The sequence below is a fragment of the Rosa rugosa genome, chromosome 6 (genome assembly GCF_958449725.1).
Source record: "Rosa rugosa chromosome 6, drRosRugo1.1, whole genome shotgun sequence".
Taxonomy (NCBI): domain Eukaryota; kingdom Viridiplantae; phylum Streptophyta; class Magnoliopsida; order Rosales; family Rosaceae; genus Rosa; species Rosa rugosa.
The window spans coordinates 25,101,875-25,173,963 of NC_084825.1; the positions used below are offsets into that span (position 1 = coordinate 25,101,875).

The 72,089-nt window shown below is 40.2% G+C and overlaps 2 protein-coding genes and 1 pseudogene across 6 annotated transcripts; 2 read left to right on the forward strand and 1 right to left on the reverse strand.

Moving 5' to 3' along the window:
- Positions 1 to 7,662: 7,662 nt before the first annotated feature.
- Positions 7,663 to 10,251, forward strand: LOC133716471 (uncharacterized; annotated as a pseudogene).
- Positions 10,252 to 18,268: 8,017 nt separating this feature from the next.
- Positions 18,269 to 21,820, reverse strand: LOC133718604 (protein NRT1/ PTR FAMILY 7.2-like). Its single transcript, XM_062145471.1, has 5 exons — positions 21,630 to 21,820; positions 21,312 to 21,441; positions 20,639 to 20,856; positions 19,841 to 20,406; positions 18,269 to 19,490 (listed from the first exon to the last, which is right to left on the reverse strand). The coding sequence occupies exons 1-5, from the start codon at positions 21,660 to 21,662 to the stop codon at positions 18,614 to 18,616; spliced, it is 1,824 nt and encodes a 607-aa protein (XP_062001455.1). The 5' UTR covers positions 21,663 to 21,820; the 3' UTR covers positions 18,269 to 18,613.
- Positions 21,821 to 39,871: 18,051 nt separating this feature from the next.
- Positions 39,872 to 45,123, forward strand: LOC133713542 (putative E3 ubiquitin-protein ligase XBAT35). 5 transcript variants are annotated; one of them, XR_009848078.1, is made up of 8 exons: positions 39,872 to 40,399; positions 40,921 to 41,000; positions 41,772 to 41,901; positions 42,104 to 42,185; positions 43,498 to 43,600; positions 43,977 to 44,062; positions 44,321 to 44,653; positions 44,778 to 45,123. XR_009848078.1 is itself a non-coding variant. In XM_062139584.1 (5 exons), the coding sequence occupies exons 2-5, from the start codon at positions 42,180 to 42,182 to the stop codon at positions 44,829 to 44,831; spliced, it is 249 nt and encodes an 82-aa protein (XP_061995568.1). In that variant the 5' UTR covers positions 41,033 to 41,901; positions 42,104 to 42,179; the 3' UTR covers positions 44,832 to 45,123. The 5 variants fall into 5 exon arrangements, 1 of the variants encoding a protein (XP_061995568.1); XR_009848077.1 differs by lacking the exon at positions 44,321 to 44,653 and adding an exon at positions 40,522 to 40,819 and having other exon boundaries at positions 39,874 to 40,399; XR_009848076.1 differs by lacking the exon at positions 44,321 to 44,653 and having other exon boundaries at positions 39,888 to 40,399.
- Positions 45,124 to 72,089: the final 26,966 nt, after the last annotated feature.

Sequence of the window (72,089 nt, forward strand, 5' to 3'; positions counted from 1 at the left end):
GAAGCTTGGGGATTGCTCGAGGAACTCTAGGAGGAGCAGAGACTGAGCCGCCGAGGCGGAGGCCGGCGAAGTGTGCCAGTTTTAGCCAGGGATCGGGTCTCGTGAACGGAGGGGTTTATCTCGATCTCGAATAGCTCGTCGGATTGGGTTAATCGGGCTCGATGGGCTATGTTGGAGACTCTAAGTGAAGAATCGGGCCCGGTGCAGCCATAGGATAAGAAGCTCTTCCATACCTAGGGCAGAGCTGCTGTGTGTGGTTATAGTGGTTTTAGATCTAGATGTGAGAGAGAGAGAGAGAGAGAGAGAGAGAGAGAGAGAGAGAGAGAGAGAGAGAGAGAGAGAGAGAGAGAGAGAGAGAGAGAGAGAGAGAGAGAGAGAGAGAGAGAGAGAGTTGGAGGGGTTTGTTAATTAAAATGAGGGTAACATTGTCATTCATGTTTAAATTGGGTAAAAGGGATTAAAAAAATCTTAGTGGAGTAGTAAGTGGGCAATTTTTAGGCTGAAATTGGGTAAGTGGTCACGGCCCCTTATGTTACTGATTGTGTTTCAAAAAGGATATCTTTATAAAATTTCAATGGCTGGGTAGGATGACTAGGTTGGAAGTGAAAACCAGGAGGGTAATAGGCCTTAACTAAGGACATTGGATTTTTGAAGTGACTCATGTTTGGTTCAACATAAAAAAGATTGTGATTAGTTCGCTGGAAATAAGGGGAGGTTTTTTTTTTAATTAATTTGGGTTTGAGAGTCAGGTTTGAATGGGTCATATTGGTTTCCTGATAATTGAGACAACTATTACCAAGGGTACTACCAATGGTATTGAATATATTATTGATTGGGATTGGTGGGTGCCCACCGTATGGGATCAGACTAGAGGATGACTCTTGTTTGACTGGTGTTGGTGACTCTGTTTTTACTGTATTTCTGGGAGCACCAGTGTCACGCCCCTGATTTTTAACACAAATAAAAATCGATATATAACCCCATAATTATATATGCGTGAACGTTCAGTCATCAATATCAAATACTTCGAAACTTTTTCCCTTTTTAACTACATACATATTGATGCCCTGAACCTACTATGTCAATATTGACCCGCCCACAGAGTCATATACACAGAGTCATATATTACATAAGTTTACGAATTAAATTGCCAACACAAAATAAAATGTAACTGCTCCTCAGAGTTTACTACTTAGCGGAAGTCATAACAATGGCAAAGACAACAAAATTTTCTTCCTACCCATTCTGCTGCCAACAAGCTACCGCAGCTTCAGCCACGATTACCCTGACCTGCAGGATTAACCCCTACACCGTTTGAATAGTGTACCGGGTTACCACACAACAAACCCGGTAAGCTTTTGCAAGCCCGTGTGAGTAACTCAAAACAACTCACACCAAATTACGGGATAAAAGGCTGCACAACTCACACCAAACACGAGGAAAACCTTTCAACTCGAGAATAAGGAAAACATACCATGCTTCCCAAAACAATACTCTTTTCCCAAAAGAAAACAACGAAAGTCACACCGTGACAAAATCATATGAATTGTTAACCTAACAATTCAAATATGATAAATCGATCCAACCTGGATAAAACATCAATTCGGTCCAACTTGGACAAAACACATTAAATCGGTCCAACCTGGACAAAACAACAAATCAATCCAACCTGGATAAAACATCAATTCGGTCCAACCTGGACAAAACACATCAAATCGGTCCAACTTGGACAAAACAACAAATCAATCCAACCTGGATAAAACCACAAATTGGTCCAACCTGGACAAAACACCAACACACATCAATCATACATATCGTTAACCTAACAAATAGAATATGATTCTTTTAGTCCAACCTGGACAAAATACGTACCCAGGAGTCGTAAGTAACCTACTTAGATCCATGAGGTACCATGGCAGATAGACTAGAGCTCTAACTGAATATATCGTAACCTGTCACCTCAGTGATAGCTAAATTTATAAGCTATTGATTTTCCTTATTCACACTTAAGATTGTCAATTGTAGCAAGGGTAAACAAGAGTCTTTCCCGCAGAGGAAGGTTATAACTACTCAAAACAATGTCACAAAAGTGACCACTGTTCCTATCGAACAGCAGTCGAAAACCTAATTAAAAACCTAATCTAAACTACTCAGAAAATTACAAAAATTTACAGAGATATACTAGACACACAGGGCGTCTTGCACACGAAATTTGGTATTATTCGGATTTGATTTACTATTCTAAAAAAATACGAAAATATAGAGTACAGAATCTGAAAATAACAAAACCTGGTTTTAAGATGGTTTGAAAACAATATGATGAAGATAGTTAGGGAAGATGCATCCACCCCGGACAATCGCACACAAGATAATTTGTTCAATCCTAATTCAATTATCTAGATGAAGATCCTCAGGTTGGCTCGGTACGCTTAAACACAATGTTAACGTTTGGATCCGTGGGGATCTCTAGTTAGCTTAAATGAGAGAGAGAGAGAGAGATTGACACGAGATGTATAGTGGTTCGCCTCCGCATGAGCGGGAGACTACGTCCACTTGAAAGCTATACTAGTGTGTCGAGCCTTGTGGCCTAACAAGATTACAAAGTCTGTAATGGAATGAATGGTGTTTAAGTGGGAGGAGAGTTCCTTTTATAGGTGAAGGAGTGCTCTTCCTCTACTTATTCTTCGATGTGGGACAAGCTTCCACATATTCCTAGTCTATTTAACATGTAGAAAGCCATGTTGTGGAGGCATCTTGGCAAGGGTGGAAAGGTGGCTTCCCGGTGGCGGATTTGTGACTTCCGGATACCGCCGCGTAGCCTGAACATAGGGCTACACGATGCATGTCTCGGTTGGGCCTTGCCATGTCTTGTGGATGTCCCAAAGTGGGTGTTACTTATGCTTGGTGAGGTAGTAAATACTCCATATTATTGGAGGTATGTACAAGTCCCCGAGTAAGAGTAGCTTCTTGGTTGGGGAGTTCAAATCATGAAGTCATCAAGCATAAGTAACCGGGCGGTATGGAGCCCCTACAAGTCCCCGAACTCCGTAAGCAAGAAGGGACTCGTTAACTTTCACAACAAAAACAAAAAGCAGGCATACGTAGAATGCTCGTTGCATTGAGCAACAAAATGTGAATTGTATGGATATGTGTGGGCATATATAAACGTATGGGGAGCGTGATACATGTTGATGTATACACGCGAATGGCGCCGAGTACGATCGATTATGACGGACAAACTCGAGAGCGCGTATGGTCGTGTGAGCATATGGATTGCATATGATAAATGTAAGTTGTATGAGCGCTGCGAAGGTAAGCGTTTGTAACGTGTAAATGATAAGTACGTGAACGCTTGTGTTGGTTTGGTTGTCGCTCGTATTAATGGAACGCGAAAAGAATTCAATTTGTCGGGAGCGACAAATGGTAGAAAAATTCAATGTTCCATTAACGTGTGGTGGGATGAGCGGAAGCTCAATGGGATGCCGGGAAGGCATGAGCGGGAAGCTCCATGGGGTGCCGGGAAGGCATAAGCGGAAGCTCGTGAGCGGAAGCTCAATGGGGTTGCCGGGAAGGCATGAGCGGAAGCTCGTGAGCGGAAGCTCAATGGGGCGCCGGGAAGGCAAGAGCGGGAAGCTCAATGGGGTGCCGGGAAGGCATGAGCGGAAGCTCGTGAGCGGAAGCTCAATGGGGTTGCCGGGAAGGCATGAGCGGAAGCTCGTGAGCGGAAGCTCAATGGGGTTGCCGGGAAGGCATGAGCGGAAGCTCGTGAGCGGAAGCTCAATGGGGCGCCGGGAAGGCATGAGCGGGAAGCTCAATGGGGTGCCGGGAAGGCATGAGCGGAAGCTCGTGAGCGGAAGCTCAATGGGGTTGCCGGGAAGGCATGAGCGGAAGCTCGTGAGCGGAAGCTCAATGGGGCGCCGGGAAGGCATGAGCGGAAGCTCAATGGGGTGCCGGGAAGGCATGAGCGGAAGCTCGTGAGCGGAAGCTCAATGGGGTTGCCGGGAAGGCATGAGTGGATGCTCGTGAGCGGAAGCTCAATGGGGTTGCCGGGAAGGCATGAGCGGAAGCTCGTGAGCGGAAGCTCAATGGGGCGCCGGGAAGGCATGAGCGGGAAGCTCAATGGGGTGCCGGGAAGGCATGAGCGGAAGCTCAATGGGGTTGCCGGGAAGGCATGAGCGGAAGCTCAATGGGGCGCCGGGAAGGCATGAGCGGGAAGCTCAATGGGGTGCCGGGAAGGCATGAGCGGAAGCTCGTGAGCGGAAGCTCAATGGGGTTGCCGGGAAGGCATGAGCGGAAGCTCGTGAGCGGAAGCTCAATGGGGCGCCGGGAAGGCATGAGCGGGAAGCTCAATGGGGTGCCGGGAAGGCGTGAGCGGAAGCTCGTGAGCGGAAGCTCGTGAGCGGAAGCTCAATGGTTGGGCCCCTGCTAGGCCCGCTTGAGAGTCCCCGACTCTCCAGCCATGTTTGTTGAGGGGGAGCTGCACGGAGCAGAGAGTGTTGGGAAGCGATCCCAATCTTTAGTACCCAAGCGTCGGGGTTAACTGCCGGATCAATGGCTGCCGTAGGCTGTGTTAACTAGTCCCTTTGCTGCCGGATCAATGGCTATTATGAGGCGTTGCCTGACCGCTTGGCGGTTTTGGTCGTAGACCGTGGATGTGTACAGTATGTATTTGCATGAAAAAATGACAAACACATAGAGCAAGCATGTACAAGTAGTAAAGTGGCCAAGAACATGTCGTAGACATGCGTAAGGGTCATGGAGACATGTATAGACATGGCATCGGCGGTAGCTCAAATTGCAAGAGCGTAAGAGATAAGAGGAATGCACTTATCTTGTGCCGATTTGGAGCGAGTTGAAGTTGGAGTTGTCCAAGCATGACGGTCCGTCGCTTTGGTTGGCCAGCGGAGGTTATCCGGCGGAGGATGTCTGGCGGAGGTGGATAGCCAGCAGCGGATGTCCAGCGGAGGTTGTCCGGCGGAGGATGTCCAGCGGAGGTGGATAGCTAGCTGAGGTTGTCCACTGGAAGTGGATAGCTAGCGGAGGATGTTCAGCAGTGGACGTCCAGCGGAGGTGGAAGGCTGGCGGAGGAAGCTCGCCCAGCTGAGGAGAAATCTGTGCTAGCTGAGAAGTCCGGCGGAGAAAACTCGTCAGCGGAGGAAGAAGGTCGGCGGAACTCGGAGCTCAGCGGAGGTTTTGAGTTCGGCGGAGCGGAGCTGGGTGCTGATATGGAAGCTTGGTGGAGAACGAGCTCAGCGGTGAAGCTCGAAGTTCGGCAGAGAACTTCCAGCGGTGCCGCTCGGCGATGAAGTTCGAAGGTCGGTGGTGAACTTCCAGCGGTGCCTCTCGGTGGTGATGAGGCTGGCGGAGCGGAGCGTGGTTAGCGGATGTCTGCCAGTGGAGCTCTTGGACGGTGGAGTGGAGCTTTTGTCCAGCGGTGTGGATGACGGTCAGCGGAGGGACCGTGGCATAGGGAGGCTCGGAGGAGGCCTAGAGCTCAGCTGAAGTGGCAGTGACTTTGAGCTCGGCGGAGGCTCAAAGTTCGGCTGAGGATGTCTAGTGGTGGCAGCTGGTTGGCGGAGCAGATCTTTGCTCGTGGTCTTGTAACCTGGCAAAGTTTGGCGGAAGATGCCGGCGGTGAACAGTACAGCTGAGCGGAGCATGGTGCTCGGCGAAGCACTTGGCCGGTGAAGTCTTGGCCAGACGTGGACCTCTGGACAAGCTTGGTGGAGCGTTAGGCGCTGGATACGCGTGGCGGATCACTAGCCGCTAGGGCTGGGCTGTCGGTGCTGGAACTGATGCTTGACGTTTGTCGGCGACAGGCGAGAGTCAAGAACCGCTGGGTGATGAACGACAGGTGCTGGGTGACGAGCGAACCGCTAGGTCTGCTTGCCATATTAACGCCAATGTTTGGAGTCAGACACTGCAATTTGAACACTAGCGGTAGGGGTTGCTGGCGGTGCGGAGCGTGTGCTGTGGTGGCGCTGATGCTGGCGTGCTGGCAATGGGCGCTGCCTGCTCTAGGCTGGGCTGGCGGAGGAAAGGCTCAGCAGGTGTATAGTCCGACGGAGGCTGTCCGGTGGAGGAGTTCAGCGGAGGCTCTACACTTGGAGCTCAGTAGAGATTGGAAGTTCGGCGGAGACTCAAGAGTTCGGTGGGGCTTGAGCTCAGCGGAGGTTTTTGCTGGTCAGCTGAGGCTTGCTGGTGGTGCCTTGACCGGCGGTAGCTGCTGTTACTTAGCGGCGGTTGTGAGCTCAGCGGAGGCATTGCTTGCCGTGGGCCCTGGCATGCCGGCGCTGGGCCGGGCTGGCGGGGCTGGCGGTCCGGTGGTGACCTGGTCTGGCTGCTCAATGGTGCAGCGAAGTTTGCTAGCGGAGGTGCCTGGGTGCCATGGCAGCGAGTTGTCAACTGGAGCTGGCGGAGGATGATGCTTGGAGGTGGCCGGTGTCCAGAGCAAATCTCTGTGTGTCCAGAGAAGATTTGCCGCCAAATTTTTTTTTCAGAGTTGGTTGGCGTTGACCAAGCGTTGACCGGACGCTGACGGGCCAAAGCTCGTGGTAGGTGACGAAGCCTTTGTGTTGGCTTCCCACAGACGGCGCCAATGTTAACGTTTGGATCCGTGGGGATCTCTAGTTAGCTTAAATGAGAGAGAGAGAGAGATTGACACGAGATGTATAGTGGTTCGCCTCCGCATGAGCGGGAGACTACGTCCACTTGAAAGCTATACTAGTGTGTCGAGCCTTGTGGCCTAACAAGATTACAAAGTATGTAATGGAATGAATGGTGTTTAAGTGGGAGGAGAGTTCCTTTTATAGGTGAAGGAGTGCTCTTCCTCTACTTATTCTTCGATGTGGGACAAGCCAGAGCCGGCCCTGGGCATAGGCCCAATAGGCACAGGCCTAGGGCCCCCAGTTTCATGGGCCCCAAAAAAAAAAAAAGCTCCTTTTATATATATGTAAAAAAAAAAAAAAATTATCTGATACTTATTTGATTGTTTGATCGCCTCTTCAGTTCTTCTCACCTTAACAACGACGCCGCATGTCTTGGCTCTTGCGCCGAACTGCCGTCTCCAAATCTCTCTCCTTCTCACTTTTCAGACGAAACTTGTCCAGGTAATTCTCTCTTGCTCAAATTTCAGGCTTTGCTTCGACTCTTCCTCTTGTCGAGGCGGAAGAAGGAGACGAGTTCTTCTTCAATTGGGTAGAAACAAAAGGTCGAACCTGTTGTTCTTCATCCATTATTGCAGTCTTGTTTTATCTTTTGTTTCTGGGATTCTAGGTGATGATAATTTTATGTTAAGACTTAATCTTGTTCTTCAATTCTTCTTTAATTTTGTATCTGGGGCTGTGGGTCACTGGGACCTGGGAGAAGGAGACGACGAGTTTTTAATTTGTGTTTGGGTTATTGGGTAGGACGGTACTCGGTAGGACTATAGGAGAGGAAGAACACGAGTCTCTGGACTGGTTCTCCTTTATTCTTTAATCCTCAAATTGATTGTTTGTGCTACCGTGCTACTGAGACTACAAAACAATGAACTAGCACTTTCAATTGAAAATTGTTAATATTAGGATAATGGTCTTGTATAGTTGTATCAATTGAAAAGTGTTCTACTTTGTTGACTATCATTTGGGTTTAATATTAGGATAATATTATTGTATCATTTGTATGGCAGTAAGGTTGAATTGAAAATGGTTTTGTCAGTTTGATACATTGGTAATTGTATTATATGGCAATATGTTCCAATTACAAATTTCATGTGTTTATCTTTTGCAGGTTGTTATCATGGCTCCAATTAGGAAGTATCCTTCTGGGGCTAAAAAAAGAAAAGAGAAGCAAAAAAGAGATGCATTAGTCAAGCTTCAAGTTGGGTCTCTACGTAAGTACTTTAATGCACATAGTGAACAACTACATGAGAATGAGACTGAGGCTGAGAATGTGAATGAGAATGAGACTGAGAATATGAATGAGAATGAGAATGAGACTGAGAATATGAATGAGAATGAGACTGAGAATGATAGTGTAGAAGCAAGTCAAGGTATGAATGTCAATGAAAATGTAGAAGCAAGTCAAGGTCTGAATGCCAATGAGAATGCAGAATTTGACTTTCCATTCAATGTTGATGATCCAGGAAATTGGGATAAGACTAAACAAAATGTCAGAGACTTTTTAGTCGAAAGAGGTCCTAAAAGAGAGAATGATTTCACTTTTCCGGTTGATAACTTGGGGAGACATTTCAGTGCCACACATTATTTTCGTGTCTTACCTAATATATGGTGAAAAGAAGAATAGGAGGTGGTTAGTTTACTCAATTTCTTTGGACAAGGTATTCTGCTTTTGTTGTAAATTGTTCAAGCAAGATCACAACAAGACTTTATTGGGTCAATTTGCTAATGAAGGATTGAATGATTGGAAGAATATAAGTGCAAGGCTTGCAGGCCATGAAAGAAATAGTCATCATATCAATTGCTTTACTAGTTGGATTGAATTGGAAACAAGATTGAAAAGGAATGCAACAATTGATCAAGGTGTGGAAGAACAAATAAAGAAGGAGAGAGAACATTGGAGACAAGTACTACTGAGGATCCTAACTGTTGTGAAGAGACTTGCGAAAAATAATTTGGCATTTCGTGGGGATAATGAGAAATTGTATGAGGAGAGCAATGGGAATTTCTTACAAGTTATTGAGATGATTGCTGAATTTGATCCAGTGATGCACGAGCATGTTCGGCGTATTTTAAAAAAAGAAACTCATTACCATTACTTGAGTCACAAGATCCAAAATGAAATGATTCAACTGCTAGCAAATGAGGTGAAAGTTTCCATTGTTACAACAATCAAAGAAGCAAAGTACTTTTCAGTCATACTTGATTGCACTCCAGATGTAAGTCATCAGGAACAAATGTCTCTTGTTGTTCGGTGTGTTGATGTTACATCAAGCCCGATTGTGGTAAGAGAATTCTTTTTGGAATATTTAAAGGTGGATGATACATCGGGGCTTGGACTGTTTAATGAGCTTTCAAATGCACTGAACACTCATACACTTGATATTGGTGATATACGAGGACAAGGGTATGACAATGGATCGCACATGAGAGGAAAACACAAAGGTGTGCAGAAGAGACTTCTTGAGGTAAATCCTAGAGCATTATATACGCCTTGTGGTTGTCATAGTTTGAATCTTGCAATTTGTGATATGGCTAATTGTACTCCTAAAGCCGATTATTTTTTTGGAGTGGTACAACGAATATATTCGTTCTTTTCATCTTCCACAAAGAGATGGCAAGTTTTTAGGGATCATGTTGAAGGACTCTCTCTTAAACCATTGTCTGAAACACGATGGGAAAGTCGTGTTGAAAGTATAAAAGCATTTAGATTCCAAGCTCCCCAAATAAGAGATGCTTTAGCTTACTTGGCAAAACATGGTGATGATTCCAAAACAAGATCTGACGCTGAATGCATGGCAACATATGAAATGGAGAATTTTGAATTCTTGTTGGGTATGGTTATTTGGTACGATTTATTGTTTGCTATCAATATTGTCAGTAAAATTCTTCAAACCGAAGACATGCATATTGATGTTGCTATCGAACAATTGGAAAAGCTTATTTTATTTATGCAAAAGTATAGAGAAACTGGATTTGATGAAGCCTTGATCAAAGCTAAAAACATTGCAAGTGAGATGAAAATTGAAGCCGTATTCCGTGAAAGAAGAACCATTCGGAAAAAGAAGCAATTTGATGATAGTGAAAGCGACAATGAAGAGGTGACACAATCAGCTTTGGAATCATTTAAGGTTGGTTACTTTCTTTATATAATTGATCAAGCTCTTTCTTCACTTCAAAGTAGGTTTGAACAATTTAAGAAATATGAAGAAGATTTTGGATTTTTATTCAAGTTGGAGAAGTTGAAGTCTACAGATAATAAAAGTTTGATGAATTATTGTATGAATCTTGAAGATTTGTTGAAGGATGGTGTTGTTTCTGACATTAATGGGAGTGATTTATTTTCTGAGTTGTGCTACTTGAAAGGAGCTATACCAAATGAAACAAAAAGGGCAGTTGAAGTGTTGAACTATTTGAAGCAAATGGATGGTTGTTACCCAAATGCTTGGATTGCATACAGAATTCTGTTAACCATACCGGTTACTGTTGCCTCTGCTGAGAGAAGCTTTTCAAAATTAAAGTTGATCAAATCTTATCTTCGATCAACTATGTCACAAGAAAGACTAAATGGTTTAGCTATGTTATCTATTGAAAAAGACTTGGTTGAAAAGCTTGACTATTCAAGCTTAATTGAAACTTTTGCGGCCAAGAATGCAAGAAGGGTAATTTTTGAGTAACAAGAGTACTGATTATTGTAATTTCAATACTTTTATTTGAACTAATATAGTATTTTGTTAAATGATATTGAGATCGCTATATTGTTATATTACTTTTTAATTTTATGTTGTTTAAAATTACACAATTTTTTTTTTTTTTTTTTATAAATATATTTGAAGGTAGGGACTAGGGAGCCCCAATTTTTTTTTTTCGCCTAGAGCCCCCGAAATCCCAGGGCCGGCTCTAGGACAAGCTTCCACATATTCCTAGTCTATTTAACATGTAGAAAGCCATGTTGTGGAGGCATCTTGGCAAGGGTGGAAAGGTGGCTTCCCGGTGGCGGATTTGTGCTTCCGGATACCGCCGCGTAGCCTGAACATAGGGCTACACGATGCATGTCTCGGTTGGGCCTTGCCATGTCTTGTGGATGTCCCAAAGTGGGTGTTACTTATGCTTGGTGAGGTAGTAAATACTCCATATTATTGGAGGTATGTACACACAACCTATTACCCTTTCTTACTTCGTACACTAGGCAGGAAGTGCTCTACACCTAGACTATTCCCAAGCAATGCAACCTAAAGGTACGCTTATTAGATTAAACATGCAGAGATCATTAAGGTCTAAAAGAGTTTGAGACATCACTAGGCATCGCAATAAACTTAGCGCCTTGCTAAACCTAGGACTTAGTTTACTTGATAGTGAAAACTAACAATTGCTTCTCTAGAAGGTTTGAGGAATCCAACTATTGACACAGGCATCAAACAATCAAAGCGGTAGAACCCTAACATGCATACTAAGCGTGCACTCAAAGTATACAAGCAAGCATTCATCAATGGAAAAGTAGTAAACAAAAGTCTCTTCTTGGATTAAAAGAAAATAACATCAAAAGTCAAATCATCTTGTAGTTTATGTCTAGGGGCTTCAAGCAGCCCCCTAACTAATAAAAACTAGTTAAACATAAAAGAAACAAAACAAACTAAAGAAGGGGAGGAAGAGAGAGAGCCAGAGAGCTGCTGCAGATTGATCTCCTTTTATATGCTTAGAGGTTAGGAAATCCAAAACCTAAAAGAATTAGGGTTCACGTGCTTAGGTGGAGTTTTCCTATTGGCTCTTGAACTTGATGACTCATTCCAACCATTCACATCATGCCATTTGTCTATATTAAGCTGAAATATGAAGCACAAACTCGTCCTCGGGCTTCTCGGTGTGATTTGGGCCTCGTAACATAAATTCTCGTCCAACCTCAGATTCACGCGCAGCCTGACCTCCTTGTACTAAATCGGCCATAACTTCTTCTAGAAAAATGATATTGATGAGCCGTAAAAAGATTCAGAAACTAGACATCCGAGGCTATCCATCAATATAAAGATCATCCTCTGGATCGTTCTGAGATGGTCTCAGTGCTCTGTCGAAGTTAACTGATCTGCACAGGCAGATTTCCCGATTTTGGTTTTAAATCCCTCTTTTACTTCTTTTCTCCTTCTTTGCTCCAAAATACCTATAAAACAAATAAACAACGTAAATAACGAGAAAATACACTAAACTAACAAAGAAAGTATAGAGATTAACACTATTAACATCGCATAAATATGCTCTTATCACTCAGCCAAGGTTCAACCTTACGATATACATTGCTTGAGAATGCAACCTGCAACCCCGAATCCTTAGGCCAACCTGACCCTTAGATCAAAACATTAAACGAGTCGCACCAGACCCCAAATGTTAAATCAAATCAAACGGAGAAATCACAACCTGTGACTCTCACATCCTCAGACCATCGGTCGTCGGATCAAAACGTTAAATCAACCCAAAAGAAGAAATCACAACCTGTGACTCTCAAATCCTCAAACACTTTTCAAAACAATAGAAATACCATTTCCCACCATTTGTTTTCCGAAAAGCCACAACCCAAAACAATAAAACGTATCATTCATGCATATTGTTTCCATAAATCCACAATCCACCAAAACATATTTATTCCACGTAAATATATATATTTGTAGTCATCCACTCAGGAATGCCTACCAATACCAACTATAGTTTGCAGTTAAATCGATAACTCTCAAAACGATAGAGGTGTTCCGTTCGTAAATGAACCTTGTGAGATTACTCACCTCGAAACTCCCGCTGCGTCTTCAATATAGAACAAAGCAGCCACACCACAACCAACCGTCCAAGGATACTTCGTCAAGTACCTAATCAAAAATCGGTTTCCGCTTAGTAACAATTCACAAACGATTTAAGTCCGAAACCCCTGTTTTGAACTAAAATCCCCAAAGTGACGCCAATCGAGGCGAAACCACATCCGAGACCACCCAATGTCTCCGGAATACACCCACGATCGATACGTCCAACCCACAAGTCGATCGGATGCTCGGATCCTCATGGATCGAATAAATCAACCGGTATGAAACCGTAAAAATCATAACAATTTCATACGAACTCCAAAATTTGTGTATTATATATTGAAACGCTCATATCGACGAGTAGAAGACATATAATACCAGAAACCGCCGCCGGCCAAAACTCAATATTTCCCAAAACTCCCAACATCAAAGTTCTTCATCTAAGCATGCTTGTGAATTTTCATAACTAGCTCGAAGTCAGAAAACAAGCAAAAAGGATCGAAAACTACCTCACAAGCTTTGAATTTTTGCTCAAACCGAGTTGAACCAATTTCCACGTAAATTGATCCAAACAAACACCATAGATCGACCCAGAAAGCTCCGACGAAGCCAAAGAAGGAAAACTTGAAGCTATGCCGTCGCCGGAGCTGTGTTTTTCGGTCGGGTCCGAATACACCTAAGTTCACCGCCTTATAGCGCCGCCACCGTCGAGTATCGGCGCTAGAGGACACCAGAGGGACGACCAGACGGAGGAGACGAACCGATCTGGAAAGTTTCGTCGCCGGAGACCGCCGCAGTTTGCCTGAAAAGCCGGGTCAGCCGGATTTCTTTGATTCTGAAGGTGAGGTCGAGAGAGAAGAGAGAGAGAGGAAAATCAGTTTCCGGAAATGGAAACCAAATGAAAATAGTAAATTTCCCAATCGGGAAACTTCTATTTATACCAAAATGGAAACTTCTTCCAATGGCCATAACTTCTTCATACGAATTCCGATTCTCGCGTTCCATATGTCCACGAACTCGTATCGACGCATTCTACAACTTTCGTGAAGGAAGTTTTCAGAGAATTTCAACGTATCAAAAGTCAACCTTTGCAACCCCCCCTAAAGTCATACTTTTCGAATAAAAATTTGTCCGAAACACTTCCACTCCGTCCACGAGCCACGAAACCGTCCAATAACCACAAATTAGATTCCAGAAAATCCTCGGAAAATAATTACGAATTTTCGGGGTATCACAACCAGGGCAAAGATTAAAGGGTGCTTCTGTTACTAGGTTTGGGAGAGTTCTCCTGGTGGATGATCTGGTCTTCATGTTTGGAACCCTGTAGAATTCTCGGGTTAGAAAGTCTGGAATATGGTTGTCACTACCTTTAATGAATGCAATTTCAAAATAAAAAATACTTAAGATTGCTTGCCATCTGGCAAAGATTTATTTAATGGTGATATTTTGAACATCTTTTTCTAAAACATCTTTAACACTTTTGCAATCAACTATGACAAAAAACTTTTGATTTAATAAATCATCTTGAAATTTACTAATACATAAAACAATAAATAAAATCTTTTTTTTTTTTGTAGTACTGTGATTGCTTTGTGATTGGGTCAAGACTCCGGAGTAATATCTAACAATTTGCTCAGGATGAGTGGGAGAGATTTGTTGTTTTAAGACACCTCCGTAACCCACCTCAGAAGCATCAGTTTCAACTATTTTGAAAGAATTGGCGAGAGGAATGCCAAGACATGGTAGAGTTTTGACATAACTTTTAATTTCTTTGACTAAAGAAGTATGAACTGACGACCAAGCTAGGAGGGGGTTTGTTTGTAATCTATCGAACAAAGGTTTGCATTTTTTTCTTAGATTTTGGTAAAACTCTGCCACATAATTTAATGAACCTAAGAATCTTTGTAACTGATTTTTGTCCAAGATTATATCAGGAAATTTATCAGCAAACTGGATTACTCGATCTATTGGACCAATTTGGAGATGATGGGTATTGAATCCTAAAAATCTGATATTTGTTTGGAAGAGTTTGATTTTTGAAGCTGAAACTACAAAACCATTGTTTTTTATGATCATGAAGAATTGATGTAAATGTTTCTTGTGTTGAGCGATGGATTGTGAAAAAATGAGGACATCATCAATGTAAATGATGGAGAAATTACTATATGAATTAAAAATATTGATCATTCATACTATTATGAAATTCAGTAGGGGCATTTTTGAGACCGAATGACATTACATTTCATTCATAATGACCAAAGGGTGTGACAAAAGTAGTTTTGTATTTATCTTCTTCACTAATTTGATTTGCCAGAAGCCTGATTTCATATCAAATTTGGAGAAAATGACGGAGTTATTTAATCTATTAATGAGATCACGTTTGTTGGGGATATGATATTGTATCCATTCTAGTACGGTATTGAGAGGTTTATAATTGATGACTAAGTGTGGATTTTCTATTTCTAGTTCAACATTTTTCTAGACATAAAAGGCAGGACACGACGAAGGGGATTTACTTTGTCTAATAATTCCTTTATGGAGTAAATCTTTTATTTTTGTTTTGCGAAATTCCATGACTTCTTAATTCATTTGGATTGGGCGAGCCTTGGTAGGAATGTTTTTCTCATTGAATCCTTTAGTATAGGGGAGAGTAACAATATATATTTTTTTCTATGCCAGAAGGTAGTAGGAATATCCGAACATAATTCTTTAATGATTTTTTCTTCAAAAGTCTTGATTCTTTGTTGAAGGAAATGTTCTTGTAGTTGGGCATCAATTCGTTTGAAGTTGATTTCTTCTTTAAGGAAGGTTGTCTGCTTATATTTTGCCTGAATATAATTGAGTGTTTTTGAAATAGAATTTTCTTGGAAAGCTTTTAGTGTATGGATTTCAGGGCTAGATGAAAAAGTAAATTTGACTGGTTCACCAAATGGATAGGTGGTAATACCATCGTGTTCTGTTGTAAAAGGGTATATTAAAGTGATGAAAGGAAGACCGAGAATTACTTTGTAGGTTAAGTTTTTGACTAGGACAAATGGTGTTTTGAAGAATACATTGTTTTGACAGACATGTGCTTTGGGAATTTCATATTTCATATCCATTTTGGTTCCATTAGCTGATCTTAATGTTTCTTTTGTTTTTTCAAAATATTTGGAAGGTATTAGACCTTCTTGTATGCAATTGAGATTTGCACCTGAATTAATAAGTGCTGTTGTTATTAATTGAAAGTCTTTGATTTTAAGGTGTACTTAGGCATACCATTTTTTGAGTTGGATTTGACGCATAATACTAATGGTTTTTTTGCTTAGCTAGTTGTTGGTAGGGTTTTAGGGAGGATGGTGTATTTTAAGGTGTACTTAGGCATACCATTTTTTGAGTTGGATTTGACGCATAATACTAAGGGTCTTTGATTTTAAGGTGTACTTAGGCATACCATTTTTTAAGTTGGATTTGACGCATAATACTAAGGGTTTTTTGCTCAGATGATTCCGCATCTTTTTGCTTAGATAGTTGTTGGTAGGGTTTTCGGTAGGATGTTGTATTTTAAGGAATTGATTATCTATTTTAAGAATATTCAAGTCATGTTTTTTTTTTTTTAATTTTTTTTTATAAACTAACGAGGATTATGCAATATTAGCCCCTCTGCAGCGATTTGAAAGGGGTGCCTAAGCACCCACACAACCCCGAAGGGGACCACTACAACCGGGGACCCACCGCCCATCCTTCGCTAGAAAATTTATTAATAATAGGTGACCGAAAGACCAAAGTTGTCATGACTGATTTTTAAATTTGTTTTTTGTAATGATTGTATTTGTATTTTAATTGTCTTTAATTATTTCTTGTTGTAAATCTTGAATTGTTATTTCTTTTTTACTAGTTTTGAATTTGTCAAAGGTGGAAGTAAGGCAAATTCTTTGCTGAGGAATGTTAACAATGTTTTCTTGTGTGATTAGTTTTTTCAACTTCTTGAGGTATTCAGATTTTGATTCTTGGTTATCGATTTTTGCAATTAGGTCAATTAATAATTCTTCTTGTTCTTCTTGTTTGGAAAGAACATTTATTGTTTTGCAACAAGTATCTTTGCACCCAAAAGTGAGATCTGGTGAAGAATGTTCATCAGAATCAGCTGAGGTGGAAGATTCTATTGATGTAAAATTATTTTCACTATGTTTATTTTCGGAATCAGTGCTTCTTAATTCTAAAAGCCAGATAAGATTTTCACGTTTTTCATTACTGATTTTTAATTGTATAATAGTATTTTTTTACCGGCCAATTATTTGAAAACTGACCGGCTTTGTTATATTTATAACATTGTCTTTTACTTTTGTCAGAAAATTTTCTGTTTAGGTGGCGGCCTGTTTGTTTTGGCTAGGGTTTTCGGAATTTGTTTTCAGAGTAAAATTTGTTTGGTTTGAAATTATTTCTGTTTCTTGAGTAAAATTTATTGGGGGTAAATTTTCGTTTTGTATGATGATAATCAAATTCATTGTTTTTCTTTTTATGTCGGCGTGATGGAGGTAGAGGTGGTAGACCATATTGTTCACAAAAGTTGCCTAATTCATATTTGGCTGCTTTCTTATCTGATTTTACTTGAGAGTTTAATTTCATGTCTATGCACATTTTTAATCCTTCTTTTTGAATAACTGTAATAATATTTCCATAAGTAAATGTATCGTAATTAATGTGCCCTGTTTTATTACTCAGGACTTGTCTAATTTTGTGAGCAAATAGTTTGGGCAAGCCATTTGTGAATTTTTCTTTCCAGAAGGGTTGGTTACTATCATCTCTAAGCATAACTCTAGAAATGAAAACATCTTTATACCATTTAAAATCACTTAAGGTTGGACATCTGAGATTGCCAAGTTGATCATGGATTCTGTTGGTAATGTGACTAGGTGTGCCTATGAAATGTTGAATAATTGTGTAAAACAAAGTGTTGACAACATCAGAAATTCCCATCCTGATGTTTTCATCAAAGATTGGAAGTCCTTCCTCGTCATGTTTAACTGCTTGTTTAATGGCTACTCTAGAATCAGGTGTGAGATGTTTCTCCCACCAGGAATGAATAGCATTCCTGTGAATCCTGTGGAGAGGATGTCAATAATTTCAGGCTAACTAAAATTATGATTGGTGACATAGCCATTGGCCGCCATGGACATATGATGTAATTTATTTAATATTTCTTGTTCTGATAGATTATCAATGTTCCATTCGTATGTTTTATCGGAAGAGACAAAAAACTGATTACTGGGATATGTACCGGGTTGAATATCTAATGGCAGAGGACGTTCTATCTAGTTTTTGAAATTTTGTTTTTTTGGGTGAGCTATCCTATATATATATACAGATCCTATCCAAAGTCAGGCCTCGCTCTGAAATTAAAGTACGAGGTTAGAGTTTAGGGTCACTTTTCAGTCTCATATCCACATCTCGACCGTTCAGTTTTTAGGTATTAATGTATAGATCATCTCTGCAAAATTTAAGCCAAATTGATGATCTTTAAGGTATCTAACTCGCTTAAACCAATGAATGAACTGAATCTGTCCAACCTGAATCGTACTAGCTTTAAGGCAGTTATCAATACATTCGACATCAATTTGGCTGAAATTTTGCAGAGATGATCTATACATTAGTACCTAAAAAAACTGAACGGTCGAGATGTGGATATGAGACCGAAAAGTGACCCTAAACTCTAACATCACACTTTAATTTCAGGGCGAGGCCTCGCTCTGGATAAATGTTATATATTAGGTTATATATATAATATAACAATTTGAGAGGAATGAAAAAAATGGAGACAATCACAATTTGGTGTAATATAGTTGATGGTAGAAATAAAAAAATGTAATTTATTTCTTATGCAGATGATATAATTTTTACAACACATTTTGCTCAGCTCGAAGAAATGGAAAAGCATCTCTCTAGCTAGTTTCACCGCAAGCAATGTTTGTCTTACCGAAATAAGTGGCCCAATATCATATGGTCTAAATGCGTTCGTCTCGATCCCATTTGAAAGTGGGAAGTTCTGAGTTCCACTCACGAGTTTATATTGCATTAACAGTTCTATATAATAATTAAAGATAGATTTTACCGAAATAAGTTATACGACTTATCCCATTCATCTTTACTTTATTAGTTTATTAGCCCACACACTGATATTTCCGAAAATGATCAGACTCCAAGTTCAGCTTGCCTAATATTTTCATTTTGGTCATCTCCTCCCTTTGCTTCAAACTTGATATATTTGTACCACTTGGCACAAACTATATAGACCAGGAGATCAGCAGTAGTCAAAGCTGCTAAGAGAAAGTAAAACCTTTCCAGATGACCTTTGTTAAGGTTTCCAGGGATCCATCCACTCATATCATCCCTACTAGAAAACTTCATCACTATCGTAACCAGTAAACTACTCACATAGTTTCCAAGTGATATTGAAGTCATGCAAAGTGCACTACCAAAGCTCTTTAACCCATCAGGTGCTTGACTGTTGAAGAATTCAAGCTGACCCACGTACATGAACACTTCGGAAGCTCCGACGAGCACATATTGAGGAACTTGCCAAAATATGCTCAACGAACTTGAACTCTCACAATCGGTAGCGGCGCAATTTGTTCTTGCATATTTTAACCTAAAACACTCCACAACTCCTGCTGAGATCATAGCCATGATGGCAATGACAAGACCAATCCCCATTCTTTGAAGCTCGGTGAGTCCTTTTTTCCGTACGCTGGCAACGAGTGGGTCGAGAACTCGCCGGTAAATGAAGATAAAAGTTGCCACGCTGAGGATGTCGAAAGTTGACATGCTCGCTGGGGGAATGTGGAACTTGGAGATGGTGGTTTTCATTACAGCACCTTGTTCTACAAAGAGGGAGGCCATTTGTGTGAAAACAACTGAGTATAGTATTGTACATAGCCAAATTGGAAGTAATCTCAATACGCATTTAACTTCTTCTACTTGTGTCACTGTACAAAGGCGCCATGGATTTGGAGAACATCTGTCTATTTGGTTCAACTCGTCTGTGACGATTGCTGCCCTATCCAAGAACCTGTTTAATAACAAGCATGAATCTTGTTTAGAAATAGATCAAGAATTAATTAATCAAGATCCGCAGACCGGGACCTGAGGCGAGTCCCAAGAGACTGTTGCCTCAGACCCAAATATTTTGAATATTACGTTTTGTTTGCTATTTTATTGTTTGATTTTGAGTTTATTAATTTATTTCAGGAAAATTCTTATGGAAAAAAAAAGGAGGGAAAAAAAGAAAGAATGCATACTACCATTAGAGGGTTCAACTTTTAAAGTTCTTCGAAAATCTCTGGTTCGGCCCTGAAGATCCGACAACTATAATGGTTACTAAGTTTAAATTTCAATAGAACTTAAAAAATGTGAACTCACTTGATTCCTCGGGTGTGAAGTATTTTCCTACTCTGATTTTCAAAGCATTGTTTCCCATGTTCCTCATACAAATGGTCATCTCCATCTGACGTGATCTTCACCTTCCATTTTCTTGTTGCAGCAACCAGTACGTGACATAACCTAGAAAGCGGATTGCCCTGAGGCTTAAAATGCCTATACCTTGGAGTTCCGCAAAGAAACAAAATCAATGCCATGCCAGCAGAGCCTGTAGATGCCCAAAACCCTACAGTCCATAGTCCTTTATCCTCAAAATACCCTAATATTGTGTTAGAGAAGAGGGAACCAAGATTCAAAGCCAAGTAGAAATAGCTGAAGAAGGCAATTTTCGAGTGACCTTCTTTGAGGTCGTCCTCATCAAACTGGTCCGCTCCAAATGTAGCTATGTTAGGTTGGTAGCCGCCATTCCCTAGTGCAATGAGATATATGGAGAAGTAAAACATTGCGAATTCAAAATTCGAATGGTCTCCACATGGAGATTGCTCATCACCGCAACCTTTAGGCTTGAGCAGGAATAGGTACGTTGTTAGTGACAATAATGTCAAGCCCTGTAAAAGATATTAATTACATGAATATATACTAGAAAGACTTTTTGTATAAATAACGGTAACTGGATAATTCTGTGTACCAAAAGAAAAAAGAAAAAACCTATTTTTTACCAACACAGGAACCATATATTTGCTTAATTATATCATCTATATATGCTCATATCATCTATGGAGAAAATTTTATCGTAGACGAATTTATGATTAGGATTTTGATTGGTAATGAGAAACTTACAATGACAAAAATAACTTGAAAGATAGCACAAGTTTTGTATCTCCCCCAGTAAGAATCACTGAGAAAAGCCCCAAGAAGAGAGAACATGTAAACTGTTCCGGTCCATTTGCTGACATTGTTTGCAGCCTCAGCGTTGTCTTGTCCCAGTACCCTTGTCAAGAACAATACCAAGTTCACTCCTACTCCAAAGAATGCCAATGTTGCCAATCCTTGATTCACTAATATTAGAGAAAAAATATACTGTATATAAGTTTAATCAATAATGAAACATCAATTTGACCAGAGAAAGAAAACTATATGAAACATATAACGATACGATATACCATAATGAATTATGGTTTAGAATATTATCATAATGTTAAGGAACAAATAATTGATCTTTGAATATGTGATTAGCCTTGTTTATTTTGTGAAACATGTGAGATCTATCCATCTAAAATAAAAAATAAAATAAAAATTAAACTTCACGCTGATGATGGAGAAAAGAATCCAAACTACTATTCCAACTTTTGACAATAGAGACTCATTGAGACCCAAATTTGCAGGTTTAATTAGTACAGACGTGGCTTTTGGTACAATCACATAAAGCATGTCGAGATTAAATAGATAAATTCATGTTGTAATTAGTTTATCTATATACATGGAGCTTAATTAGCTAGGGTTAATTATGTACCTAATATGAGAATTGCAGCAACCCAAGAACCAGTTCTCCCTCGGATTGCAGGGCGGCCATTCCAATCAACGGCTCCATCCATTGTCGTACAAGTTTCTGTCATCGTTTGGTTTTTTTCTTCTTCATAGCCCTGAAATAATTAATATTGATTAAAGTTTTTATTTATAAGTAGTACATCTAGCAATTAATGACTAGATGCGCGCATTGCCCTACTACAGGTAAATGGCAGTTTTAATAAACACATTCATGACAAACCCTAGTATGGAAATGAGTACAAATGGGGACAGTAAAGAAGAAAAAAAATCGATCATCACAAACCTGCTGGTCTTTGAAAGTATCTAAGCCGGCCATTGCTATCTATATAGCTGATTGAAGGGACCTCAGAAGAACTAGCTAGCTCTAGCTTAGTAGCGCCACCCAGAAAAGTTGTAGTGTGATATAAGTACTCAAGAGGAAAGAAGCGCTAACTAGACAAGATGGGTGTTTGCTTTGAGTTGAGGGGAGTGGGAGCAGGGATAGTTGGGTATATATAGAGGGTGGCCAAATTTGAAGAACGGCTGTGATTGTTACATGTACTGTGCTGTGAGCACACGTGTAAGAAAGATGAAGATAAAGGAAAACCCTACGCAGGTTGATTTCACAGGAAAAGTGAGCAAGTAATTAATTAGGTACGTGGTGAGAAGGATATGTGTAGGAAGAAGCTATCAAACATACTTATTGAGAGAGAAACGTGAAATTGTTGGATACAGTCATCCACAGCAAACCATATTGATATCCTTATCGATCTGTGTCGACGTGTGAAGACATTGAATTTGTCGGCTGTGAATCGATTTGGCTGATCTGTCATGATATCGACATGTTTGAAACAGATTCATCTTTTAAATTTCTACGAACCATTTTCTCTGCTGTTGTTGAACTTGATTTCTGCACGACTTCTTTGTGGTTTTAGAATTTGTTTCTTTCTGTGAAGTGCCAACAAATTAAGGGAAATTCTAGTGTAGTGGTGGGTATCTCATACCCACATTTACAAAAGTGAGAACAAATTTTGTTGTCAAAGTTGTAATTTGAGTCCTACTTTGTGTAATTTTAGTTCTAATAATGGTAATTACACCTCTTACGACATTTTACAAGTTTTTGAACAAATTTGTTGTCAATGTTGTAATCTTAGTTCTAATAATGGTAATTACACCTCTTACGACATTTTTACAAGCTTTTGAACAAATTCGTTGTCAATGTTGTAATTTTTGTTTAATTATATGTAAATAGTGTAAATGAATATGGTAACTTTTGTTCTCAATGTTGTAATTTTGATTCAAATACTTGTAAATTTTTGTTCAAATAATTGTAAATGAGGGTATCTCATACCCACCAGTACACTAGCTTGTCTCACAAATTAAATGCAGCGCTTGTCCACTTTATCTGGGATGCTTTTGGGGACTTAGACTTAACATCATCGAAACCTTTTCTTTAGATTGATGGATATAGCAGCCCTTTATGGTCAGTTTGTATGACAATATATACAGTAGTAGCGACTGGTTACCTTGTTACTATTAGTGTAAATGTCAATTAATACCATTACATATGAAGTGATAAATGTTCCGAGAGCTAAAAATTTTGGACACGAGAAAGTTAAACAAACTCTTTTTAGTTCGACAATAACTAGTCATCCACTAATCGAACTCACCTCAAAACTACTCACTCACGAAAACGAGATAGCTTTATTTTTCTTGCAGATTTGAGTCAAAGTTTTTAACGGCAGCGGGGCTGATGAAGCACTGAAACAAAGACCAAATGGTCATTTCATTGGACCCCTTTATGTTGCTAATTGACCAGACATGCTTGCAACACAAATATGTGTGGCAGATTCATGAATTTAATACATGGCCACAAAAGCAGCAGTCATGCAGCACTTAAATGAGGACTATCTTGAACAAAACTATCTAGATATGATTACAATTTGCAAGCTGATTAATATATTAATCGTTTGAATGCATAAACAAATGAAAGATTAATGTTCAGCTAACAATTTCTTAGTTCTGCTTTCCGGGCCTTTAGCCTCCATTGTACACCGTACCAGAAGAAGAAAAACTAAATTTCTTAGGTGTAAAGAAGAGGAAATTTATGCTAAATATTGCCTAATGATCAAGACTAGTACTGCTCTTTGGTGGCGGTAGGTAAAGTGGAGTGACATACTAGAGCTTAAAGTGGAGAGTAGCTATCAGCCTAGCAACTAGATAAAGCGTCATGTTTGAAAATTTTCTGAAGAGGAGCCAGCCAACCGGCACTAGCTAATTGTCTTATTTAGTTAAAAGCATTTGGACACATTCTCTAGTTTTAGTGCTAGATTTTCCAAACCCCAATTTACTTTTGGACTTCTTTAACTAGGCTTAGTGGCATATAACTTACTGACATATTGCACTTATTCCGGCCATCATCGATAGTAAAATCGACTTCAACCTCATTCTTCCTGAGTCTACAAATTAAAAGAAATATATCAAATAATACCATGTTTACGGCAGACGGAGCATTTGTTATTCGAAAGCGGAAGGTTTGAGAATAACAGTCTAATTTGCTATATGTAGCTGTAGGTGAAGCAGTTAATTTCTTCATCAATTAATTGGTGTTTGAAGGCTTAGCTAGCTTTTGGCTCTATTATGTATGAAACTGATTACCTTTTCACTTAATATATGAAAACAACTTATATGGTCACATTAAACTTCAATGGCTCTATTCATAAGCTAGCTGGTCATCAAATTAAGTTTGGCAGCTAGGCCATTTTCAATTTTTCATCGTCTTAATTATTTTTTGGAATTGTTGCTTTCGATCGAAACTACCTGCTGACACAATCAAAAACGAGATATTTCTTGGTCTCAGGCATCGACTTTTCTTCGATCAGCCTACATAGTTAAGCTGAAATAAAAGTCCAAGTCCATTGATAATATCATTTCATGGTTTCGTCTCCAATAAATAGGCCTTGTTTTTATGAGCTATTCCAAGTTTTTCAGGAAATTAGCCTTTTAAAACTTATACGTCAGGCAATTACAATTGAACTAATCTAACAATCTAATATATTAATTTTCTATATTAAAGTAAGCTATACTTGCCTTCGGAGCAAGGCAAAAAGGCTAATTTCACATATCCAAGCATTTTTAAGACATGGGAATGGTCTAAGTGTTATTATTTTTTCAGTTTATATATGATGTATATTTAGATTTTTCTAAACATTCACGACAATCGAAGGAAGTGTTTTTATCATGCTTGAAGCGAAAGTTAACGCATGCTCAATTTTCTCACAATAAGTTAGCAACATTTGATGCATATAGGTCAACATGAGTCACTTTCATGCAAAATTTTCAATATAGCTGTCTCATCGATCCAGCTGTGAATGGGCGTTAGACTTGGAGCCCATATCCGCTTTGAAAATAAGAGGACCTGAAAAGCAAGTGCTCCTATATACTCAATTCACGCACGACTCATTGTTTGTCCAATTGTCCATCATATTGCTTATCACTTTTACAGCATGATAAACCATTTGATAATTGATTCATGAATGAGTAATTGATACATGAATAAGCAGGGGCATTTATATAATAAAATATAAAGATAAATTTTATTTTACCTCTTTGATCTTTAGACTTTAAATTATTTGTGGCCCTGCACTTTTAATTTCATCACGGGTGTCCATATACTTACAAATTTCAATCAATCTTGTCTAATCGTTGGCTTTCTTCCCAACTTTTGTGTGATGTATTTTGAAATTGTAGTAAGATATAATATAATTTTGCATGCCACAATAGTGAATCATCATCATACATTAGACCTACATTTTTAATTTTACAAAATATTTGACAAAAAAATTAATGATTGGACATGATTGATTAAATTAGAGAGCACATGAGATGAAATTAAAAGTATAGGGTTAATACAACTGATTTAACGTGTAAAGGTTAGAGAGGTAAAATGAAATTAGCTCTAAATATAATATGTATACACGATGATAATATATACAGTATGCCCATATCATGATCTCAAGGGGCAAAAACTGCATCATCAGCATCCTGTAATCTCGATCGGAACCTCCTCTTTCGATCGGCTTAAGCAAATTGTGGAATGGTTAGAGTTTTGATGATGAAGATGTTCATTTTGTTGTCCTATGCATGTGTACTTGGCATGATATGGTTGAACACGAGCAGGTTGCATGTGGAACCATCACCGCCCAAGTATGTAGATCGATAAAGTTTTGTCATCTCGGGTTGAATTGGAGACAGAATTTGTTGCTGCCTAGCCTATATGGAGAAAGGTGAGGTAGCAATGCATGATGATGATCGTTCTGGTGAGTTTTGTCCAAAAGCTTGGAGAAAATTCACAAGGTTGTCAAACAATAAAAATCTAAATCTCATCATTTAGTATCAAGTGCATGGTCATTAATTATCATGCTCAAATAGGATACCTACGGTGAAAGTATATCTTTGAATCTTTGATACGGGCCTAGCTACTGCTTCATTCTTTTTTGTCGTAAGGAGTTTTCATTTTCATGTCTCCCCTCTCTATTTGAACATTTTTCTTCTTTTTTCTAATAAATCTTGAATTTAGCTTAAAAATACAACCGAGTATCTTAGTCTTTTGTTTTGTTTTTTTTTTTCCTTTTTTGACATAAGACAATTTCACATAAAAGTAACCTAATAGAGTAATATCTGCAGAGCACGTCTCTCACGCTAATTATATATATGTGAGTACGTCTAGCTCTTACGCTAATTATATATACGTTTTGCTGCTCACATGTAATTTGCATGTTTGCTATTCCTGTTATTTTGGGTTTTTTTTGGGGGGGGGGGGGGTATAAATGTCAAATTTTATTAAAATTGTTGGTCTGAGGGTGAATAGAAAAGTCACATTGAAGCCAGGTTGCAAATTTAATGGAAAATTTTCCATTAAGCGCTGGCCCAAACAAAGTCATCACCACCATCAAAACAATGGATAGTGTTTGGCTCCAGTTTTTCTTGAGCTGGTTAACAGTCTCTTTTCTTGCGTGGGCGTGCCAGCACCGTTCGGGTGCGGTTGTCGGGGGTGTCCCTTGACCTGACTTCTTTTCAGCGATTGTGGACAAGGAGAGCACCAACCTCGTCGCAGTATTCTTTGTGCCTCGTGGTGAGGACTTTTGCTAAGCTTCTTCGAAATTGCACAATTGATACTCGACGTCGTAGATCGAGCAGAGCGAAAATCACTGGGAAGTGGGGAGAACTTGCTAAAGCGTGACTTTAGCTTTGCTGGTTTGCGAGGGCATTACCCTTGCTTGGCTGGTTCCGTAACCGTTGTGGTCGCGGTACTACAGTCGGCTCCCGAGGAGACTAGGACCGAAGCACGTTGACAGAGGGTTTGGTGGCACTGACAGTCGGCTCCTGAGGATTCTGGGACTGGAGTGTGATCACCGGTAAGAGAAAGAGAGGGGTTCTCCGGAGAGACTTGAGTAGTCGTAGATGAATTGTGTGTTTTGTTACTTCATCGTAGCCTCTATATATAGGCTGCAATACCATAGTGGTTGGCCTTAAACAAATCATGATGGAGCACTTAATGGGATTATGGAGCACTTATTAGGATTATGGAGTACTTATGGGATTATGGAGCACTTATTAGGATTATGGTGGGTTAAGCACTTAAGCCCTAATGGAGATGAGCTTAACCATTTTGGGTTCAAACAGATAGGAATACTCGTAATAGTCTTACCACATCATTATCAAGATACGAAGAAAATTTATAAACATTCCAATGTCCATTACCAATATAGAGAGAGAGAAGACTGGTGGTAATGACGTTGGATGGAGAGAGAGAAGAGAGAGGCAACGTATTGATAAAATAAGACAAAATGAAATTAAACACATGTCATGTCTTCATTGGTATTGGGCAGCCAAGACTGACCATGGCTGGTCAGGCAAGTATCTTCCCTTTCTAATATGCAAGGACTCAACATAGAAATGTACCCATCTCCTCAATTTTTAAATTAAACCACCACCACGTGGTGCACAGAAGTTTAAATGCTTTCACATAGACGCCATACCCAATCTTCATCTGGTACAATTTACACACATATGCACTTGATTAATGGCTTTACTTCAGAAGCCTAAAGGTGTATTTTATGTTGAGTTTCATATATTGCCGTACATATGCTTGGGCTCTACACCTCGCTCCATGTGAATGCACATTTTGCCATTCAAAATGATAGTGAGTTCCAGTTCAAACCAAATCTGGTCATTCTAGACCAATATTTGTATCACTATGCGCAAATATAGTTATGCATAACTCTCTATAGAGGCTCGATCCAATGCCTACAAGCCCTATTTTATTACAAATATCTCCTTAATTTTTATTACAAAGCGCTGATTGCTTACTTATTTTTGAGGAGGTATACTTACCCAATCGGACATATTCTTATATGAACAAGCTCAAGCAGACTATTGATGATCATTTGTCAATCACATGGAGCATCATACTTGGACAACTCCAACATGATTCGGGTATTCACACCACTTCCGATTCACACCACTTGAGATAATCTCATACTTTACTTGCTTCAATAGCGATTACTATAATCCAAGCATGCCTACAAAATGTGATAATTCTAGTAGTATATTTACCATGCCTAAATGTTGATTTTAGGCTCATACTTTACTTGCTTCAATAGCGATTACTATAATCCAAGCATGCCTACAAAATGTGATAATTCTAGTAGTATATTTACCATGCCTAAATGTTGATACCATGCTTCAAATGTCTCCATGATTATTAAACCTGCCTACAAATTAGCATCTTCACTATAGATACATGTGTAACACATGCCATGCTTTTATCTTGATTACAATACTACATGTATACGTGCGATACTCACTTCGAAAACTGTGACATCCATAGATATTTGTTATCATTATGAACTTAGACTTGTTTGGATTAGGACTCACTTGGGTATCGAGCATAGCCACACTATTGCTTGGGTCACGCAAACATGCTCAACGCCTAATAGTCATGCCTCACGGTCACGCCTAACAGTCACGCCTAACAGTCACGTCTCTCGGCTACACCTAAACAACTACACCTAATGGCTACACCTAATGACTCCAGCTCTCGGCTACACCTCACAGCACTATAACTTATCGGTGACCCACCGTTATTATGATTCTCTTTCATACTCATTGCATCCCTTATAGTAACCCCTTTTGACATTGCACGCCAATAACTTAGTAATTCGGCAATGACCAAAGTCAGTTTTAAGTATTCTCCATACCGTGGGTGTCACACCCCGATTTTTTTAAACACAATTAAAAATCAATATAATCCTAGAATTATACATGCGTGATGGTTCAGCCATCAATATACAATATACCTAAATTTTTTTTTCCTTTTAAACCAAGTACAAACTGATACCCTGAACCCATAATGTCAATATAGACCCGCTCCGTAGAGTCATATATTACACAAGTTTATGAATTAAGTTGCCACAACAAAATAATAAGTAAATTCTCCTCAGAGCTTACTATATAGCGGAAGTCTTAACAACGGTAAAGTCACAAAATTAGTTTCCTACCGTAAAGTTGCAATTATCAGATCTCTGCTTCAGCCACGATTACCCTGACCTACAGGATTAACCCCTACACCATTGAATAGTGCACCGGGTTGTCACACACAACAAACCCGATAAGCTTATAAAAGCTTGTATGAGTAAACTCAAATACAAAAACCCACACAACTCAAGAAAACAAAAAACTCATTCTTTTCCCAAAAGAAATAACACAAATCACATCGTGACAAAATCATATAAAATGTTATCCAACACTTAAATTTGAAAATCAGGACCACCCCTAGTCAATAGCTAGAACTCAAAGAAGCAACTCACATAAGCAACACACGCAATGAATCCTTCCAACACTCAACACCTTTTCCCAAAAGGACAATACAACAAGTCACTCCATGACAAATCATATAAATTGTTGCCTCAACAATTAAATATGGAAAACAAGTCCACTCTGGACAATAAAAGAAAGAATACCCTGAGACTCCCTTTTAAAATACATACTCATAAGTCTCAAATAACTCCCAGCTACCCCCCCCCCCCTCCGGGCGCGAGATACAATGGCAACAGACTAGAGCTCTAACTGATCGTAACCACTCACCCGGCCAAAGGTGTGATGTCCCGATATATTTGCCTAAGGTCACTCCCAGCGACCTCGGATCCTCAGGTCACCCGACCTTTAGACGTCCAAAACATTTAAAAGCAGTCACTCATGACCAAAATGTTACTCAATTCTCAAAGGAGACATCACAATCTGTGACCCCTAATCCTCATACCCCAGGTCGTCAGTTCAAAACATTAAGCAAGTCGCTCTGGACTCAAAATGTTAAAGCAATTCTCAAAGGAGATGTCACTACCCGTGATCTCCAAATCCGGAGACCTCTGATTGTCGGATTCAAAACATTAAAGTCTCGTTAAAGCAACTCAAGCTAAAATCAAGAAATTACCCATTCACGTAAGGAAGAAACTCACACCAAATCTTGATACTTTTCAAACAATAGAAAATTTTCAATTCCTAATACATTGTCTCCCGAAAAGTCACGTCTCAAAACAATAAAATGAAACCCATCATACATACTATTTAAATCATATATATATATATATATATATATATATATATATATATATATCATTCACTTAGGAATGCCACTAATACCAACTATAGTTTGTAGCTAAATAAATAAATAACTCCCAAAATGATAAGGTAACTCTGTTTGTAAATGAACATTGTGAGATCACTCACCTCTGAATCTCGATGCTTCTTCTTACAGAATCAAGATAACAAAATCACAGAATATCTGTCCAAGAAAACTTTGTCAAGTATCTACACATACGGTCTCATCTCAGTACACGAAACACAAAGCGGTTAAAGTTCAAACCCCTCTTTGAACTAAAACATGAAAGTAACGCCAATTGAGGCGAAACTTCATCCGAGACCATCCAAAGTCTCAGGAATACTTCTAGGATCGATATGTAAGAACGACAAGTCGATCCAACAGTCAGATCCCCACAGATTGAAAACTGAGCAAATTGAAATGGCTAAAAAACCCTAACATGCTCATACAATCTCCAAATGCTACAAACCATATATCAAAATGATCACATCAACGAGTAGATGATATTGGTGAAAGAACCTGCCCCAACTATGGCCGATTGCACCGCCACAGGCGTCTGTACGTGACCCCACTCGCTGTGTGCCAAACTCCAAACCAACAAGATCCAATCGCCCAAAATGGAGTTTACACAACGAGGATCAACTTTAATACCTAGGACTTGAACCAATTAGGCCTAGATCGCTGCCGTAAGTCAAAAACCATTGTTCACTGTGAGTTGAAGCTCTTCCAGTGTAAATCATTCAACAACACCACCTAGGATCGAAAGAGGATGTTGCCATGAGTAAAACGAGACCAATTTTGTGCTTAGTCGTAGCCGGATGAGAGAATTCCGGCCGGGTTAGTCCCCGTTGATCCTTGCCGCTTCGATCTGCCGTGGTGGATGCGAATTAGAGCGAGCCGCCACCGCAGTGAGGATGAGCAAGTGACAGCGAGTCGATCTAGGTTGGTTTCACCGTTGGGGATCGCCGAAAAATGAAACGCCAGCCGGGTCGGTAATCCGGGTCCTGGTCAGGTCTGGGTTTTGAGAAGAGAGAACAGAGAGAAGGAAAATTCTGGAAACCTTCCGAAAAGGGAAACTCCGGAATTTTTGGGGTTTTTTTCCTATTTATACACAAATTTTTGAAAATGAAAATAACTTAAGCTGACCATAACTTTCTCATAAAAACTTCGAATGACGTGTGTCACATGTCTGTGAACTCATGTCGACGCGCTCTATAACTTTCGTGAAGGAATTTTTTATAGAAACTCAACGAACAAAAAATCAACTCCTTGACCCCTCAAAAATAAAACGTTTTGAGTAATTATTCCTCCGAAACACTTCCACTCCATCCCCGAACCACAAAATCATTCTAGCAATCAACTTAATAATTTTCAGAAAATCATCAAAAATTAATAATGAATTTTCCAGACATCACAATGGGGGACTTGTACATACTACCCTCCATGCCTCAATGGCATCTACTAGCCAAGTGTACTTGCCATGCTTCAGCGGCGTACTCTGACAAGACCCGCCCCGGATTTCACCCCGAAATCCGAAGTGGCCCTGCGGGACCCACCTTAGAAGAAATTCTACCAAAAATTTGGCGGAACTTCCCCTAAAAGTATGCTACCCAAAACCTGTAGGAAAACATTTACACTTCTAAATCACTCATTCTTATTCTCCTGGAGCCATCTGCTCCCCTAAACACAACTCCAATTTCACAAATACCAATCTCAACCCAAAAACAATATTAATTCCACAGGTTATCAGAGCAATACTAATCCACTAGGTAACAAAGAAAACAGAAATAGAATGAATACGCGGAAGCAATGCTATTGGCTATGCCTCGACTCCATGTACGCCCGACCTCAACTAACCTAGCCTACAAACTGGGCATTTAAAACCGAAAGGCCCAGGGGAAAGTAGACGAAAAAAACACGTTAATGTGAGTGGACAAAAATAAATAATTAAGATGATTTAAATGAAGCAAACTTAAATACTTTCCCACTTATTTAAATTTATAAAACTTCGATGCATGCCACGTTTGTAAAACTTTATTTCTTAAAATCAGGAAACTGGAAACTGTAAATCAAACCCGCTGAGTATCGTATCATCGGACTAGACCCCGCTAGCCCATAAATAATATAAAAGTAGGGGAAGAAGGTAGCCATATGAATGAGCCTCCCAGGCTAAAGTACTCCCATATACTCCCGTTATATACCCACACGCCACTAAGTGTAGCGATTAGGATACTGGGCTTCAGCATTACTGTCACAAAGACAGTAACCAGCGCCACAAAGGCGGACGGGCTTCGGTGATCCCATCACCTCGCCATAAAGGCGGATGAATCAATGCTAGCAATGATAATAGTCACCCAAAGTATGGCAAAAGAAAATCCGAAAACCACATAAATCCATAAAGCTTCCCCAACTCTCGCAATGAATTTCCAACGACGTGTCCCACACGCCAAGAGTATCTCAAATCAATAGCAAAAATGCGAAAAATAATAATAAATCATAATTTCCATAAATCGAAACAAAACCAATTCCAAAATCATCATCAAGGCATTCCCAATGCCAAATCCGAAAGTCGATAAATAAATAAGAAATATAACTCTATCGAAATCCCATTTCGAAAATCCTTTAAAAATCTCAAATCGACGAATAGAAATATAATATGAAATTCCAGAAATCACCTCAGAAAATAATTCATCGAAAATCAACATAAATTATAAATTCGAATCCTAGCATAACAAAATAATATCCGCAAGTCATAATCGAGATAAATCGTAATCAATCTCTGAAAATCATTAGTGAAAGCAAATCCACGAGATAAACCGAAATCAAATTCCGAAATCAATTCATATGCTCGACAAGTAATTTGTTAATTAAATAAAGCATTAATTCAAGAAAATAAGCGCATGCATCATTATTTAAAATAAAATTCCACTCACAGTACTATTTAGGCGATCACGCGTACGAGTTCCTTCGTCGAGCAATGGCTCGGTACGACGCCAATTTGTTAATTAAATAAAGCATTAATTCAAGAAAATAAGCGCATGCATCATTATTTAAAATAAAATTCCACTCACAGTACTATTTAGGCGATCACGCGTACGAGTTCCTTCGTCGAGCAATGGCTCGGTACGACGCCCTGTACATAAATATAATTCGTGAATAACTATTCTAATTAAATACGATTCTCAAAATCGAATCCTCATAAATCATCTCTCCAATTCTTCTCGGATTCAACCCACATTCTACCACTAATACCAATTCGTTATCTTAAAGGTTCCAAGTCAGAACCGAGAGATATCTGACGGTCGGATTCTCATAATTCGATAATCGAAACCCTAAACTTCAAAAATTCATAATTAATTCCAAGCTTCTCCAAAATTCACCAAATTTCATATACAGGCTCTAAAACAATTATAGGATTTAATGGACTAAAACCTGAAGTCAAATGGCAGCCGGAGGCGCCGCCACGCGCCTGCTACAGTGGCGGCGCGTGGGATTCACGTGCCGCCTCCACCAGCTCCGATGGCTGCCAAATTTTGGCAGCAACACCTACTCATCAAACCTAACATTTTTCTCAACTACAACAAGTTCTAATTTTACCTTGAAGAGTTCCAATTCGAAAGGTGAAAATTTTCCAGAAAATTCAAAGCCCTAGGATCGGGTTTTGATCGATTCTCCCTCTACACTTAAAATCGTGGCTCAAGGCTAGGGGGAAAATGATCCTTGGCGAAAACCGCACCTTCGACGCCGGTTTGGTGGCTGGAGACGGTCGGAACCGCCGGAAATCGACGAAAGTTCCGATTTGCTACAGTGGGCTTCACGGCTCAAATCCGAGCTCCTCCGGCCGAGCCACCGCAAAACACCACCACAGGCATGACAAGGAGGGGGAGGCGAGCTTGCCGGTGCCCGAATTCCGTCGTGGGTCGGCCAGAGAAGGGAGAAATCGGAGGAAGAAGAAACCGGACCGAAGAGGAAGAAAGGGTCGGGGGAGAGGAGAGAGAAAAGCCGGTAAGTTTCCAAAAATGGAAACTTACCACAGTAACTCGACTATTTATAGATAAATTATCATAAACAGTAACTTTTACATTTTCGCTTATAACTTTCACTTACGAACTCCGATTTTTACGTACCACATATGCACGCGCTCGGTTTAACGTCCTCTACAAATTTCATGCAGAACATTTTCTCAAATTTTGACCCGAACAAAAAGTCATCTTTTAGGGCCACTAAAAGTTCTGAAACAGAGTAAAAGGTGAAAGTGGTTGTCGTTTACCGTCCAAATGACTAGTAAACGGATAAATTAAGATACGGGACGTTACATACTCGCCATGCCTCAGTGGTACATACTCGCCATGTTTCAATGGTATATTATATGTTTCAGCAGTATCTTATCTATGCTTCAGTGTATATTATCCATGTTTCAGCAGCGAACTCGCCATATTTCAGCGGTATATTATCTATGCTTCAGCGGTTTAGTATCCATGCTTCAACGATATATTATCCATGCTTCAGCGGTATATTACCTATATTTCAGCGGTATATTATCTATGGTTCAGCGGTATATTATCTATGGTTCAACGATATATTATCTATGTTTCAGTGGTATATTACCTATGCTTCAGCGGGTATATTATTTATGCTTTAGCGATATCTTATCTATGCTTTAGCAGTATATTATCTATGCTTCAACGATATATTATCCATGCTTAAGCGGTATCTTATCCATGTTTCAGCGGTATACTTGCTATGTTTCAATGGCGTACTCTATATGTTTCAGCGATAAACTCGATCGCCATATTTCAGCAGTATACTCGCCATGTTTCAGTGGCATAATTGCCATGTTTCAATAGTGTATTGGCCATGCCCGAGCGGCATATATTCGCCATGCCTCAGCGGCATATACTCGCCAGGCCTCAATGGCACATACTCACTACGCCTCAGCGGCATATACTTGCCAAAGGCATGGGTACGTTGTATAGCAAACCCTCAGTAATGCCAAAGGCATGGTTACATTGACATAACTTAAGCGCTATCCCAGCAAACACCAAAATATCGTCAAAGGCATGGGTACGTTGTATAGCAAATCCTTAGTATTGTCGAAGGCAAATTTACGCTAACATAGCTTAAGCGTTATCCCAGCAAACACCAAAGTATTGCGAAAGGCATGGTTATGTTGACATAGCTTAACGTTATCCTAGCAAACCTTTAGTATTGCCAAAGGCATGGTTATGCTGACATAGGTTAGTGCTATCCCAGCAAACACGAAATATCGCCACAGGCATGGTTATGTTGACATAGCTTTAGCGCTATCCCAGCAATAAATCCTTAGTATTGCCAAAGACATGGTTATGATGACATAGGTTAGCGCTATCCCAGCAAACACCCAGTATCACCACAGGCATCGTTAGGACATACTCTCTCTCTATTATATGATATTGTCATGTTTTATCTCTCTCCACCATGCGATATCGCCAAGGTTCTAAAAATCGGCTTGGCCAGTGCCTAGGCGCTGGGCGTGACCTTTCCGTTCCGATTACAAGCTGGGCGATCCTTCTGGGCGTTCGGCTCCTCGGCAGTCGCCTAGGCGCTATTAGGTGGTCTCTGGGCGCTCTGCCTTTTTTTGTTTTTTTTTTCCTAAATCATGGGACAAAACAACATTTAGATCTCGACTTCATCCCGACTTCGACTTTGTCCCGACTTCAACTTGGTTCAGAATCTCATACTCATCTCTCTCTCTCTCTCTCTCACCGTCCCAGAAAACGAAATTGAAGAAGAGAAAACGAAAGTAGAAGAAGAAAGGTATCATCTTTGAGGAGGTCGACTTGATTAGACTTCGTGGTATCGGCTATCAACCCAGTGAGAAAGAAAGCCAGGCAGAGAGACAGCCACAGAGAGAGAGAGAGAGTTCTAATACGGTGGAGATAATGTCTGTTTGTTTTTTTGGATAAAAGATAATGTTAATCTCAAATACAAAAGTAGTGTAAATTTTTGTGTTTAAGATAATGTTAGTTTCAAATACAAAAGAAATACGTTAAGTTATATTTTGAGGACATAATATAAAAGGAAAAGAAGGTTTTAAAAGAAAAAAAAAAGATAAACACTTGTTTATTTATATAACTATATGTTATAAAAATAAAAATTCAATTAAAAAAAAAAACCGCCTAGTCCCCGCCTAGGCCCCTGGGTGCTAGGCTTCGGGCTACCGCCCGACTAGCGCCTAGCGTTTTTTAGAACCTTGGATATCGCTATGTTTCGTGTCTATCCATTATGATATCACCATGTTTTATCTCTCTAAATTATATGATATAACCATGTTTCATCTCTCTCCATTATATGATATCACCATGTTTTATCTCTCTCCCAGTGCAGGCCTTGAGCCTAGGCGAAGCAGGCCCAGGCCTAGGGCCTCAATTTTAAGGGGCCTAAAAAAAAATTTTAGGTTAGCCTGCAACAAAAAAAAAAGAAAAAAAAAAAAGAAGATATGAAGAGTTGTGTCGCTGTTACACACAAAGGAGCGACAACTCCTCTCCCTTTCTCAAATCTCAATTTAGCCTTTGTTGAAGTCAAGGCCTTTGTAGTTGAAAATTGAATTCAAATATTCAATCTGCAACTTCAGGCATCAAAATCAAAAGGAAATTAAGAGAAAGGAGAAGGAGAGTAGGAGACCGAAACCAGAAGGAGAAGGGCAGAAGGCGACTAGGAAACTAGGAGAGGGCCAGTTGAAAAGGTTGAATTTAAGGATTGAAGAGTTGAATTTATATTTTCTTCTAGAAAGGCAAAAAGATAAGATCTTTGTGTTTAAAATTTTTTAGCTTTTTCCTTCTCTATTTGTGTTTCTGATGCTCTGGCATCCATTCAATACAAGTACTATTTAGTTTTTTGCTATATGCCCGAGGCTTTCTATATATGATTGTAATAAATCATTATAAATTTAATGAAAAAGATATCGTTGGAAAACTTGATTATGTAAATTTGATTAGTACCTTTGCATTTAAAAATGCAAGACGAGTCATATTTTAGTGATACTTTAAAATTGGGATATTGATTTTTTCTTCTTTTGTTTTGAACATTTGGTACTATTCTATGAAATTTTAATTTAATTTTTTTTTCCGGGGCCTTGAAATTTTTTTCTCCTTGAGCCTCTAAACTCACAAGGCCGGCCCTGCTCTTTCCATTATATAATATCATCACATTTTATCTTTTGCCATTATATAATCGCATGCCACAACATGCAAAACAAGAAACAGCCATGGCAGGCTTAACAATAGTGATAACACCACGTTCATTCTAGCCACTATAGGCCTCATGCCAAAATAATTATTACTATCGTCATGTGAAAAAAAGAAGCCAACATAGCCAAGGCTATCCCAACAAGCACCAAGTGTACCAAGTCACTCAACTTGGAACGAGAGCGATACCTCAACTGCGACTCCCGATAGCATTACTAATGCCACACCTCATGGGACCAATAGTCCTAGTAACTCGAATACTTCTATCGCCACCTTCAAGCACAAGAACAAGATAATCACGCTAACTCACCTGGAGTATCAACCCAGTCAAGACTCCTCTTAGCCGGGGACTTAAGGAACTGGGGATAGTCACCGTACAGAAATCACATTCCAAGAGCACTCGCCTTACATTTCCAATATTTGTACCATAACAAACTCCCCACCCAAGAGAACTCTTGACCGGACACTTGGAGTGTGTGTATATATATATATATATTCTCCAGGCATAAATATCAAAAGAACAAGGCTCACTAGCCACTTAGAACAACGCCAATAACACTCAGACATGATGCCGATACCAACGCCGATAACACCCAGACATGATGCCGATATCATACACTTGCGATATCAGGTAGGCCACAATTAGGCCCATATTAGAAAAAGAAAAGGGGTCAAGCCCAAACCTACACTATATATATATATATATATATATATATATATATATATATATATATCTCCACTTACTCCTACCTTTATCTACATTCTTACATGTATCTAACTTAAGCATTGGAGAGTCGAAGGCCGGCAAGCTCGGTCTTCCCTCTGACCTCTGTTCATGGTTGACAGGTATGGAACTCGGAGATGGTTGCTCTCATGGTCATCCTGTTTCTTCCACAAAAACAGCTTCTATTCATACCTCCAAAATTAACATTTAGACCTCTGAATTACTTTTTGAAATATCCAAAATGCTAACTATACCTCCCTAGATTTTCTAAAAAACCCTCAACCCATGAAATTCAACTGAACTCAAGCATAATCCATTTCAACTAAACAAGATCTCGCATGCCTCATTTTAATAGGATAACTTGATCCAAGTTTTATTCTCAACTATGACAATCATGTTTTATTGGAGTACATTTGGTACCCATAATCTTACCAAGAAATTGATCACTCATAATTAGCATTCGAAGGATTATCATGAAGAAGCCAAGACCCAGAAGTATGCCTCACAATAATAATAAAAAAAATTAAAATTATTTATCTGATGTGCACACCTTAATGCTAGAAGATTGAACTAAAGCTTATAAAGCAACACATTACCCATTAAGAATACCGAGCTTGCTTACTGTCGCCATCAAATTTGAGGCATATATTATGGTTTCATATTAGAGGAGATGTAGAAACGAATTGTTATAATTATGGAAAAATCATAAAATTGATTTTGAAACTCAATAATTGAGGAATGTTGTTTGAATATGGAAAACAATAAAATGTCTCGGTCGAACCAATTGAAATATTTTTTCTTCATTTGTGTCTTTATTGGTAATTTTATATAGTTGACTTTGTCAGCTATCGTTTGAAAAAAAATGATAGGTCTAAATATTAATTTTGGAGGTATGAATAGAAGTTACTTTAGACATGCAGCTAAATATCAATTAGCAATACCCTGCCTAGATAACAGTATCAAAATAATAGTTTAATGTGTGATAATGATGTGGAGAATGGTGTCCATCTATTCACTCAATGTTCCTATACAAGGGAAGTGTGGGAGGCTGCCAATGTACCATTGCCAACGTTGGCAATTTCAGAATTGAAGGATGGGCTATTGGAGGTATCTAGACTGCTCAACAAGGAGCAGTTTGCCAAAGCTCTTATGCTAATATGGTCAGTGTGGACTAACCGGAACTCTCAATTATGGGAAGGTAAGAAACATCATCCTACTAAAGCTGCGTTGTTAGCCATGAGTTGGTTTACTGAATTTTCAAAGGCAAATGACAAAGGCACAACACAACGTGCTCAAAGAAAAGAGTGGTCTCACTATGCCAAAATCCTTATCACACTACACTTTTTAGACAACGAAAAAAAAATTTCCGTTGTGTGATCACTGAAACTGCTTCATACAACAGGTTTAGTGAGATTTGGTTGTATAAGGACGTCTGCAATCATAATTTTTTTGGTGCAAGATTATTGTACAACAGTTATAAGGATTTGTCTGTTGTCTGAATGAAAAAAAAATTTCCCTCCCACCTTGCTCAAATTTGGGTCGAAATTTTGACTTACCTTGTACAACAGTATAATTGTTTATGTTGTATGAGCAAAATATCATACAACTCATTTTTTTTGTTTGTGTTGTGCAAGTTTGGAAGAAAATTAGATGTTCCCAAAATGAGTTTTTAGCGCCAAAACGGCCAAGTTTTAGGTGAAATGCAGGTACATGATTGTAAGATCCTACAACGGAATGGCCTGTTTTCGTTGTGTGAATTGAGTTTGTGAGTTTGTGATTCGCACTAGGCGGGAGAAATGAGTTTGTGATTAGCACTAGGCGGGAGATTTGCTTGCTGGGTTCAGAAGTTGAAGTTTCAAGTGTAGACTATCAGACAACCAAAATTATTTATCCGTTGTCTGAATTGATTATACAAAATAAAAAACTAGACTTAATGCACATTATCTCCCACTTAGCCGTTTTCAACACTTACATCTATAGTCTTCGAGAAAAACAGCAAAACCTATCTTCTTCTTCTCAAAGCAGAACCCGTCTTCTTCTCTTAAAGAATTGAACCCATCTTATTCTCAAAACTCATCTTCTCCAACAAGACCCATTTTATTCTCAAAACTCATCTTCTCTGTCTTCGCAAAACACCATCACCATCTTCGCAAAACACATCTTAGCCATCTTCTTCTCAAAATCTGTCTTCGCAAAACACCATCACCATCTTTACAAAACCCATCTTAGCCATCACCATCTTCTCAAAACACTAGATTCAAGTTGAAGATGAGGAGAACAAAAACGGGGTTCTTCTGGGCTACTGGATTAGATTAGGGTTCTTCGATCTTGAGGTTTACAACGACGATTTGGGGATGTGTGGGCTACTCGATTTGGGGGTTTCACGGCTACTCTATTTGGGGTTTTCACGGCTCTTCGTCCTCTCTTCGCAATCACACTCGTCGTCTCATTCATTGCTTCTGGTAACTATTCCTCTTAAATTTGTTCACCATTTAATTCTTTTTTACCTGGGGAATTCTGAAGTTGAATGATAGAGGTATGTGACAATTCTAGTAATTTCTGATTTCTGGGCATGGATCTATAGGTTGGTAACTGGCACAGAAGCTATATATCTCATTAGCCTCATAATCGCCAGTTGCCAACAAACGATAACGAAGAAGAAGATAACCAAATCCCAAGACTCTGCAATTTGCTCACTCTTACTCTCATTCTCTCACTCCAATGGAAGCTTTGGGATTTCCGTCTCTGAATACTCACACCATTTCGTGCTCTAGTTTTCAAAAACGAAAACCCACCAAATTACCATATGAAACAAACCATTTTTCAAGCTCTTCTTCAAAACCAAAAGGACCCTCTTACAGATTCCACCATTTTATATATAAGTAAATTCTCAACCTTTTTTATGTTCTGGTTACTGGGTTTCTCTTCTTATTTAAGTTTTCTTGTCTATTTTCTAACTTGGGTTGTTTCCAATTCATCGTAGGAGTGCTACAAGAATGCAAGCTGACAACGAAGAATTGGAGTTGAAGCAAATGAGAGATATGGTTGCTGCCAAAAAGAATGGTATATATGTTGCTATGGAACTGAGAGTGAAAGAGAGAGACTTGCTCTTTTACTTTACAGATTATAATGTTTTATGTTGCATTTAGATATATTACTATGGTTAGTTTGGAGTTTAGCTGTTTGATATAAATTAGGGACGGAAAGATTAAACCTTTAACACCAAGGGAAGCTGGGTATGCAATTCAGCTATCTAAGTTCTAACAAAACCCTTCTTGATGTTAATTCGTCCCTCTACAGAACACAAAAAGGTAGACACAGCTTAATATAATATAATGTTTCCTTTCTATATTTGTTATTGTGACACCAATTGAAATTTCCCGAACACAGCAAGCTTCAATTAAGCATATTTAACTACATCACCAACTCCATTGTATGCTTTATGTTTCTTTTCCAATGATCTGGACATTAGCTCTTGTCATTTTGCCATTTAATTCCCATTTCAAAATGAAGCTGCAGCATGCTATAGTTTATAGAGTAGGGCTTAATTATATATGAAGTCTTGTCTTCATGTGTCTTGATCACTTTCCACCGCCAAAACTTGTCAACAAAAGACATGACCACGAGGAGATGACTTTGTTGCTGCAAGTTTGGACCACCACCACTTGGTCTGCTTGCTTTATTCCACCGCTTGTCCTTTTTTTGTTTTTTTTTTTAAAAAGCTTATCCACCATGGAAGTAGTAAGACAACTGATTTCATTTTGAGGTGTTAGATTGAGATAAAGTTTAGATTTTTTTGTTGTTCTGAAGTTGGTTTTGGTTTTCGAGTTGCAGGGAGGAATCGATCGAAGTTCTAAGAACAACAAATCTGGGTCGAAATTTGCTTCTGATTCTAAAAGTGGGTCTCGAAAGAAAATCGAATGTCAATGCTGTAGGATACCATTACCCTTTTGTTGAACTTCAGGTATGATTTTTTGGCTCAAGGATTATTAAGCCAAATTGCAGTTCGTTTTCTAATGTATACTAAGCAGTGTTTTCTGGTTTGTAAGTTCATGAGCATATGACAGATTGCTTGATCTGCTTTGAAGAAGATTATGCAGCTCTTGCTTGTTATTATTAATTGTCTGAATGGTCACTTGTATTTATACCTGTTGGCTTCTCTGCAGTTGGGTTGTTGTTTTGCCATGTGGTTCCTGCAAACCTACCAAGCCTTACAAGTTGGAGCTTGCAATATATTCTAGTATGCAGGTACGTAGAGTATGAGGTTATATTTTGTTTACTTGTTCTTAATTTTGTATGCATACATTGAAGTCAAGTCACAAGTAGTGTATGCTTTAGATGATTGCTTGGAGATGATATGGTTAGCACTAGGTTGAGTTAAAGTTCTGGCCACATTTGAAATTATATAACTGTTATCTACTAGAATATTTGTTTTTTTTTTTCCTTTGTTAAAAATGTTAATAAATCATCCCTTAAATTGTGCCATCAAAGTTATTGAAGATATATCAGGAGCACTAAACTATAGTGTTCTCCAATCATATTGTCTTCTAAGGCATTTAGAATTATATCTGTCCTAATTGATGACCAAAGTAAACTTACTTCACCATGTATTTGTTTATTTATTGCTCTGTTGGGTATAAATTATTTGGTTGGCCAAAATCTTGCCTCATGTCCACAGAGTACCTAACTTCCCTATTAGCGAAAACAAACTCATATGAGTAATCTGGACTCAAGTCAATCCCATACTTGAAACTAGCAACGACCAGGATACAACATGATTTGTGGTTGTGATGCTCTAGAAGCTAGCACCATTTTCCTTTTATAAATGGAAATTCAGGGGTGTTAAATTGCCTTTGGGGATAAACTTGGTCAGTAAGTGCATAAACCAACAGCCATTCAACCTCCTGTGACAGAAAGACCTTCATTTTCTTTCAAGTTCAGCCCCTCTTGGCTGAATAATTTTCCCTTGTGATTACCAAGGAGGGCAGAACATTGCTTTGGCTCCTCGTGTCATTTGTTCACCAACTCCGGGCTTACCACCTGTGGTTTGGTCTGAGAATTTAATATTAGGTTTGTACATTTTCTTTAGCAGCTAGGTTGCTGGAATGGTGGCGACGATTTAACCACTGCTCTGATGTCTAACCATATTCAAATACTGTACATTTGTGTTCCCACTTAAAAGCTTCTGGCTTCATAACTTTGAAGTATTATGTCCCTTGTTCTTTCATTTTCAATTTCTACTGTGATGAAGACCATGGACTCGCTATGTAGTGTTCTGTAACATATTTCCATGTTTCATATATTATTGTTGGTTTTTTGGCTGCTAATGCACTTGATTTCCATGTTGGCTCATTTTCTTTCACCTTGTAGTTTTGATAGATTATCCAAATTATTTATATGTACCTTTCTTTACTCTAGATTGAATCATCTTGGTTCACTTATTTTGTGTGTTCTGAATTGTCTAGTAGTTTTGTTATATTCTTATTTTTCGTTTTTTTTTTTTTGAATGTTAATCTCCTTTTTTTTTTTTTTTTTTTTTTTTTTTTTTTCTGATAAGTAGGATGCTCAACCGCATACAGTTATTGGATTGTGGAAAGTTAATCTGGAAGAACCAAAATCTCACCTGTCTGATCCTTCGGTTATAATTCATGATATCTCCACAAGTAATTCCTTTATTCTGAAACAATTCTTATAGTGTTTTAAACCTTATTTTTCTTAGGCCATAAATATGGGAGTTGATGTCACATTCATTCCCCTAGCCATTTTTTAATTGAATTCTATGTCCATGCATAGTCCCACGAGGCAGGAGGCGGAGACAAAGGCATAAAAAAATATGATTTTTGAAAGTGATTTAGAATCAAAGAAATTGGATATTTTTCAGATAAAGTACAGCTGTAATGCTGTGGTACCACTCTCCAGCCTCCTATAGTCCTACTCCTCTTGCTAGGAAGAATTGAAGTTATACTGTTATGGTTTCAAGTTAGTTCTATGTTTATTTTTGGTATTATGTCATTTAAAGTCAGAATTCTTTCTTTGCAGAAGCACGCATTAGACTTGCATCTGCAAATGAAAATGACAAGCAACAACTTCAGTGGTTTAGCAATGCATGCAAAGGAATTCCACAGGTAAAAGTCATCTGCATAAATTTTTCTTTTATTCTTCTCTACTATCTCTCTCAAGCAATGGAATACCTTACACGATAAATAAGCTAGTGTATTTGTTGGTGGCATTGCTGAAGTAGTTGCGAAGTTTATTTGGTCACTAAGATCATTAGTAATTTCAATTCCTCACTTCCGCCACTTAGAAATGAATAATATCACTGAACAGGAGTGGAATAATTGTTGAGACAGTTGAGCTTAACATGATGGGTCATCAAATTTCAGATATTCCCTAAAAGCGGCTTTTGATTACACTTCCAAACAATGTACTGCGTGCTGCCAACATTTAGGATTGTGATCTTTGATGTGAATATGTGCAAAAATGGATTTCTAAACAGCTGAATGGCTCTCATAGTCTCACATACAGATTGGAGTCCTGACTTTTGAGACAATGAAGTACTATCTTACAGACTATTATGTAGGCAACGATATGCTAGATTACAGTCTTGTAGTGCAGATATTTTCTCCATCATTCTAGTCTCTATTTCTGGCAATGTCATATTCTAACACATGAGAGAAATCATTGAGGATAAAGACATGCCATTGTTTCCTTCTAAGGTATCGACATATATAGCTATAAATATAGTCACTTGACTCAATTTCTTAGGGCTTTGTTATTATGTCCATGCTTTATTCACCAAAATGATTAACTAATCCTTTTGACATAATAAACTGATTTCAGTGGGAGAGGAGAGGCAACAGCCAATACACCCAAGCAGATATTGATCAAGTGTGAAATGAGTGAGGGAAGTTTGTTGTCAACACATATGTGCATGAGCCTTGAAGTAGCGCGCTTGTTGCTGGTACAATTTTAATAAGGAAAGCATCTTTTTTGTGCTTCTCTGCTGGTACATTGTCATGCACCATGTGGCATGTTTTGGAACAATACATATATGTGTATCAGCTTTTTGATGTCCCAAGTAGATGGACATGCACTAGAATGCTTTTCTTGTTTAAAATGTTGGCTTTCTTATTTGGAAATGCACCTCTTTTGCTTATGAAGTTTAAAGTATTGGTTAGATTACTCATTTGATGGTTTTCAATATTCGTGTTTGATGGAGTACTGTTCATTTGGTAAATAGACGAAATGAATGAACAATCTAATTCAGGAATGGGGTGTTCAAATGATCACACAACAGAATATATATAATGTCGACTGCCCGTTGTCTGAATGGCCGAAAATGGGGCAGAAACGGATTGCCATCATTCATATCACACATCGGTTTTTAACAAATCAGTGTATTCTAATTTCTACTCACACAACAGAAGCAACTAAACTCAGTTGTCCTAAACACTAATCATACAACAGAAGCAATTGAACTCTGTTGTCCAAAAACTAAATCAGACAACAGTTGCAATTGAACTCCGTTGTCCCAAATGTTGATCATACAACAAATCTATCCAAGCACTGAAGTTTGAGGATCAATCAGACAACACAAAAAATAAAAGTATGTTGTCTGATATGCTTAACAAACAACAGCTTGAAACCAAGCACTGTTGTCTGAAGGCAGCGCTTCAACTGCTGCGCAGCTGCGCATGGCATCTGCCGAGCCATCTGTCGAGCCATCTGTCGAGCCATCACACAACAGTTATACCACATACCCGTTGCCTATTTGTTAATCAGACAACTGTGTTCCACCGTTGTCTGAATTTTCAACAGACAACGGCTCGCTCTACAACGGTGGCACTCCAAATCAGACAACAGTTTCTGTCTGTCGTCTGATAAGTTTTTTGGCATAGTGTCTACTCCAGCAGATGGTTGGCTTAAATGCAATAGTGATGGATCTTTTCTTGCTTCACGTAATAGAGGTGGTTCAGGAGTTGTATTCTACGATGATGCAAGAGTTTTCAAAGTGGCAGCGATGCGAAAATTTGATCAGGTAACTTCTCCTTTTCATGCTGAATTGATAGCATTACATGAGGAAATGAAATTGGAGTATGAACAATGAGAAAGTTGAATTTGAGACGGATTGCATGATGTTGGCTCAAGTTTTGAACCAAGACACCATAGACTGCTTTACTATGGGTTTTCTGCTTGAATATGTACGAGAATTAATGCGGGATAATCCTCACTATAAGCTCTTGTATGCTCCACGTGAAGCCAACAAAATAGCAGATAAATTAGCAAGTCAAGCTTTGTGTACTAGTGATAGCCAAGTTTGGTTTGTAATTGCTCCTGAATTTATAAGGGATGTCATTCTAAACGAGTGTACTCGGTAAAATCTCAATGAAAATCCTTTCTTTCAAAAAAAAATAATAATAATAGTTTATTATATGGTACAACACTCAAAAGAAGTCCATTACTGTTATGCTTTATACCTAAACTTACATATTTACCGGTCATTTGTACGGTAACAATTAAGAATCTTAATTGCACTTGCACTTGGTGTGTACTTCAAATTCAGCTAGCTTACTGGTTTGTTTACCTTCATGGCTTCATAACATCTTTAATTGAAATCCCAAAATCATGGGGCAGTTTAACGATCCCAGAATTTCTGGTTTGTGTTTCCTTGAATATTTGAGTTACATGTTTCAAATATATGTGATTCAACTTTGAAAAATGTCATTCTGAGGTTCAACTAGTCAGCTGAAGATTTACTTTCACTTATTCGAAAGTCATTCCTATTTTGTTTACCTCTTCAAGAAAAGAGCTTTGCTTGTTTTCTCTAAATTAATTTTTCATTTCTAAACTTAGCATCGGATTTGTGTCTGGTCAATCTTCCATGATATTGAAAACTAGTAAGAATGATGTTCTTTGAGACAAGGGTTTAGGGGTATAGAAAGACATTTGGTAGTAGAGGTGGCAAACGGGCCGGCCCGGCCCATTTTAAGCGGGTCTAGTCATGCTTCGTGCCGTGCTTGGGCCGGCCCATTTATTATCGTGCCGGGCTCATGCCGGCCCATTTACTTAAACATTAAGCCCAGTCCGGCCCATGGCCCGAGCCCATATCGTGCCGGGTCAATAAACGGGCCGTGCTCGTGCCTACCCACTATAAAACACGATTTTAAAATCTTAATTTGAATAAATAAAAAATAATTTTATTTAACTATTTAGAAAATTCAAATAAATTAAGTTCTACAATGTTTTTCTCAATCTTAGCTTTTTAAGATTAGTTTTCTAATAATTTTTTATATTCCACTACAAGAAAAAAGAAAGAAAGAAAAAATAACTCAAAATATATTGCTTTTAGTATATTATTGTGAGATTAATCTTTATTAATATAATGAAGATTTAGTATCATATTATTCTTTCCTTCATTCTATAGTTGTATTATTATGAGATTAGTCTTTATTCATAAACATATATTTAATATTTAGACAAAATACTTTATGTCAAAACAAGGATATAATGTTTTTTTTTTCACTATTTTGACAACATAAAAGAAATAGCATTGGTGGAATTGTCATGAGATTTTAAATAAGGAGGTCTAATATTCAAATCTCATCATTGTGGTTTTTTAATATTTTTAAAAACAAAATGAAATTTTGTGTTTAAAACGGGCCGGCCCAAATATGTCGTGCTCGGGCCAGGCCAATGGGCTAATATTCCTAGGCCCAACCCGGCCCGTTATTCTAACGTGCTCGGGTCGTGCTGGGCCACTAACGGGCTTGGGCCGTGCCGGGCCCGTGCCGTGCTCGTGCTTTGCGTCCCGTTTGCCACCTCTATTTGGTAGTGATACCAAGCTGGAAGCATGTTTACTATAGCTAGAATCGACATTTGAATGATTGTGGAATAAAATATTTGCATGCCCAAAAATTATTGAGCAACTCCGAGATGACTGTAAGTCATACATACCTATGACTTTATTGATCGACTTGATTGATCGAGTATTTGTATCACTAACTGCAATTTAAATTGCAACGAATCAATCAGTGTAAACGCGAGATAGTCTATTACCTTTATCAGTGAAGATCTCGTTTTAGTTTTGGAGTTGTCTGGAATTGTCGGTGGATATCGAAATCTCCATGAATATAGATTTCATATCTGTGGAAGGTCTTGTGAAAGAAGTATAAAGGAATTCACCACATGTATTCATATGATTACGATAGTTCATCCAGATTAGGGTCCGTTTGGCCAACGGATCCCCCTAGACATTCTGGAGTTGAATGTTCATTAATTAATAAATACAAATGGTGAAAGAAGCTTTTCATGGTTACATGTCCAATTTATGAAGTGACATTGAGATAATCCTTTATTAAGCGACTTATTTGATCGGTGTTTATATGTCGAGAACCATTTTGTTTGGTTGTTATGTTATTAAACAACATTTGTCATAGTTGGACCCTTGGGTTGTAATACCTCGAAAATTTGTTATTAATTTCTCAGAATTTCTGAAATTAGTAAAGTGTTCATTAGTACGATTTCGTGGTTCGAGTATAGAGTGAAATTGTTTCGGACAATTAATCATTCGAAATACACGTTTGGGGGGGGGGGGTTACGAACTTTGACATTTTATACGTTTGGATTCTGTGAAAACTTCCTTCACGGAAATCGTAGAGTGCGTCGATACAAGTTCGTGCATATGCGGAATGTGAAAATCGGAGTTGGTATGAAGAAGTTATGGCCATCAGAAAAGTTTCCATTTTAGGATATATAGGAAAAATCCGAAAAAAAAATATCAGAAAATCAGAATTTCTAAATCTGGAAACTCCTTCTCTCTCTTCCAGCCCGACCCCATTTCGGCCGCCCGACTTGCGGCGGCGATATCTCTCAGCTCCGGCCACCAATCGACACGATTCTTGTCCCTATCTATTCGCCTCACTCCCATCTACAACTCTGTGAAGTGTCACAACGTGGATTGGCCCGTGCACGATGAAGCAACGCCGAGAAGTGGTGGCGGCGCTAAAACATTTCGCCATCTTGGAACTCACGATTCCGGCCAACTCCGGCCAAATTAGGAGGGGAGACCAATTGGGCTTTGTTCGTCTTGCCATGTTCTACAAACTCACCAACTTTCACATCTCAATTCAACCCGAGGAAGACGAATTTCTGATTTGAGCGATTTCGGCCTCTTTCTTTTTTGAGGTAGACTTGAAATTTGACTTTGGTGTAGTTATGAAAGTTGTAATTGGAGTTGAGATGAAGAAATTTTGTGTTGGAAGTTTTGTCAAATTTTGACTTTGGGCCGGCGGCGGCGCCGCCACTATGGTGGTGTTTCCGACCACCCCAGGAACAGTTTCTGCTCCTATTTTTAATCTACACATCGATACAATCATTTCAATGTATATTTTATAATTTTTGGAAAACGTATGAGCAAGTTATGAATTTTCAAAGTTTTAGGGTTTTTGGTGTGATCGGTTTACTATCTGTGGAGATTCAGCCGTCCAATTGACTTGTAATTTTGATGGATTGATCGTACAAGTATTCCGGAGACCTTGGGTGGTCTCGGATGAAGTTTCGTCTCGATTGACATTACTTTCGAGATTTTTGTGCAAAGGGGGGTAGGTTCGACACTTAATTGTTTTCGATTCGTGTACTAAGTTGTGATGTACATTCCTTAGGTGATTGACGGATACTAGTCGATACCTTATCTCTACGGTAAGAGAAGACACAGCGGGATTTTGAGGTGAGTAAATCTCACGTGGTTCATTTATGAACGAAGTTATTTAAGAGTCGGAATTGATTGATAATTGTAAATCTTTTTTCGAAAATAAAGATTTGTTTGAAATAATATGAACTCGATCGACTACGGTTCATAGGGTTACGGTTCACAGGTAAAAAAATGAATTTAAGTATAAAATGAATTTCTTGATTTTATTAAGTGTGAACTATAGTTGGTATTAGTGGTTATTCTTGCGTGAATGACTACGTGTGTGTGTGTGTGTATATATATATATTTACATGGAATATATATATTTGATGGTGTGACATTGGTGATGTAATGATTGAGAGTTGATTGAATTGTCATTTCAAGTATTTTACTCTTCGTGTCAATACATTATATCATGGAATGGTTGATTATATTGTGTTGAAAGAGTAATCAAGTGTTGGTGTAACAATTTGAGTCGTGTGGGACTTTTAAATGTTTTCTGATCTACGGATCTGGTGTCACAGTGGTGATTGAGGCAATTATATCGGGAGCCACACCTTTGGCCGGTTTAGTGGTTATGATCAGTTAGAGCTCTAGTCTGTCTGCCATTGTACTGCATGGGAGTGACGCGTTGGGTTACTTGAGGCCCATGAGTACACGTGTTTTTAAAAGAAAGTTCGGCTGGGTTCTTTCTTTTATTGTCCAAGAGGAACTTGATTTTCATATTATGGGTGAGTTGTGATAATATGATTTTTTATCACTTTTGTGATGTATGTTACCTTAAGGGGTAAGGATGTCGAGTTTTGGAAACAAGTCATGTTGTGGGATGATTTATTTGGAGTTGATGGGTGATCATTTACCTTAGTGTGAGTTGTTTGACTTCCTTATTGATTTTCCTTTTCATTATAATGGTTGATTTTACTTGTAATATCCTGAACTAAACTATATGCAGGGATTACCGGTTTTCATTTAGAATGATTTGAGTTGTCACGGTTGTGACATGTGTGTTCCTAAAAAGGAAAAGAAAAGGATTTGTTGTTAGAATTAATCATTGTGTTGATTTATTGTTTTTTAGTTGGAAAGACGTTTTTGTGGTTATTTATGTTTACTCACACGAGCTTGCAAAAGCTTACCGAGTTTGTTGTTTCAACCCGGTGCACTATTCCACGGTGTAAGATTTATTGTGTAGGTCGGAGTAACAGTCATCGAAGCTAAGGGTTGGTTGCTGTTGTAGCTTGGACGTTGAAGTGTACGTTAGTTTTATTCTTCCGTTGTGTAGTAAGTGTGTTTATTTATTGAATTGTCGATCAGTTTAATTTGTAAACTCTTTGTACATTAATATGTGACTCTAAAGAATGAATCCGTATTTGATGTTGGTGAGCTCGATTTGTTTTATCACTTAATTTAAATGAAGAAATTTCTATGTGTTTTTCTGTTCTTGTTAAGTTTCGCGTTTCAGATTCGAATTTCTTTATTCGAAATTCGGGGCGTGACATAGGATAGCTTGAGCTGCCCAAGTAGGCAAAGATATTATGAAATGATTCGAGCATGCTCTAGTAATTGGTGATTGTTGAATAAAAGGTTAGTCACCGGAGAAATGTCACACCCTACTATTAGCACTATGATTATTGGGCTAATGCCTCGTATAGTCGTACTATGAAGAATTTGATTGTTTTAAAATCGGATTGTGCATACGTTGAAGAAGAATTATGAGATGAGTCCAATCAAGTCCAAAATGTTGTGATCAGCAACACCACCATGTATTAAGAGATTGTCTTGAGACTTGGATATCGAGATAAATGAAAGATATTCTCATTGATAAAGTGATATTTGTTTAAGGAAAACTGAATTGGGTGAGAATTGAATCGTGCTTTCATTGATAATAGGGGTCTCTTTATATAGAGGATTACAAGCATAGAGATAGAGTTGTACATGGAAACATAATCGTACATTGATTGGATATCTCCTAAGATTCTCCGAGAACATCTCTAATATAAACTCTATTTCAACTAGAGCAAGTAACCTCGAGTTTGGGCCAGACACATATTCTTGATTTACTTGAACACTCCCCCTTGTGTCGCCCAAACGTGGTGCTCCTCTCGTTGCCTCATTAAAAACCTTGTCGAGTAACAAAAACATTGTGGGACAAAAATAACATCGGTTGAAGGGAAAAATGAGCACAACACACCCTTCACGTTTCGAGACCATACATGTAGACATCTCCCCCTGATGACTACGGTCATGGGAGTTCGGATAACTTCTACAAACGATGCTATCGACATGTTTCTTGAAAGTGGAATTTAGGCAATGACTTAGTGAGCAAGTTTGCCACACTGTCTTCAGATCAAACCTTCACTTTGATCTTGAGGAGAGTCTGTTGTTACTGATTATGCTTGGTGTTGTCGCTTTTGATGTAGCCTTTGCTTCATTTGTTCAAAGCAAGCAGCATTATCCTAAATGCTCGTAGGCTCATCTGTGGTAGACTTCAAACCACAATTGTTTCGAATATGCGTAATTATGGATCCAATCCATATACATTCACGAACCACTTTGTGAAGAGCAATAATCTCTGCATTGTTCTAAGATATAGCGACTAGAGTCTGTTATGTAGACCTCCAAGATATCACGGTCTTTACCCATGGTGAACATTTAACCATTTTGGGAATGACCTTTGTGTGGGTCAGAGAGATACCCAACATCAGCAAAACCTTCCAAAACACATGTTGTTTTGGGATGGGGATAGTGGACACAGGCCAGTGTTGATGGCGTTCCTAGTGTGTGATGGGTCCGAATCCTTCGTTTCTCTGTAGGGATAGAACAAGCCCATATCAATCGTAAATCTTAAGTACCGAAAGATATCTTTTACACCAATCCAATGGCGACGCGTTGGCGCAGAGCTATATCTTAGCTAACAAGTTCATTGCAAATGAGATGTCCAGTCTTGTGCATTGAGCTAAGTACAATAATGCGCCTATTGTACTTAAGTAAGGCACTTCTGCCTCTACCACATCTTCGCCGTCATCCTTTGGACAAAGAAGATCATTTTCAGGATCAAGACAACGGTCGATCATGGGGGTGCTTGAAGGCTTGACCTTGTCAAAATGCCTAAGCATTTATCAACACGATGCTCAAGTTCCAAACGGAGATATAATCGTGTTCTCCCAAAATTCTTCATCTCAAACTCGGATTTCAAGTGTTCAGCGGTTTCCCTTAACTCTTTAAGGGCTTCTAATGAAGATCATGTCAAACATAAACCGCGATAGAATCCAAAACTTGTTATGGAAACGCGCGGGCATATCCCTTCCCAATCAAGTAGTCACTTTAGTGAGTGTTTCAATCTTATTGCAAACATGCTCTGTGGTCTAGACCACTTGACTTGGGTAAATGAAGTCCACCATGAACCTTCATGTATATTCTGTATCTAGATCCCCATAAAGATACGTAGTGACCACATTCGTAAGCTGCATGATCAGTTATTTGGAAACTACCAAACTGACAGGATAGTGGAGTGCAATGATATCCATTACGAGAGAAAATATCTCATCGTAGTCGATTCCAGGGCGTTTTGTGAGAAGTCTTGCGCCATAAGGCGAGATTACCATCTCTTTTTGTCATCACGCTTTCTAACGAAGACCCATTAGTCAATAGGTTTGACGAGCTGAAGAAGGCGCTAGGAACAAATGCACGACCGACCCAAAGCGAACACTCCCAAAGCGCAATACTCAGTCTGAGCACGGGGACAAGAATAGCACCGATACCAGTAATCGCAATGGGTGTCGCCCTACACCCAGCTGAACTAGCAGGATTAGGACTAACACCACTGCCACAGTTAGCACAAGAGCAGGTAATGGACTCACAGCTGCAATATAATAATTCATTCAACGCAAGTCAACAAAGGGGAACCGGAAACATGCTGACACCCCGACAGCAGATAGTGGCACCAACCCAACACATGCCTAGATCGACTGTTGACGCTACCACCTTGATACTGGAAAAGATGCGGGAACTAGAGGAAAGATTGCTTAAAGCTGAGGCTGGCACTCTACCGCCAGCACATAATCCACTCTTTGCGACACGACCAGGTCCATTTACTACCAGAATTTTACAAACCGTCAGATCCACATTTGCAAAGACGCCCAAGATAGCCCAATTTGGCGGCTCAACAGATCTATTCGTGCACATGGATACGTTCAAAAAGGTAACCAATAACAAGGGATTTGACGACGCAACTCTTTGTCACCTATTTAGCGAAACGTTGGATGGCGAGGCAATGAGTTGGTTTTTCGAATGCCCACCAGGTTCCATGGATTCATTCTCAGCTCTGTCAAATGCATTTCTGTCAGGATTCATCCTCATGACGGATGGATACCACAACTCCAGCCAACTATTCAGCATCAACCAAGGTATTGATGAGTCATTAAAATCATTTGTCACGAGATGGAGGACCGCCACATCGAGATGTTGGGATCTTGACAAAACAATGGCACTGGCAGCTTTCAAGCAGGGACTCCTCAAGGCAAGTTTTCTATACCATCTCACCATCTCAACTGTAATTGTCCAAACGCCACATATGACTACGTACGTCATGAATGAAGCAGTCCTACATGTCCAACCTGAGTACAAAACTTGAGGCGCCACACCACCACCACCATCACAAACACCACTCAAAACCCCCCAACTTGCCACATTCCAACAAGGAAGCACCACCACCACTCCAAACATCACCACACCGCCCAATGACAAAAAAAAAAAAAAAAGAGTGACAGCCGAGCAATTACCAAGACAAGTGGCAAAAGGATTAGCAATATCACAACAAGGGCAACAGATCTTTTCACAATGATCGCCGCGACAATCGCGACAACCGCCACAATAAGTCCACCACAAATGCTAAAAAGTTTGAGGTTTTCACAGTCTTGACGGCGTCATATGAAGAAATATACGATCAGTGCAAGGATCAAATCCCACCACCACCCCCAAGAAAATACCTCAGAGTAGGAAAACCTAGAAACACCGGCAAATGGTGCAAACACCATGAAGATAGCGGTCATAACACCAACGGCTGCAATGCCCTCAAGACTACAATTGTGTCATTATACCGCGACGGAAAGTTGGAGCAGTACAAAGTTTGACAACCGCCGCCGGTTGTCGCCAACATCGAACCAATGCGGCGGATTAACACCATTGATGCTTTCATAGGCAGCTTATCACAGAGAGCAAGAAAGCGTTATAAGGGCACTAACCACCCAAAAAAAGTATTCAACATCCGCTAAAATGGCCAAAACTGGTTGGCAACCAATCACTTTCTCCGATGAGGAAGAGCGGGGTATTCACTCACCCCATGACGACCCATTTCTGATAGACACAGTCCTCGACAAGTGGTCCGTCTGAAGGGTACTAGTAGATAGCGGGTCCGCTGTCAATGTCATATTTAACGGCTACTACAAGCAACTACAGCACAACAATAAACTTCTGCAAGACCACGAGCCGCTACTCAGTTTCTCCGGAGATGTGACCCAACCCCTGGGGTCAGATTATATGCGCTTATCGATTGGGACAGTCCCTTGTACGGTGGAAATACATAATGAATTTATCGTGGTAGATTGCTTTAGCTCATATAATGCCATTATCGATCGCCCAGCTCTCAACAAACTCAAGTGCATCATCGCAGGGTACATGCTACTCATGGAGTTCCCAACACCTAATGGCACTGGTTCCGTCAGGGGAAGCCAATCAATTGCACGAGAATGTTACTCAACAACGGTGTCAAGGTCAAGAGGTCGCCATGAAATTTCAACGGTAGCTAATACATCACAGTTGAAGGACAGAACCCTAGAGATGACGAGGAAAAATACTACAAAAAGGAGCCCGTCAACCCAGAAACATCGCTCCGCATTGTCACCATCTCAGACGAGCACTCAGAGAGAACTGTGCGTATCGGAGCGCAACTCTCCCCTGAGATAGCGGCTGAACTCACCCAGTTTTTAAAACAAAATGCCGCAGTATTCGCATGGTCGTATGCCGACATGCCAGGGATCTCTCCAGACATAATTCAACATAAGCTCAGCATCAAGCCATCCTTTTACCCAGTCAAACAGAAGCGACAGGCATTTGACGAAGAAAGATATCGGGCCATCAGGGAAGAAATAACCAAGTTGCGGGACATAGACTTCATTCGTCAGGTTCATTATCCACAATGGATTTCCAACGTGGCAATGATGAAGAAACCTAACGGGAAGTGGCAGATGTGTGTCGACTTCAAAAGTTTGAATAAGGCATGCCACAAGGATAGCTTCCCTCTACCTCGAATTGACCAATTGGTTGACGCAACAGCAGGGCATGAGTTACTCAGCATGATGAATGCCTTTTCTGGCTACAACCAGATAAAGATGCACCCCGACGACCAGGAGTGCACAACATTTACCACCAACAAGGGTTTATATTGCTACAATGTCATGCCATTTGGCCTCAAGAATGCCTGAGGCACATATCAACGGGTTGATGAACACAATGTTCGCAAAACACTTGGGTAAGATCATTGAGGTATATGTCGACGACATGCTTGTCAAAAGCGTAAAAGCTGGTGGTCATGTAGCCAATCTCCGCATCATATTTGCCATATTGCTAGCATACGGAATGCTCCTGAATCCGGAAAAATGTTTATTCAGCATTACCGCCAGCAAGTTCCTCGGATATATAGTTAGTGAGCAAGGAATATAGGCTAACCCCGACAAGGTACAGGCGGTCATAAACATGAAATCTCGTGAGAAAAAAGTTGAGGTACAAAGTCTGCAGGGAAAGTTAATAGCTCTTTCCCGGTTTATCTCCAAGCTTACCGACAAGTGCCTACCCTTCTTCAAAGCAATGAAGCGGTCCCATTGCAAAGTGGTAGACTGGACGCCTCATTGTGAAGCAGCATTTCAGGGTCCCAAGGAATACTTGGCCTCCGTCCCGCTACTCTTAACTCCAGTACCGGACGAAATACTATACATCTACCTAGCGGTATCCAAGTCCACCATCAGCTATGCAATTGTTCGCAGGGAAGCATAAGCCATCGGTGGCAGAGAAACTGTTCATAGCGATATTATATCTAATGGTTCTTCGACGTTGCCCCCTGCAGAAGCACCACGACGCAACGAGTCAATCAAATCTCTCTCCAACGAGTTAAGTGACGACACGTCAGATTCTTCGCTACTGGAGATGTTAATAATGGTCGGTATGCCCACAAACAATCTAAACCCAGAAGTTAGCCGGAAAATTAGATCTACACCTACCCCATGCCATTAACCACAAGAACTCATTCAAGAACACAGTCACTCCAAAACCCCAGAAAAATCCCAGAAAGGCCAAAAACCCTAAGACCCTCAAACACAGAATAACACAAAAACCACAAACATATCTTTTCGGTACAAACAGAGTGACAAGACCCGCCCCGAATTTCACCCTGAAATCCGAAGTGGACCTGCGGGGCCCACCTTAGAAGAAATTTTGCCAAAAATTAGGCAGAACTTCCCCTAAAGTGGACAACCCAAAACCTGTAGAAAGAGAATTTACACTTCTAAATCACCCATCCTTATTCTCCTGGAGCCACCCTGCTCCCCCAAACAACATCAACCAAAATCACAACACACAAATCTCGACTTAATAACCTTAATTCCGCAGGTAATCAGAGCAATTCTAATAGAAAGGTAAATGAGGAAAACCTAATTCAAGGCAATCGCGGAAGCCATACTGTTGACTATGACTCGACTCCATGTACGCCCGACCTCAACTAATTTCTCCTGCACACTGGGCATTTGAAACCGAAGGGCCCAGGGGAAAGTACATAAAAACGTTAGCGTGAGTGGACAAAAATAAACAATTTAAAACCAAAAGTATTTTATACTTTCCCACATTTATTTCTTTAAAAATCCCGATGCATGCAACAATTTAAAGAAACACAGCTTTAGTTCAGCTCAAGAAAACCGACTAGCCCCGCTAGCCACAACCAAGCAAAGAGGAAAGAACTCTGATACTCAAGAAAATAAGACCAGCCCCGCTGGTTAAGGGAATCAGACTAGACCCCGCTAGCCCAGCAATAATATAATGAGTAGGGGAAGATGATAGCCATACGAATAAGCCACTCAGGCTTGGGTGATAGCCTCCCAGGCTAAAGAACTCCCATAACTCCCGTAATATACCCTTACGCCACTAAGTGTAGCGATAGGATACTGGGCTACAGAATTACTGTCACAGAGACAGTAACCTGCGCCACAAAGGCGGAAGGGCTACGGTGATCCCATCACCGCGCCACAAAGGCGGAAAATCAATGCTAGCATGATAAAATCACCCCTCAATATGGCACAGGGAAACATAACCGAAAACCAAGTAAATCCATAAATACATAAGGCTTCCCCAACTCTTGCAAATGAATTTCCAACGACGTGTCCCACACGCCAAGAGTATCATCATGATTCGAAACAAAACCAATTCCAAAATCATCATCGAGGCATTCCCAATGCCAAAACCGAAAGTCGATAAACAACCAAGAAATAATTCCATCGAAATCTCATTTCGAAAATCTTTCAGAGATCTCAAATCGGTGAATGAAAAATAAATATGAAATTCCGGAAATCACCTCGGAAAAGAATTCATTGAAAATCACAATATCAGAATTTCAAATAATAATTATAATCAATTTCTGAAAATCAATTCATATTCTCAAAAACAACTCATAAATCCAAATCCGAGCATAATAAGTTCATATCCGAAACTCATGAAAAATCAATGTCAAATTATAATCCAAGACAAAATATCATGCTCGATAAATAAAACGATAATTAAATAAACCAATAATTTCAAAATAAATGCATGCATCATTTACTTAAAAACAAAAGTCCACTCACAGTACTATTCCGACGATCACGTATACAAGTTCCTTCATCGAGCCAGGGCTCGGTACGACATCCTGTACACGATTATATTCCGTGAATAATTATTCAACAATTTAATATAATTCCTAAACTCAATTCCTCATAAATTACATCTCCCATTCTCCTCGGATTCAGCCCAAATTATACCACTAATACCAATTCGTTAATTTAAAGGTTCCAAGGCAGAACCAAGAGATATCCGACGGTCGGATTCTCGTAATTCGATAATCGAAACCCTAAACTTCAGAAATTCATAATTAATTCCAAGTTTCTTCAAAAAAATTACCAAACTTCACATACAAGCTCTACATAATTTATAGGATTTAACTAGCTAAAAAAAATAGAATTTAAATTACTGTTTAAAAGTCACCATTGTTCACGCATGACACTGTTCACGCATGGCACTGTTCATGCCCGGCCAACTCCTCATCCGGCCACCAAATTTCAACCACATAATCATCTCAACATTCTAAGCATTTTTCATAACTGTGACCAAGTGAGAAAATACCTTGAAGTGCTCCAATTTTACCGATAAACACAAACCCGAAAATCTCGAAACCCACCAATTTGGAAATCCTTCAAATTCACCTTCCAAACGTGGAAATTTCAGCTAGAAGTCTTGAGGGAAGATGATCAGTGACTCGAGGCGCTCCTAATAGAACTAATTTTCCCGCCGGAGATAGCTGAAAACTGGAGAATTTCACCGGAGAAGCAAATTACTACAGTAACAATGATTGCATAAATTCGGGGTTTTCCGGCCAAATCACCGATACCCACTGATACCATCGTATAGAGGAGGAAGAGACGGTCCAAGGACAACTGGAATCACATCAATCGGACGCCGAACGGTGAAGAAATCGGAAAAAGAAAAAGGGACGGCGACGCGGGGAAGAGGAAGAGGAGAGAGAGAGAGGGTCAGGGTAAGTTCTGAAATGGGAACTTACCTCGGTAAGTTTCCTTATATATAGAGAGTTACCATGAACAGTAAATTCACATTTTCACTTATAACTTTCACATACGAACTCCGATTTTTACGCACCACATATGCACGCGCTCGGTTTAACGTCCCCTACGACTTCCATGAAGAACATTTTCCCAAATTTTGACCCGAACAAAAAGTCAACTTTTAGGGCCACTAAAGTTGCTGAAAAAGAGTAAAAGTAAAACAAATTACCGTTTACTGTCCAAATGACTAGTAAACCGGTGAATTTGGGTTCGGGACGTTACACAGAGCAAATAAATTCACACACAAAGGCAGACCAAAACAAGAACACAAAAACCCAGAAACATAGAACATACCTTGATTCCGCAAAAACAGAGGATGCAGAGCAATAAACAGGCTAAATGAAGGGCGATCTCGATCTTTCTTCCTTAGCTCGAGATTTTATCCTTTTTGCTTCACCTGATCTTTTCTCTTCCTCCACTCAACCAAACACTGCTCTCTGGTTTGTTTTCTGTTTCTCTCTCTCTCTAGCACTCTCTAAGCAAGGAAGACGAAGAAAGAAAAAGGAAGCAAAGTGAAGGAAACACCACTTCGTTTCTCCCTTAAATACAAACTCTGTCGACAAATCTCAACCGTTGCCGAAAAAGTAACCGCCCGCCATGATCGCGCCACATACCCCCACTAACCGAGACGACGCCTCAGTAAAAATGACATGCTCATAAATGCAACATTTATGATGAAGCCATAACGGCTGCGCAGCGATGTTTCCACGCACGCCATCCCTGTCAACAACCCCCACGTGTCACCCACCTTGTCAGAAGATCATGCAAAATTTGGCCAAATAACCCCAAATTTCAAAAAATCACCGCCATAGTTAATTCTCTCCTGCTAAGTAGCCTCATCCTCCGCTAAGTAACCTTATCCTCCGCTAAGTAACCTCATCCTCCGTTACGAATCACCAGATAACGAATCAACTATCCGCCACAACTTAAGTGTTTCCGCCAACAAAATTATTTCACCACTAACACTTATCTTGTCTCCAACAAGCTTGCAAGACGAATATACCAACTCATCAACCGACATCTACTGAGCAACATGTCTCCCACATCATTACTGCCTCTAACAATCAACAGTCTCTCTACCCGACACAATTTACATTTAGCGGAACATACCCAACGAGGGATATCCCATTTATTATCAATACACCGGCCCCAACGAGGCAGTGCAGTCAAGTTCTTCTCCTCCGGGAAAGAGTAAGGGAACCGTTAACACAGCTTAGGGCAGCCATTGATCCGGTCATTAACTTCCTGACACTAAGGCACCGAAAGAGTAGGATCGCTACCCACCGCCTCATGCTGTTAATCAGCTCCCCTTAACAAACAATCATCCGACCAAATGGAGGTCTTTCTTAGCCGGGGAGTGGGGGACTCCCTGGAGAGCCTAGCAGGGGCCCACCCGAAAGGGAAAAAGCGCTCGCTCAGACAAAGTCCATGGTTGACGACGCACTCGCACTGATTATGCCCGACATGTAACTGAAGGTTCCGCCTTAGTGGTGGTAACTCCCCAACCAAAAATCCCTCCTTGATTGGGGACTTGTGGGACTTGTACATACATAACACTTGCCGGCCATAATCAGTACTCATACTTAATCATGTCACCTTGTCGGAATGACTTCAACGGTGTGATCCCTGCAAACACAGCAAGACAACCTTCACCGGCAAGCCAACTCCAGGCCGAAATATACCTCGACGCGCAGACACGCGCCACCCAAAGTTGTCTCTGCAGAAAGGACTAAAACTCAGTAAATTGAAGTATATCAGTCCCACATCGAATACAAGAGTGAGGTAACTCACTATTTCACCTATAAAAGGTCCACTTCTCTCTATTCATTCATTATGCATTTAATAGCTATCTACCGCTACATTTGTCAATACAAGTACATCGTCTAACTTTAGCATCGGAGGAGCGAAGACTACCAACCGTGACTCCCTTCTTGACGCTGTTGTATTTCTCTTGACAGATTAGCGGGATCTCGTGAACTCTATACATATAGGAAGATTGGACCCTATTCCACGTTATCAGAAGCAGACATCATACGGCGGTATTCTGAACATTAACAATAGTTCTTAGCAACCATCAATGCAGAGATGGGAAAGGTAGAGAGAGTCTTCTCAATCAACATCGCATTTGTGATCTCTTTACCACAGAATTCCATTAAGGATTTAATGCGTAGTGCTTCCGAGTTGTAGTCAAGAAATGACTTGAAATCACAGAAGTGGAGGCTATGCCATCTCACTTTTAGGTTAGGAAGCAGGGAGTCACGGATGTTGCCAAATCTTTCTTCGAGTGAGACCCATAGCCTTCTAGGGTCTTCTTCATTCATACACTCGTACTAGAGCGAATCATCCATATGATAAGTCATTAGGATGATGGCTTTTGCCTTATTTGCCTCTAAGGCTGCTCTATTTGCTTCCAAAGCTTGAGCTTGCTCAATAGTTAGCACGTCTTGGCTAGGCTCGAGAATCGTATCCAGGATTCCATCGGCCTTGAGATGCTGGCGGACATCACGAACCCACCTATGATATCCAGAGCCAGTTGTTCCCAATGGAGCAAAGTCCAATTTGTTCAGGTTAAATCCTGAAAGAGAACAAGAAAAGGGTTAGTTTCGGAGCGGAAAAAGCTACCAGGAAAACATATAAATTTTTTGAGCGTAGTCGCTTCCAAGAAATTAGCAATTTTTTAGCGTAATCGCTTCCAATAAATTTAATTCCAAGAGGTGTTGGATTAGATCGAAACAATGCCGTAAGTGGTCCATCATAAATTCTCTACAAACTCTAAGTTTGGAGATCTCAACAAGCTCTAAGCTTGGAGTGAGCACGAACCCCCACAGTTTGGCTTAATTAGGTCTCCCCTATGGTGAAGAAAGGGGGGTAGAAGAAGGGAGTTTGCAAGTCCCAGAGAAAAAGAAGAGAAATTGAATAAAAACTCAAAAAACGGGAACTTTTAGTAAAAAATTCCTCGAAATAGGTCGCCGGTGTTCAAGTAAATCCTTATTTGTGTGTCTGGCCGAAACTCTAGATTACTTGACCTAGTGGTAATAAGGTTACATTAGAAGGATCTAGATTCCTATTCAATGTAAGATTACTTTCCTTGTATAATTGAGATTTTATGCATTGTAATCCTTTATATAAAGAGGGCCCTATTATCAATGAGAAGACACAACAATTCTCTCTCAATTTCCGTTTCTCTAAAACACGTTATCAGCATGAAGCCCTAACCCTGAAACAAATAGCCAAACCCTGATTCAAGAAGCTAAAAACCTTGAATCCGAATACAAAACCTTGAAGCCTTTTCTGCATCCACCTCACACCTTGAAGAAGTCCATCCCAGGAGTCCAGAACCGGCGGCGCCACCCCAAGAACCGGCCACCGGAAGCTCCATACAACCTGCTGAAAATATTCCACAGGTTCACCATCTTCCGGACATCCAATTTCCACCAAATTTTTTCAGCAGATACATATCATCCTGAAGATTCATGAACCGGAAGAAAATAACCAAAAATCGGTCTAGAAGTTACTGAACCGGCAACCAAAAGTTCCTGCAAAAAACCGGCAGAAAAGAGAAAAAAAAAAAAAAAAGGAGGAGAAGGCAGCCCAAGCCGAGCCCAAGCCGCGGCCCACTACCAAGCCACGTCAGCATACCTGCCACATCAGCACCCGGTCAACTCCGGTCAACCACCGCCGGCGACTTTTTTCAGCCAACTTCCGGCAACTTTTCCGGCGACCTATTTCGAGGTATTTTTTACTAAAAGTTCCCGTTTTTGAAGTTTTTATTTCTTTTCTCTTCTTTTTTCGGGGACTTGCAACCTCCCATCTTCTTACCCCCTTTCTTCATCATAGGAGAGACCTAATTAATCCGAACTGTGGGGGTTTGTGCTCACTCCAAGCTTGGAGCTTGTTGAGATCTCCAAACTTAGAGTTTGTAGAGAATTTATGGATCGACCACTTACGTCATTGGTTCGATCTAATCCAATACCTCTTGGAATTGAATTTATTGGAAGCGATTACGCTCAGAAATTTTTATTGTTTTCGTGGTAGCCTTTTTCGCTCCGAAACTAACCCTAATTTCTTGTTCTCTTTCAGGATGAGTAACCTGAACAAATTAGACTTTGCTCCATTGGGAACAACTAGTTCTGGATATCACAGGTGGGTTCATGATGTCCGCCAGCATCTCAAGGCCGATGAAATCCTGGATACGATTCTCGAGCCTACCCAGGACGTGCTAACTATTGAGCAAGCTCAAGCTTTGGAAGCAAATAGAGCAGCCTTAGAGTCAAATAAGGCGAAAGCCATCATCCTAATGACTCGTCATATGGATGATTCGCTCCAGTACGAGTGTATGAATGAAGAAGACCCCAGAAGGCTGTGGGTCTCACTCGAAGAAAGATTTGGCAACGTCTGTGACTCCCTGCTTCCTGACCTAGAAGTGAGATGGCATAGCCTCCGCTTCGGTGATTTCAAGTCAGTTCTTGACTACAACTCGGAAGCACTTCGCATTAAATCCTTAATGGAATTTTGTGGTAAAGAGATCACAAATGTGATGTTGATTGAGAAGACTCTCTCTACCTTCCCCGTCTCTACATTGATGGTTGCTAAGAACTATCGAATCGATGTTACTGCAGGACGGATCACAAGGTTTCATGAGCTCATTGGAGCTATGAATGTCGCTAAAAAGCATGACAATATCCTTGTGAAGAACTATAATTCGAGATCCGTGGAAATAAAGCATATTCAGGAATCCAATTATAGTCGCGCCACTAAGAGAAGGTGCCAAGAGCGAAACCCTAACCTTAGGGATACTTTTGAACGTTCTGGTCCATATAATCGCTCTACTTGGGAAGGTAACCGCTAAAATAGGCGAACACGGAACCGAAGAGGTCAACGTGGAAAGAGAGAGGGAGGCAACGCATCTGGCCATGTTGGTGGCGCCACCAACACTAAGAGCCATCTAAATTGCGCTTTCAAAGCGCTCTGAGCAAAGAGATGTATGTTCTGGATGTGGATTATCCAATCATTGGGCACACATTTGTAGAGCTCGTGAAGAAATTGTCACCGCCTACAAAGGATATTGTGAATCAAGAGAAGCTCACTATGTGGAACAAGAAGATCAAGAAGATGATCTAGAGTGAAGGGTTGAAGACTACAAATCTGGCTGGGATCAATAGATCGCCAATTCTGTTTAAGTCTTTATTTTTCCAAGAGATGTATAAGGAAAATGCCAATGGTTTAGTCTTTCTTCAAAGTAGGCTCACCCAAAGTAAGTGTGATGTCTAGGAAGGTTCTGAGATTAGTGGTACTTAAGTGAGCCTTACTCCACTGACATCTCTCTACTCACCTAGTCACATTTATTTTGGAATTACCGAAAGAAGTTAGACAACTACCATTGTTTTGAATTAGCTAGCAATTGGATTAGATTCTCCTAATGGTTAGGAGACAATGATGTATTATGTTGGCTTATAAATAAAATTTTGAGTTCTTTTCATTATGACTCCACTTTGATTCTGAGCATATGACTTTGTGACTACTATGGCTGGGCCATCAGTATTGATTCAAGGACATGGAATAGCACAAGTTCCCCTTGCCAAAAGGCACCTTGATTACTGTCGCAAAACTCTCTACGCTCCTAGGGCAAACCGCACCTATGAATAGCCAACGAATTCCATGCAAAAACGCATGTAGAGAACGGAAATGAGTTCCTTTGCAATGCCTATAATGATTACGAACAAAAGCGCATCTTAGAGAAGTTTATGTGTCTCTCTAGTGGACCCTATGTCACTATTCGAGCTATTAAATCCAATGCAATTATGAGAGAAGATCTCTTGGCTTTAAACACATATTGGCTTTGTCACGACAGGATAGGTCATCCTGGTCATGAAATGATGATCCGTTTACTAAAGACTTCACACGGACATCCATTCTCTCGAGCGAAACGAAGCATGAATCAAAAGTTGATTCCTGGACTAAGTGTGACTGACACTGCTGCCTAGGGCACCGCCTCCGTCCACCACCAGCCTAGGGCTGGCACAATCCCTATCCATGACGCCATTGATGGCGTCCATCATGGTGATGGGGCCCCAGGTGATGTTACAATCATCAACTGACTTCAAATAGCGTTTCAGACGCTCAGGCCTAACCAAAATTCTGATTGGTTGCTTCTAAAGCCTCTCGCTCGTTTTACAAAGCCCGTTCCTTAGGGAAATTAGGACTGAGACCGTCCTATGCAAAGGATATGACAATACTCATTCTGTTCTTACATAGAATCCATAGGGATTCTGTGGACTGATTCAACCAACTTGTGGACGTTTAAATATCTCATAATGTTGGTTGACACGCAAACACGCTGGTCACGTGTTGTGCCATTGTCCACTTGTAAAGCTGCTTATGCTACACTCCTAGCACATATCATACAACAACAGGCTCACTCCTCGGATCATTCTATTCCGTGAATTTGACTAAACGATGATTTACAAAGCGCAGCCACTCAATATTGGAAGAGTTGATTGCGGCTTAAGAAGACCGTGAATTTGAAGAAAGTGTTTGACAGATTCCGGAAATACAGTCTTCGTCTTCATCCGTCGATTCAGCAGCTTCAGTGACCCCCATGGTTATTGTATTGCAGGTTCTAATCCTGAGAAGCAGGGAAGGTGGTGGCCTGTCGACCCAACATTGAAGTCCCACCTCCCGATCGACCGTCTACATCAAAACACAAGCTACTCATTCAGTCGAGTCGATCCGATTCGTTCTTATCTATAGATAGCTTTCTAAAAAATTATTATAAAATTTCCTCGGGTCTCTATAAAACAGAATGAAAAGCCCGGGAACCCGTATTTTTTATAGCAGGTAGTTTGCTTAAAAGTGAGTGGGCCACAGGTGAGTGTGGCACATGAACGGTATCCCTTAGATTCTCGAGACTAATGTCAGTGACTAAAAGGTCCACTTTGACTCATAAAGATGTATATGGATGGGCTTCCACTAGTAACTCTTTCCGTTGTGTCCAGGGATGATAGTATGATCTGACCATCCTGTTATCGATTCGACGAATTGCTGTTTTTGTTTCTGTATTCCTGATTTATCCACTAGGTAAGTCCCACAAGGCCAGTGGCAACTTTTCGGGCCAATCTCGACATGTTTCTCCCCTTCTGTTATATGATATATTTTTATGATTTCTCTATCTGTATCAGACCAAAAAGGCAAGAACATGATAGAAGCATCCCTCTCACAAAAACCTACCCGAACGCGCGAGGTACTATCCTTTCTATCGCTTGCGCTTGCTACCTTAAATCGTTTTTTTAGTCTTCATCATTTACTCCCCTTTATTTTAGTAGGATTGGTATGGGGATAGTGCTTTAGTCTTTGTTGCTTTTAAGGGTGGCCTTTCGATGGGAATAACAAAGCAGCAATTATGAAATGAGCACGAAATGTCAATATTCCTATCTGGAGCACTATAAATTGACTTTCCTTTGCACCGAGAAAGAGATGGATTTGAATTCATGACGCAACCCAGCATTTCCCAATCCAGCCCTCTCTAAAGCTAAAACAAAATACTCTGCGTTTATTGGGTTTTTGGAAAGACGTTAACTCTGCCTCCCAGAGATCCCGCCTGAAAAAAACCTAGAAAAGAGGAAAAGTCATGGTTATTGCATTGGGACTGATGTTGGACATTATATTCCCATGAACACACCCAAATGGTCTGGCGGAAACGACTACGATGGTAGTCCGGACATTGGTAATGCGCACCAATCTCCTTATATCCGCTTAGGGTGATGCAATATTGCATGCAGCTATGCTAATCCGTCTACGACCTACCGCCACTCAATCTACCTCTGCGTTACAGCTAGTGACTGGGTACAAGTATCGTACTTACGCACATTTGAGTGAGCCATTTATGTGCCAACTGCACCGCCACAGCGCACTATGATAGGTCCTTACAGACGAATGGTCAACTACGTTGGATTTGAGATTCCAACAATCGTCCGCCTAATGCCCTTGCTAGGCGATCTCATTACCGCTAGATTTGCGGATTGTCACTTTGATGAGACAGTCTTTCCGTTGTTAGGGGGAGATAAGAACACAGATGTTCAGCAGGAATGACAGGAATTGTCGTGGTTTGTCCCCACTATGTCTCATCTCCATCCCTACTAAAGTGACAAGATCACATAAATATACTGCAAACAAGCCTGCAAAGAAGGACGTCCCTACGAAAGGACGTAGCACCACCCTACATGGAGGTAGGCATGGTGCCAACGCCAAAGAGAGTGGCACTCTGGCGTTATAGGCCATGGCCCCAGCTAGGATGCGTGGGAGGCTCGTGAGTTCGAAGGATACTTTGGCACATTTCAATACTTTGATCATCAAGACTCAAAATCCGTCTCATGAGCATCTTCCGGGTTATGGTTATCGTTGGGGGACACCTCAACGTCAGAACCTATTCCTGAGAATATAGAGCATCATAACTAGTGTACATGAGACGTGGGATATAAACTCCATCATAATTGATGATGTAGTTGCGCATTTCGTTGCGCATGAATTTGTTGAGTCTGATGACATCGAACCACGCTCCGTTGATGAATGAATGCCAACGTAGAGAAATTTAGCCTAAATGGAAAGACGCGATCCAGGTTAAGTTGGATTCTCTAACGAAGAGGAAGGTTCTCGAGCCAATGATGCCAACACCTCCTAACATAAAACCTATTGACTAATGGGTCTTCGTTAGAAAGCGTGATGAGAAAAAGAGATGGCAATCTCGCCTTATAGCGCAAGCCTTCTCACAAAACGCCCTGGAGTCGACTACGATGAGACATATTCTCTCGTAATGGATGTCACTGCACTCCACTACCCTGTTAGTTTGGTAGTTTCCAAATAACTGAACATCCAGCTTACAAATGTGGTCACTACGTATCTCTATGGGGATCTAGATAAGGAATATATATGAAGGTTCATGGTGAACTTCATTTACCCAAGTCAAGTGGCTCTAGACCATAGAGCACGTTTACCATAAGGTTGAAACGCTCACTAAGATGACTACTTGATTGGGAAGGGATATGCCCGCGTGTTTCCATAACAAGTTTCTGATTGTATCGCGGTTCATGTTGGACATAATCTTCATTGGAAGCCCTTAAAGAGTTAAGGGAAACCGCTGAACACTTGAAATCCGATTTTGAGATGAAGGATTTTTGGGAGAACACGATTATGTCTCAGTTTGGAACTTGAGCATCGTGTTGATAGATGCTTAGGCATTTTTACAAGGTCAAGCCTTCAAGCACCCCCATGATCATCCGTAGTCTTGATCCTGAAAAGGATCCTCTTCTTTCGGAGGATGATGACAAAGATGCGCTAGGGGCAGAAATGCCCTAGTTAAGTACAATAGGCGCATTATTGTACTTAGCTCAATGCACAAGACCGGACATCTCATTTGCCATGAACTTGTTAGCTAAGGTATAGCTTTGCGCCAACGCGACGCCATTAGATTGGTGTAAAAGATATCTTTTGGTACTTGAGATGTACGATTGATATGGGCTTGTTCTATCCCTACAGAGAGATGATGGATTCGGACCCATCATGATATGGGCTTGTTCTATCCCACACACCAGGAACGCCGCCAACAATGGCCTGCGTCCACTATCCACATCCCAAAACGATATGTGTTTTGGAAGGTTTTGTTGATGTTGGGTATCTCTCTGACCCACACAAAGGTCATTCCCAAACTGGTTAAGTGTTCACCATGGGTAAAAGACCGTGATATCTTGGAGGTCTATAGAACAGAACCTAGTTGCTATATCTTAGAACAATGCAGAGATCATTGCTCTTCACGAAGTGGTTCGTGAATGTATATGGATTGGATCCATAATTACGCATGTTCAAACAATTGTGGTTTGAAGTCTACCACAGATGAGCCTACGAGCATTTAGGATAATGTTGCTTGTTTTGAACAAATGAAGTAAGGCTACATCAAAAGCGACAACGCCAAGCATAATCAGCAACAACAAACTCTCCTCAAGATCAAAGTGACCTAGGTTCAATCTGAGGACAGTGTGGCAGACTTGCTCTCTAAGTCATTGCCTAAATTCCACTTTCGAGAAACATGTTGGTAGCATCGTTTGCAGAAGTTATCTGAACTCCCATGACCGTTGTAATAAGGGGGAGATGCAAACATCAGGGGGAGATGTCTACATGTATGGTCTCGAAACGTGAAGGGTGTGTTGTGCTCTTTTTCCCCTTCGACCGAGGTTATTTTTGTCCCACTGGGTTTTTGTTACTCGGCAAGGTTTTTAGCGAGGCAACGAGAGAAGCACTGCGTTTGGGAGACACAAGGGGGAGTGTTCAAATAAATCTCTATTTGTGTGTTTGGCCCAAACTCTATGTTACTTGACCTAGTGGTAATAGGGTTACATTAGAAGGATCTAGATTTCTATTCAATGTAAGATTACTTTCCTTGTATGATTGAGATTCTATGCATTTTAATCCTCTATATAAAGAGGCCCCTATTATCAATGAGAAGACACAACAATTCTCTCTCAATTTCCGTTTCTCTAAAACGGCTGGAAAATTTGGCCGGTTAAAGTCGTCGGCGGTGTTGACCGAGTTGCTAGTGTCGCAGATATGCTGACGTGGCAGTGGGTCATGGATACTGACGTGGCAGTGGGTCCCGGGTGCTGACGTGGCAGTAGGTCCCTAACTGCTGACGTGGCGAGGATGTCGTGGCAAAAGCTGTGGGTCAGTGGGCCGAGTCGACTATGGGCTTCTAGGCTTCTTCTTGGGCTGCCTCCTCCCTTTTTCTTTTTTTGTTTCCTCTTTCTGCCAGTTTTTCTGCAGTATGTTTTGGCTGCCGGTTCAGTAACTTTTGAACCAGTTTTTGGATTTCTTCTTCCGATTCCTGAATCGTTGGTTCAAGAAGCTTCTGCTGGCAAAATTTGGTCTGAATCGGAAGTCCGGAAGGTGGTGAACCGGTGGAGTATTTGTTGCGGGTGGTTTGGAGCTTCCGGTGGCCGGTTCGGTAGGTTTCCGGCCGGTTCTGGTGGTTCTGCCGCCAGTTCTGGACTCCTGCTGTGTAGGGCTTCAAGGTGTGAGGTGGAGGCAGAAAAGGATTCAAGGTTTTGTATTCGAATTTAGGGTTTTTGCTTCTTGAATCAGGGTTTGGCTATTTGTTTCAGGGTTAGGGCTTCGTGCTGATAAGTTGTTTAAGGAAAACTGAATTGGGAGAGAATTGAATCGTACTTTCATTGATAATAGGGGCCTCTTTATATAGATGATTACAAGCATAGAGATAGAGTTGTACATGGAAACATAATCGTACATTGATTGGATATCTCCTACGATTCTCCGAGAATATCTCTAATATAAATCTTATTTCAGGTAGAGCAAGTAACCTCGAGTTTGGGCCAGATACATATTCTGGTAGGGGTCGTCAACGGGCCGGGCCGGGCCGGGCCTTGTTATATATTTAAAGGGTTTTTTACTTCAACAGTGTCTGAACTCTTCGAGGACTTTTAAAATGATACCTGAACTTTCAAAGTGATCAAAGTGATACCTGGACTCTAATTTTCTTATCAACGGAATACCTACCGTCAATTTCCATCACGGAACTGTTAACTATGACCACGTGAGGCGGCACGTGGGGCACAAATAAGGGTAAAAGACTAATTTACCCTCAAAAGTTTTTTTTTAATTATTTTTTATTCTTTATTTTTTTGCTTTATTTCTTTCTTGTTTTTCTTTTTCAGCTTCTTCTCCCCTCTTCAGACCAAAAAAAAAAAAAAAAGCTTCTTCTTCCCTCTACTTTCTTTCAACTTCTTCGTCAGCGACCCGAAGGTCCGCCAAGTCGGCTTCTTCGCCGCCCCGGAGCCCATCGCTTCCTCCCCTCCAGTCTTCGACATTTCCCCCTCCGGCAACTCTCTCTCCCCCGTCATGATCCCCCCGCCACGTCACTCCTCCAACGTCGCCCGTCCCGTTCTCTTCTCTCCCGTTCCCCTCGCCTCCTCCGGCAGCCGCGACTCCCTCGCCTCCTCTGACCTCTTCCCCGCCTCCTCCCCCACAGCCTCCACTTCCTACGCCGACGCCGACTAATGTGCAGGAACTAAACGCAGAAGAAAAAAGAAGATTAATATGATGTTGATATGTGTTAATTTGATGGGATTAATCTGATGATGATTTGATGGGGATTGGGGAGGAAGAAAAAAGAAAAAAAGATGAAGCAGAATTGCAGGAACTAAACGCAGAAGAAGAAGAAGAAAGGTCGAAGACCATGACAGAGAGAGAGAGAGAGAAGATTCTGTTTGTGTTTAATATCAACTAAGAACAGTATAAATAAAAAGTTTGTAGAGATTATAACACTGGCAGCTCGTGCTCCAGTGGTGTGGAGTTGAACTCTTGTGAAAGAGGTTGTGGGTTCGAATCTCATGTCTTCCAAGGTTATATATTTTGTTTAATTATTGGGTATCGCCTAAAAAGAGTATAAATATAAAGTTTGGGCCCATTATGATGAGGACTGTTCGTGCTCTAGTGGTGGGGAGTTGAGTTGTTGTGAGAGAGGTTGGGGGTTCGAATCTCATGTCT

Excerpts from the sequence above, each read along its gene's own strand:
- LOC133718604 (XM_062145471.1), bottom strand. The coding sequence starts at position 21,662 with ATGGCCGGCTTAGATACTTTCAAAGACCAGCAG. Across the intron at positions 20,407-20,638 it reads TTCAAGTTATTTTTGTCATT|GGCTTGACATTATTGTCACT; the intron begins GTAAGTTTCTCA and ends TATCTTTTACAG. Across the intron at positions 19,491-19,840 it reads CTTCACACCCGAGGAATCAA|GTTCTTGGATAGGGCAGCAA; the intron begins GTGAGTTCACAT and ends GTTATTAAACAG.
- LOC133713542 (XM_062139584.1), top strand. Across the intron at positions 43,601-43,976 it reads AATTCATGATATCTCCACAA|AAGCACGCATTAGACTTGCA; the intron begins GTAATTCCTTTA and ends CTTTCTTTGCAG. Across the intron at positions 44,063-44,777 it reads CATGCAAAGGAATTCCACAG|TGGGAGAGGAGAGGCAACAG; the intron begins GTAAAAGTCATC and ends AACTGATTTCAG.